The sequence below is a fragment of the Pelophylax lessonae genome (assembly GCF_965119305.1).
Source record: "Pelophylax lessonae genome assembly, chromosome: 13".
NCBI lineage: Eukaryota > Metazoa > Chordata > Amphibia > Anura > Ranidae > Pelophylax > Pelophylax lessonae.
Window position 1 is genome coordinate 32246476 of NC_138780.1, and position 72089 is coordinate 32318564.

The following is a 72089-nucleotide window of genomic DNA, read 5'->3' on the forward strand; positions in this document are numbered from 1 at the left end:
ACATCAATACAACCAGCGCGCCCATAGATGCATCAAATCTTGGCCGGTCCCTGCTTTTTCTCCACAGGTTTATATTTAATTTACATGAATGTTGGGGGGTGGTAGTTAGGTAGGAAGTTGATGTCTAGGAAGTAGGATGAATATTTAAAGTAAATGTAATTGTTAAATGTATAATATGTCTTATGTGTTTGAATATGAAAAATACCAAAAAAAATAAGAGATATTAAACAAATAATCTTTATGTTCTAACTAGTAAAAGGAATAAAGGCAAGAAGCAGTATCACCATCACGCTTGCTCCACAAGAGGTCATATCAAAGGGCCTTTGGCATTGCATTGCTTTCTCAGACTACCATAGAGGCCCTTGAAGCCCACATGACGGGGGAAGAACTACAGGCGGCAATCTCTTCTTCTAAACAGGGCAAAGCACCCAGGCCAGATGGGCTCACTTTGAGTTACTATAGCCAGTTTGCTGAAACACTGTCCTCTTTCTTTCTGAGGGCATTTAATTCTATCATAGGGGAGAATAAGCTCCCTTGAGATGCATTACAAGCATTCATTACTGTACACCAAAATAGCAAAAAAACAAAAAAAGCAAAAAAGTGGGTGCTTGGCAGACTTGTATAAAGTACTCGAAATTTCTACTTGAGTAAAAGTACAAGTGCTCGATCAAAAAGTGACTTGAGTAGAAGTGGAAGTGCTCGCAGAAAAAGTTACTTAAGTAGAAGTACTAAAGTATTCAACATTTTTTTTACTTAAGTATTGCAAGTAGTTTTTTCAAAAAATTTGCTACTTAAGTACTAAAAGTAAAAAGTACCAGTAGTTTTGAAAAAAAATTTCTACTCAAGTACTGAAAGTAGAAGTACAAGTACTGTGTTATGTAGTTATTAAAGAAAGAAGTCAAAAGTTTGAACATCATATTGGTTTTTATTATTTCAAATTATTTATTCAAATGATTAACCTGTGTTTGTTAGTAGTTTCTTGATGCACTTTAAGCGCTGTAGCACCATTTATTTGTTTGTTTCATATTTTCTTTTTATTGGAAAGATTTGGTATAGCAGCTTTTATTATACACAGCCTTTATTTTCGTATGCGCTGATTTACAAATGACATTATACACATTTTTTTGAGCTTTATGCAACCTGCCATCTACTGTTCTGGCAGTGGTCATTTTTTTAAAAGTAACGAGTAACTATGCAGCACAAAAAAAAAAAAAATACTTGAGTAGAAGTATCGAAATCATTGAAAAAATGTAGTGAAGTAAAAGTAGAAGTAGGAGAAAAAAATTCTACTCCAGGAAAGTACAGATACCGCTTTTCAGTACTTAAGTACAGTACTTAAGTAGTTCTACTTCGTTACTATACATCTCTGGTGCTTGGTTACTCACTATAGACATGCAATATTTTAATATATCGCTATGGTTACTCATTATACACATGCAATACTTCAATGCTATGCAATGCTATGCTAATGCAATTCTATCCACAATCGGTAAGTACAGGGAATATATGTTTTATGGTAACCAAAAATTAGTTCATATGTAGTAAAGCACTAAAAAACATAAAAACATGGCAAATTGCTAGAAGAAAGTCCCAATCTATCATTTCATCCACCTCATCCACTTTATTCACCATATGTGCCTGTTTGTGATGTCTACCTCTTCTTATTAGAGTGACAAGTGCTCTCTCCACACCCCGGGTGAAGTGTGCACTTACACAAATGGTCTTCTGATGTTTCAAACTGGAGATCCTTGTGAAGTGACTTCTCATATAATGCATGAAGTAAAACAACCCAATGAGTAGATTATTGTGTAGTAAATTTATTAAAATGCATTCAAAGTATACAGTAAAATTATGTACCCACATGCTGTGGGTGTCTGTGAGACATCAATACATACAACTCTGCTCAGTCAACCGCAGTTGCGCTGCTACTCATGGCCATTGAACCAGTGTGCGTTTTAAAAAGTGGAAGCTGGAAAAGTGTCAAACCAGGCCTGGCGTTTCGCAAAGTGCTTCTTCAGGACCTCTATCTTGAATTCATAGAAGAGTAACCTATCTAAAGAAATACATATTAGATATACATACAGTAAATAATAGATATATTTGTAAACATTTCTTATCCTACAATTGTAGGCAATCTTACTTACAGATTCCTTAAGAACAAAAGAAAATGGTGGCAAATCAATAGTGGTTTGTAGGCCTAGCCAACAGGGTGTGTTGTCATTAAAGCGGAGTTCCACCCTGGGAATACTTTTTTAATAAAAATACCCCCCCGGGACAGTCAGGGCTAGTACATTCCACAATGGCTAGCCTCTGATCTGTCCCGGGTTGCACTTACTTTTTAGGAGAAATACTTACCTTGAAAAAGTATTGTCCAGCGCTGCCATCTCAGGTGTGGGCAGCTTGAAGCCAGCGCGATCCTCTTCTGCGTCCTCATCCATCTTTGGTCCCACGATGCACTGCACCGGCCCCGCCGTCACTTCCGGTGCGCACGCGTCATCCCTCCACAGCTTCTGGGCATGCCCAGAAGCTGTTTAGAAGGGAATGACGTGCGCGCACCGGAACTGACGTCGGGGCCGGTGCAGGCGCATTGATTCCTGGGAGCGATGACGTTCAGCTCCCAGGAATCATTGCAAAGGCAGGAAGTGACGAATCACCGTGGCCGCCGAGGGGAGGAAGAAGGAAGTAAGTTAAGTATATTTTCTTCTATACGAGGTAAGTAAAAAAAAAAAAATTGTGATTATCCATTTGTTTTTCAGGTGACCCGGAGCGAGAAGATGGAGGTAAGTATAAATTTAGAGTGGAACTCCGCTTTAATTCAAATAATGATTGAAGTGCGCCAGCATGCAGGGGAGCTAAAAATAATATAAATGAAATGTGTCAAGGGAATCCCCTCATAACTATCAGCATTGTTAAATGTAAATGAAAGGGACCAATGGAAAGGATATACTGTTAGGGACTTTTTAGTTCTTAACGGCCTGTTGGAACTCTTTAAAGAAAATTAGGCCATCTGGAAGATGTAAATGAGCCCCCTCGAAGATTATCAGAAAGAGCCTTTTATGTAGTCAAAACTATGTGCGATTTTTGGCGCAGAATATATGACCATATTTACTGTATACGTACAAACCTCCCCTATACCCCTATTGGTAGGAACGTAGTTTTGAAACATAATCATGATACATCAGTTATTACTTTTGCATCAAGCACTTAATAGGGTATATGAGGATCCTAGAAGAAGTGATTTTGACAAGTGTATTTTACATAGAGAAGCTAAATGGATTTATTACTTTAAGATCCTTTATACAGCCATGTCAGCATTATGCAATTCACAGTAAATCAATAATAGTGCAGCGCAAGCATAGATTCATCAGTCAGCGAAAATCAAAGCATCCATAAATCAAATTAAATCCCTAAAATCTAGTCCATGATGAAAAATAAATGACTGCTGTCCCACACATTTTTCCAATAAACACAAAACAATTGATGCCATGCATGCCTCCACCAAATGTGATCACCTTCAGATAGTGACCCCTGGATAAACAGACAGGTCAAGAGCTTATGTCCCCTTCAGAGATTAATTCTTAGATGGTACAAAGGTTTCCTCTGCTAGCCTCTTCTGAGCATGTAGGTACAGTCATAAGAAGCAAAAAGAGACAGCATCCAGTGTTCTCCTTTCTTAAAAGTTGAATACAGCTCAGATAAAATAAAACTTACAAAATGCTGATGGCTGAGCACAACACCCAGAGCACTTTACAATGCCGATGCACGATAAAGCCTCCTACTGAAGAAGTCCTGCCTTAGGATGTAACACGTATAGGGGCATAGCGGCTTTCATGATGCCATATCGGGGTTGTAAAGTGCTCAAGGCATTGTGCTTGGTATGAATAAGCACTCCTGTCATCGTTGATGCCAGATCTGGAACTATGATCCATTCTCTCAAAATATAATTTATTATGGCCACTATATAGTATTATGTGGCCACTATATATTGTATTTATGTGGCATGACCCTTGTTTATCTGTGGTGATGTTTGTAGAATTTTATAACAATATTGATTTTGGTCTGTCCTTTACCTACGTGTGTGATATTACTTTTTTTTTTTTCTGAATCTAGAACTCGTTAGATCTAGTGTTTTTGAATACAATGATTTTGGCAAAAAATAATTTCAAACCTACTGCTGGCAACTGGTATTTAGATTTTACAAGTTGCCATCACCTTTGATGGATCCAGAATATTTCAAAAAGACAATTTTGCAGGTGTAGTCAGAATTGCATGCACAGAAAAAAACGATATTCGAGTCAAATTTAAAATTTCATATAAGGGATACCTTCAGGATTTGGTATAAAAAAGGCTTATTCTCATTATTTCACTTCACCTTAGGGTTTGTTACACAATTACACAATCAACATAGAAGGATGTAAATGCTTTTTTTTCTAAAGAATTGGTAAATCCTTCTACAAGATCCACATCTCAAGTTGTCTATTTGTAGTAGTTCTGCTACTGGAAAGCCCAAAATAATAAAGGGAAGGTGGCATCTGGCAAATTGCCTATTTAAACCACCCATTGCAAAAAAAACAGCGACTGGGCAGCCCTTCTGCGTTGGATCATGTAATATATGTGTTCCGGCATTTCCTGGTAGGGGGCACACCCACCACCTCTATCTGTTGCGGGATTCAGTACAGCACAACTGGGTCAACAGGTCCCCGGCCAATCAATCGATTAGCTTAGCTTAGCGAATCACAGTACAGAGCCCTGTGTTTACAAGCAACGCAGGGCTCTGTACACTGAGCAGGGGTGTGGCTGTTTTATTCTCCCTGGAAAGCAGGGAGATTCTCCCTGGAAAGCAGGGAGAGAAAAAAACCACACTGATTGGTAAAAGCACCACACATTATACTTTGTTAGTCACACAGTTCACCCCTTGATTGCCCGAGACGTTAACCCCCTTCCCAGCCAATGACATTAGTTTTGTGACAGTGTATAGTATTAGCACTGATAACTTTATTAGTGTCACTGGTGATGTCAGTCTCAGTTAGTCAGTTCCCACCCAGTGTCAGTTAGTGTCAGATTTCCCCCCGCACATACGTTGCTGATCACTGCCATTAGTAGTATAGATAAATAAATAAAAATTCCAGACTATATACCATTGCTTGCAGATGCTAAACCTTTCTGTTTCAAGTATTTTATTAAATAATGCAAGTGAGTAACAACGTTTGACATACAGAATAATGCAAGGTAATGTAATCAAAGCTCGGTAACAGAGCATGACCAATAACTGTAACTACAGCAAATCGTGAGGGTTAGTAGACAAGGGGTGGTAAATGGGTTGTCACGAGAGAGTAGTGAGATGCTAAACCTTTCATGCAAAACAATAAATTTACACTTGGGATTTTTTTTTTTTACTGAAGACATGTAGCAGAATACATTTTGGCATACATTTATGAAGACATTTTTTTTTTTTAATTGGATATGTTTTATAGTAGAAAGCAAAAATTATTGTTTTTAGTCTTTTTTTCGTTTATATAACAATAAACCCAATGATGATCAAATAACAACAAAAGAAAGCTTTGTTTGTGGGAAAAAATTATATAAATTAAATTTTGGTACAGTTTTGCATGACTGCGCAATTGCCAGTTAAAGTTGCGTAGTGATGAATAGCCCTGGTCATGAAGGGAGTAAAATTTTCTGGAACCTAAGTGGTTAAGCCAGATATACAACTTGATAATATGTTTGTTAATCTCATGAGTATGTACCAATATAAAAAAACAAAACAAATTGCTTTACTTGCAAGTACAGCATGGGCAAAAACCTGTACCAATATAAAGGGATGACCAATTCAATCATGTCCTTACAAAACTGCTTTTCGCTGTTTGTTATCTATTATCTGACATGTCCTTGTGGTCTCCAATAGAATCATCAGAACCCTACATGCTAGATTTGGAGAGCACCACAGGTTTGTAGAGGATTGAAATACCAAACAAAGTCCCCAGAGGGCCTGAGAGTTTGGATAATTGAGTCCATTTCCAGAAAAAATTCCAGCTGCTGAACGGTTTGATCTATATGATTGAAGGTGTGGGGTAGAGCTGCGCTACCTCTTGCGTGATAAATGGTGTAGCGATTCAGAAGCGACCACAAAAAATATATATCTCTATAGGTCAGATAGGCAATATATAGACAAATCAAATATAAACCATCTTATAAATAAATACCTGATCTTCGCTGAAAGAATTATACATAAATACACATAATCCAAAAGTAATGATCGTAAATACGCCTTGATGCAAAAAAGGCAGTGGTGGTAGGTAAAATAGTTCAAATAAAGTGCATGGTCCAGAGATCTTAGGAATGAAGAAAGCAAAACACAGGTCTCTTCACTTGTGATTTTGTGTGATAATGGTGCTTTGTGCTAAGCCAAATGCTGGGTGCTGGTGACGATAATAAATCGTGTACGTGCAGATGGGCGTTACCAGGTATCTCCAAAGAAGAAAAGGGTGGCGCTCACTGGTGTCTATAAGTAACTGTCCTCTATGGATGAAAGACTGTAGAATGTCTCTTTAAATAGAATTGGCATTTATTGAAAACATAAGTGAATAAACAGTTAAAATATTGCCACAACAGTCCCAACAATCCTGGACCTCCTTGGGTTGCTATGAGATACCAAGGAGAATGAAAATCAGCAGATAATGCTCGATGTAACCTGGGGATCTGCTGGCGTCCTGCTTGATGAATAAATAACTGATGGGGAATAGGGTACCTCGAGTGGCGCCTAAGCGCCGTTGTCAGGCTCAGAGGGGGACGCTGTGCGCTGCTGCCGCACAGTCCCACAGTTGGTGACAGTCTGCCTGCATACGGGTTCCCGAGTCCTCCGCTGCTTCCGCGATAACCGGAAGTGACGTGGGGATCGCGTCACCGGAAGTGACAATGGTCTGTGGTCAGGAAGTCGGGGCTGGTCACGGGCATAAACTAACTTGCTTTCTGGTTGCCGCAACTACATGTTTCGCGCGCATGCGCTTTGTCAAGTTGCGGCAATCGGCAACCAGAGAGCCTTTAAAGCCAGACTGATGGGCGGGCTTGTGAAAATTCACCAATGGCAAACAACCAAAAACGAAAAAAGAGGGGGAAAAAAAGGAAGAAAAAACAAAACAGAAAAACCAAAAAATATATTACGGAATCCCACAGCAACCCTGAGGATAAACATACATATATAACATTACACAGAAGAAATAAAATAAATAACAATTCAAAATATCAATACATAATAATAAAGAGTATGTATATTGCTGGATAATGAATGATGATGAACTAAAGCTTATTTTCAGAGTACTGTCACATACTAAAACCATAATGTATGAAACTACATAGTAGTGGAAAATATATATATAATATAATATTGCTAGGTAAAGGTTAACTAATAAAGTACCATCATATATTAAGACCATAATATATTAAAAAAATATATATTAAATATATAAAAATATCTATTAAAAATTATTAAAAATTATCAATAAAATAAAATTACTTCATCATACTGGACCTATATATATAAATTCATAATAAATATAGCCGTTACACTAAAATGCAATTAACCATATATAAACCACATCAATAAGCAATATATAAAAATTATCAAAAATTATGTATAAAGCTGAAATCGATAAAAAAATATATATGTATAAAAAATATATATATAAACCAGTTAAGACAAAGGGATTATCGGAGTACCTACTATCTAGCGGGAACCCGATAAGGGGCACAGGTATCAAACCACACTTTTGATCTCTAGCTCCTCATTCAACCCATTTGGAGCCAAGGAATTAAATTTGTATATCCAAAAAACCTCCCTTTTACATAAAAGGGAGTAACGCTCGTTGTTCGTTAATGTGCCCTTTGGAATAGTTTCAATAGCCATGACCTCCAAATGTTTGAAACCTTTGTCATGCATTTTGGAAAAATGTCGGGGGACACTATGTTTATTGCATTCCTTTTGGATGAACCTACGGTGTTCACCCACGCGTTTGCGTAGGGTACGCATGGTCCGTCCTATATAAAGCAACCCACAGGGACATCGTAACACATAAATCACGTACTCTGTGGAGCACGTGATGAAGTGTTTGATGTTAAACGTGTCACCTTTGTTGCTGATGGAGGCACAACCATGGACAACGGACTGACACATCAAACACCCCCTCTTCTTACATTGTAAAATTCCTGTTCTGTTGTCGAAGTAAGATCTAATGTCATGGAGGGCCCGTGATTGGGCTTTCAGCTTACTGGGGGCCAACACATTTTTAATGGTTCGTGCCCGCTTAAAGGTGACCTGTGGGATGGATGGTAAAATAGGAGCCAATCTACTATCGAGGCGAAGGATGCCAAAATGTTTTTTTAATGATGTTAGAAATGGCCCTGTACTGATCATTAAAGCCCGTGATGAACCTCACAGTATTCTTGTTGTCATACTGAATACGTTTGTGGGACTGTGCAGGTTCCAAATGAGCCTGAAAGGCACTTTGGACTAATGATGGAGGATATCCTTTGTCTGAAAAGCACTTACTCATCCTTACCCCCTGATTACAGTAGTCCATGGGATCGGAGCAATTCCTCCAGAGCCTGTGAAATTGGCCCCCGGGGATATTGCGCTTCCAGGCTGGATGGTGACAGCTTGTATAATGGAGGTAGGAATTTCCACTCGTAGATTTAATATGGTTACTACTAGTAATAAGGGGGCCATCATGAGAGAGCACCAGATCCAAAAAAAACAATTCCCTCGGGTCGATCACCGAAGTGAATGAAAGGCCCAGGGAGTTGGCATTGCAGTGGGCCACGAAGGAATTGAAAATCTCAATGCCCCCATTCCAGATAAGGATAATGTCGTCAATATATCGTCCATAATAGACGATATGACGAGAGTAAGGGTTATTACTCCAAATGGAAAATTCTTCCCATAGGCCCATAGTAAGGTTGGCATAAACCGGGGCAAAATTGGCGCCCATTGCGGTTCCTTTAATCTGTAAATAAAACTGTTCAAGATAAGAATTTTAGCAACAAAGGTGACACTTTTAACATCAAACACTTCATAACGTGCTCCACAGAGTACGTGATTTATGTGTTACGATGTCCCTGTGGGTTGCTTTATATAGGACGGACCATGCGTACCCTACGCAAACGCGTGGGTGAACACCGTAGGTTCATCCAAAAGGGATGCAATAAACATAGTGTCCCCCGACATTTTTCCAAAATGCATGACAAAGGTTTCAAACATTTGGAGGTCATGGCTATTGAAACTATTCCAAAGGGCACATTAACGGACAACGAGCGTTACTCCCTTTTATGTAAAAGGGAGTTTTTTTGGATATACAAATTTAATTCCTTGGCTCCAAATGGGTTGAATGAGGAGCTAGAGATCAATAGTGTGGTTTGATACCTGTGCCCCTTATCGGGTTCCCGCTAGATAGTGTAACGCTCCTGCGTTTTACGTATGATGTGGATTTTCAGCTGCAGAAATATTCCACTTCAGTAGTCATGTAGAGAAACGCTGAGACACCAATCCCAACTCTCAATGACTCAGCATGTGTGGATGATCTCAATTCAGCAAGTAAATACACACACTCAATAAGATGTTTCCTAGAGTGACTTATGTATATAGTAACACAGTGATGATAGGCTGAAGAGACAGGTTGGGTAGAGATGGTAGATGACAGACACTTGAAAGGAAATGTTCTTGAAAGTAAGATAGTAGCAGATGGGTTGCAGATAGGTTTAGCAATCATGTATGGTAGTAGATGACAGAGTAGCAGGTGGACATACAAGAGAGATCAACCCAGTGCAAGAACAGGTGGTAGTAGGCTCAAGAGCTAGCAATCTTAGATAATGCAGATGTAGTAATAGTCCTTAGTATGCAGAGCTAGATAGTGTAAGCTTTAGTATAAAGGTTATAGAGGTTTCCCCTGTGGGGTACTTATCACTAATAGCAATGTAGCAGAGGAGAGGTTCGGCAAGAGCGGATGATCCGGTAGCGGGATACAGGGATCAGCGCAGCGTGGTTCTGACAGCGAGGTATGCTTGCAAGCATGAGAGCTTCAAGACAGGTTAGCATCAAGGCACAAAGCAGTTTGAACGAACAAATGTGAGTGAGAGCCGGCGATCTAAATAGCCATCCAGTCCGGCGCTCAGTGATGACAGCATCAGTCTTAAAGGTGTATGCGCACCTTACCAAAAGAGAATGGTGGGGCGCATACACTTATGAAAGAGTAATTAGGGTACCCAAAGGTACCAGAACATTACAGATAGTAGGTACTCCGATAATCCCTTTGTCTTAACTGGTTTTTATATATATATATTTTTTATACGTATATATATTTTTATCGATTTCAGCTTTATACATATTTTTTGATCATTTTTATATATTGCTTATTGATGTGGTTTATATATGGTTAATTGCATTTTAGTGTAACGGCTATATTTATTATGAATGTATATATATATATATATAGGTCCAGTATGATGAAGTAATTTTATTTTATTGATAATTTTTAATAATTTTTAATAGATATTTTTATATATTTAATATATATTTTTTTAATATATTATGGTCTTAATATATGATGGTACTTTATTAGTTAACCTTTACCTAGCAATATTATATTATATATATATTTTCCACTACTATGTAGTTTCATACATTATGGTTTTAGTATGTGACGGTACTCTGAAAGCTTTAGTTCATCATCATTCATTATCCAGCAATATACATACTCTTTATTATTATGTATTAATATTTTGAATTGTTATTTATTTTATTTCTTCTGTGTAATGTTATATATGTATGTTTATCCTCAGGGTTGCTGTGGGATTCCGTAATATATTTTTTCGTTTTTCTGTTTTGTTTTTTCTTCCTTTTTTCCCCCTCTTTTTTCGTTTTTGGTTGTTTGCCATTGGTGAATTTTCACAAGCCCGCCCATCAGTCTGGCTTTAAAGGCTCATGTAGTTGCGGCAACCAGAAAGCAAGTTTGTTTATGCCCGTGACCAGCCCCGACTTCCTGACCACAGACCATCGTCACTTCCGGTGACGCGATCCCCACGTCACTTCTGGTTATCGCGGAAGCAGCGGAGGACTCGGGAACCCGTATGCAGGCAGACTGTCACCAACTGTGGGACTGTGCGGCGGCCGCGCACAGCGTCCCCCTCTGAGCCTGACAACGGCGCTTAGGTGCCACTCGAGGTACCCTATTCCCCATCAGTTATTTATTCATCAAGCGGGACGCCAGCAGATCCCCAGGTTACATCGAGCATTATCTGCTGATTTTCATTCTCCTTGGTATCTCATAGCAACCCAAGGAGGTCCAGGATTGTTGGGACTGTTGTGGCAATATTTTAACTGTTTATTCACTTATGTTTTCAATAAATGCCAATTCTATTTAAAGAGACATTCTACAGTCTTTCATCCATAGAGGACAGTTACTTATAGACACCAGTGAGCGCCACCCTTTTTTTCTAGTATTGCCAATTCATGACTTCATCCCATGTTTAGGGTTTGGCAGCCTTGGCAAGTCACAATCTATTGGTCATTCACACGTTACTGCATTGTTCGGTTCCATCATCACCTAGGGACATTTCTATAGGATCAGCGCCTGGACTATTTTTTTGCGTAATCTCCAAAGAAGAATCCTGCCAATAGACGGACAGCAGATTGATACTGTTGTCACACATAACCTTTCATGGCAAACCCTGCAGCTGACTGTGTGGTCCACCAACATAGAAGCATTACATTCCACATGATGGTGAAGAACAGGGACCTCCTTACAAGCAAAATTATGGTGGCTGGAAACCTGCCACTGGGGAACAGCAAAGGCAGCAAGTTGCAGGAATGGGGCAGACTCCTCCAGCTGGAACGACAGTAGCTGTAAAGCTAGTAATTTTGCCAAGTTGGCATTGAGATGCTGGGCATGGGAGTGCCTAGGGATATTCTTCTTCTTATGTTCCAGCAACTGGGGCCCAGAAAGTTGCTTGCTCGGTGATAAAGCTAGAGATTGCAGGGTGGAGTTGGCAAAATCAGAGCAGAGCAGAGCAGAGCTTGCCTCTTCTCCACATGGCTCTACGCTGACACTCTTCTGTAGGTGCTGTAAGGGCCAAAAGGTAAACTTACAGAAGAAAAAAAATTTTTTTATATGGATTTCACTGGTATTTGAGATGACAACTTATTTTAAAAATTAATCATCCTAATGTTTATTTATGATACTCAGATAACGTATATTGCATAATTAGATCCACAGGGTCAATGCGTTTCTCATATATAGCTTCTTCAAAACCATATCTTGGGATCCAACATAAGGATTGAACATGGCTAGATGAAAATACACATCAGCTCAAAATGACATTACATTACATAAATGATACCACAATAATTTATAAAACATATCTCCACATACCAAAATTGTAACTCCGCTGATATAACCAATATGAGAGGTGAAGAGGGGCAGAATACATTCACGGGGTGGACACTGGGACAAGGATGCCAGAAAGTGGCAGTGAACTGGGGGGATATGACACACTGCCCTGAAAGTAATCATCCCAAAATAAATATCCACAGTTCAACATCAAATGACTTTTGGAGGGAATGGCTCCTAATAAATATACCAATAGTAACTATATCCTTAAGAGACAATCACCAATATCCTATATAACTATTATACAAGAGTTTAAAAATACTTCCAAAAAGCTTGCACACCTTCAGAATCTACAGCCAATCAAGCCGAGGGGATGAAACAGGTCAGATGTTAGATTATTAAGGTTCCTCCAAGGGTGGCCACGGCATCCAGCCAGATATATAGAATAATGGAACTGCAAAACTAAGGCCATAATAAGCACTAACACCATCCATGGATTGATACAGCACCATGGCCCAATCTGGATTCTTACCGTTATCTGTGCTTTTAAGATGAGGTAACTGCCTCTGATGACAAGATGGACCTCAGTAATACCCTAAGAGTGAGTGCATATAAAGTACACAAATGTGACTTCCAAACTGCCCCCCAAAGAGGAACCACATTACTCCTATTAGTCCATACTTCCACCAATGGACAATAAAAATTGCAAGGAGTATCCTCTCCTTATCTCTTACCCTGCAGATGTATACTGTATGTAGATTGCTTCCTCGTTTAGTTGCTTGGTGGGTGCATCAGTTCCAAAATGGCTCCTTAAATATGTCCCCGCCGCTTGGGGACACCGCCGCCACCTGGACATTTGCAGCAGATGATGTTATCCGGCTGGTGCGGATGTCACTTTCAGTGCATGCGCTGTGAGCACCCCAGCAGCCATACCAGAACAGAAGTAACCCACCCATTTATCATGTACAGGTCAAGATAATCCAGGTCTGAGAGTAGCACCCAAGTGTCTGCCAATCAAAGAAAGGAGACCATCCCCAATGCCAACCCACATCTCCCCCTAGTGCAAACAAGAGGTACTACAAGGTAGTGCAGCATGTGGAGATGAAATACTACATGTGTAATATCACACATAAATTAAAGGTAAAAAAATGCAAAGGTTACAACTAATATGGCAGAGCAATGAAGGACGAAGAAGACATATCAGTAAATATAGCCACAGGATAGGATGATGACTTGTCTTTTTCTCCTGTCTGTATGGGGCTCAGCGATAACCAGCTGCTATGACAGCCTGCCCTCAACAAGGCAGCAACACCAAACAGCAGCGTTCCCACAAACCAGAAGATGTCAGTGAATCTGCCTCTCTGTGTCCTGACACTGCAGCAAATTGTCCTGTCAGCAGCCTGCTGCACGGTTTGTGCTTTACATTCTCCTCACAATCCCCCCCCCCCAAGTCCAGTTCTTCTTTTTATTCCTCTTTTTTATCCTCTGCATAGCTCTAGTATTGGGCTATGTACTTCAAAACACTCTGTACCACCAGATAAGCCTCTCTGGGGACTACATCTCACACAATTCCTTGCTCTTCCCATCAGTCTTAGTCCTTCCCCAGGCTGCACAGCAACAACATTACTGCTTTCTTTTCCAGGGTGGTGGACGAGGCTTTCCTTTCCTTTACTCTCTCTCTCTCTCTGTGGCTGCACACAGCCCTGGACATGTTAAGTGTTCCCTGGCAGGAAAAGAGTGGGAGAGCAGCTGCAGGACTGGCTGTGTTTGAATAGCTGCAGCATGTGTGACAATGTCAGCAAAAGTCTAGACTGTGTAACTGTGTCCTCTGACAGAGGTCACACACATTTAATAATTTATTAGTAAATTCATATCTACATCATTATGTGTCTTTATAGCTAATTGTTCACATAGATGAAAGCCCAACTATTGGACAAACTCTGCATGGGGTAACTGCTGGTTATTGTCTAGGGGATTGGATGTACTTACTTAACCCTCTGATCCTCCCAGCACAATACTGGTGCAGCACCCCCACACTCCAGCCAGGGCCAGTGCTTCCACTAGGCAAACTAGGCAACCGCCTAGGGTGCATTGCCACCTAGGGGCGCAGCCACGAGTCAGCACTCACTCTCCGTCATGAATGATCCTTGTGAGCTGAGGGGAGGGGCGGCAGTGGGGGAGGAAGAAGGAACAGAGGAAGATGCCAGGTGTCTGGGGCAGTTCCAGAACTACAAGGCCCTGGCTTTCCACCATTGTTGGGGGAGCCCCACGGGGAAGGAAACAAGCCCACCGGAGTGCTACCTGCATGATGATCCTCTTCGTCTGGAGCTGAGCGGCCTAAACCCTGGGCGGGAAGTGACACTCTACACTGAGCTGGTGGGCAGCCGTTCATTTCTCTGGGTCGGTATTAAGCAGGGAGTGGAGGAGAGCTGAACCTGAGCTGGAGCTCGGCACTGGAGGGCGGTACCTTTACTGGAGTAGAAGCGACAAAGCACCGGAATGGTCTGAGGATGTTGGTGATGAAGGAGGTGCAGAGCTCTCTGACTGCTGCTTCTCTCTCCACCAGGAGCCGGTTGGAGTTGTGGTGAGCGCTGTGGTCCAGGAGAGGAGCGTCCTCGGAGAATGGAATAAGCATGATCATGGTGAAGGAGGGCAGATTGCAGGCCACTCTCTTCATACTGCCCAGTGAGTGTTCCCAGACAGGGGATCAGGGTTCCTGGGTGTGACATGGAGGATCCCTGGTGTGAAAGAGAATTGGGGTCACCAGGTGTGCCATGGGGAATCAGAGTCACCAGGTGTGACATGGGGGAGAGGGGTCACAAGTGTAACAGGGGTTCGGGGTCACCAGGTGTGCCATGAGGAATTGGGATCCCTGGGTGTGCCATGGGGAATTTAGGTCCCCAGGTGTGACATGGAGGAACATCAGGGTCCCCAGTTGTGACATGGAGGAACATCAGGGTCCCCAGGTGTGACATGGAAAAACATCAGGGTCTGTGGGTATGACATGGAGGAACATCAGGGACCCCTGATGTGACATAAAGGAACATTGGGGTCACTGGGTATGACAGCATGACATGGAGGAACACAGGGGTCCCTGGGTATGACATGGAGGAACATCAGGGTCAGTGGGTATGACAGCAGTATATGGAGGAATATTGGGGTCCCAGGATGTGACATGGAAAAATATCAGGGTCCCTGGGTGTGACATAGGGGGACATCAGGGTCCCCAGGTGTGACATGGAGGAATATGGGGGTCACTGGGTATGACAGCATTACATGGAGGAACCATCAGATCAGGGCCACTAGATATGACAGTTTTTAACCCCTTCCATTTTTATTTTTATTTTTGGGGGGAGGGGGGCGCATATAGCTGACCTTGCCTAGGGCGTAAAAAAGTCCAGCACCTGCCCTGACTCCAGCGGTCTTGATTTGTGGACTGTTCCTGATTTCAACACTTACATCTTATCACGCTTATCCTTACATCATCACACAGCTATGTGGCACGCTTTACCTGTAGGGGGCCATGTATGCACATTGCCTGAGATTTAATCCTGGATTGCCCACGATTGTCTGGCCATATCTTTATGGCATACATTGATGTGGACAGTTTGAGTTATTCCTCTCTGACTATCTGTAAGTCATGTTAATGTGACAATACAGCATACTATTATGCTGCATATTATGAACAAATTCAGGCACCCGTGCGTCCATGCCCTCTATCGTGTGCATGTCATATGCATCTGTATCTTATGCACTTTCCTTGCACTTTATTTTTTGTTTGCACTATTATGTGTTGTGCATGGACTTCTTGGTTTCTCTGCATGAACCTGGGATTTTGACTTCACCACACCTCCTCTTTTCTCATTTGCACTTTTGCAATTTATTGGGGTTTTAATAGCCTCTATACCCCCCTTAATATCTTTCAGACCACCTTCACAATGTTGACTACGCCAACATAAGATCTATATCATATCTACTTCATTTGACCCTTTGTTGGTCACATTCACTTCATATACTTAAGGTAAATGTCTTCATGGTCTTTAAAGGGGTCAAAGACAAATTCACAGGGAATTATTATCCCTGGCTATTCCAACACTGGTGTTTTGTACTTTCATTTTTTTTGCATTAGGTATCACAAATAATTATACCCTTCTACATGTGAGCGGTCCATGTTGAGCCACTACTGACTGGTCATCGTGGTGCCCTGTTGGTCCCTCCGGGCAGCTACTGCTACTATACTCTCGATATTCTCACGGAGTTCTCTGCCCTGCACGGGCTTTGGGAAAACTTGGGCATCCCTCCACACGGTAGCAATACCGTTTTTATCCGACAGACCGATCCAATCCATTGGTTGGACACAAAGGGTAGGTTGATTTACATAGAGCTTATACTAGAAGACAGAGTATACAACTGTCGGCTTGTGAATATATAATTGTACAAATGTCTGTTTGAAAGTATATCGAAGCATTCTTGTTTTCCTAGATATACTAGGCGATATGCAGCTACATAGATATTTGCTTTACAAATTATTAAATCGCTTTACTTTTCTAGATACACTAGGTGCTCTATCTGGTAACTTTGGGTGACCCCTGAGGAAGGGCTTCCATGCCCGAAACGCGTAGGGTCGGTTCCGGTTCCATGATTGCCCTATGTACCTGAGTGTCCACATCTTGGTTCGGTATTCGGTCTGTCAAATGCATGCAATTTTAATGCCCTGTATGTGTATTTGTGTTTTTCATAATATTGTGTTTTCATGATTTGTCCCTTTGTATTAATAAAGATTATTTTTTATATAGTATACAGTGTTCAGCGGCATTTACAGTCCCATACCATTAAGGGGAATTCTTTTTGTACGTTCCTGATGTCATAAAGCCTAGACCAGGCTCCATATACAAGGAATAGTCTATCGCTGGAATATGGGAGAGCGCCGTTATCTGGTGGAGCAGAGGCCCGGGTGAGAATACGATTTCTCTTCACCCCTAGAGAAAGCAAGCAGTTAGCCCGTGCAGGGCGGGTACAGCCCAACTGCGTGGGAAAATGATTTTTTGGCCAGAGTTGGGTTTTAAACATTAGCAGGAGCATGGACAAAGCACAGGTTTACTTTAAATTGGGGCTTGTTAACATTGCTTAAATGTATTGCCTTAGCAAAAAAACCTACAAAAATAAAAATACCTCTTCAGTCATTGTCAGAAGGCATGTAAAAATAATACTCTGCTTATTAAAACAGTTCCTTTTTAAAATTAATCAAAATGTGTTTTAAAAAAACATAAACAGCATTAATATTATTGAGTTTACAACTAAATTGCATTTTCTAGATTCTTGTCTCAGATGTAAAAAAATATATTTGTTTTAAAAGGAAATGGCCCCTAGTGTATGAAGTCTTCAGGGCCCTTCTCCCTTGTTTTTACATATAAATATATTCATATGCCAACACAATTCAGATGTAATTTCTCTTAATACTCTTTGTGCTACAGTTTAAATAATTAAAGTGCAATTGTATGCTTTTCTATCACATGTCTGGTTTTTACTTGGACTATGCCTGAGAATTTCCCAGTAAGTACACACTGTGCTATACAGAATAAAGTTATATAGAGAAACACTGCGCTATCTGCAAAGTGAAAAACAAGCTGCCAGCACTACAATTGGACATACATAATTGTGTGTATAAAAAATTTGGAAAATTGTGCGGCACTAAATTAATATACATACATTAAATAATGTATAAAGCAAAATAATAAAGTTGAAGATACATCAAACCGTGAGTCTATAAATGTCTAAAAATATAAATCAACCAATCAATCAGTCCATATTATTGTGGATCATGTGTGTAAAAAAACTGGAAAACCAGATAAGAAGCCAAAGTGTTGTAATTCCAGAAATCTTTCATGTGATAGAACCCAACACCACCAATGAAGGTAAATGCACTCACCAGAATGTATGGACCCAAGTACCTTATAGTAAGTGGGTCAACCAAGTACTGTAAGGTACTTGGGTCCATATGTTCTGGTGAGTGCATTTCAGAGATGTATAGTAACTAAGTAGAACTACTTCACTACTGTACTTAAGTACCGAAAGGCGGTATCTGTACTTTCCTAGAGTAGAATTTTTTTCTCCTACTTCCACTTTTACTTCACTACATTTTTTCAATGATTTCAATACTTCTACTCCGATATTTTTTTTTGTGCTGCATAGTTACTCGTTACAATTATAAAAATTACCACTGCCAGAACAGTAGATGGCAGGTTTCATGAAGCTCAAAACATGTGTATTATCAGCGCATACGAAAATAAATGCTACTGTATGTATAAATAAAAGCTGCATTTGAAATAATAAAAAACAATATGATGTTCAAACTTTTGACTTCTTTTTTTAATAACTACATAACACAGTACTTGTACTTTTACTTGAGTAGCAATTTGTTTTCAAAACTACTGGTACTTTTACTTTCAGTACTTGAGTAGCAATATTTTAAAAAAAAATACTTGCAATACTTAAGTACAAAAAATGTTGAATACTTTAGTACTTCTACTCAAGTCACTATTTGATCGAGCACTTCCACTTCTACTCAAGTCACTTTTTGATCGAGCAGTTGTACTTTTACTCAAGTATGGGTTTCGAGTACTTTATACATCTCTGGTGCATTTACCTTCATTGGTGGTGTTGGGTTCTATCACATGAACAACTTCTTGAATTACAACACTTTGGTTTCTTATCTGGTTTTCCAAATTTTTCTTTTCCACACATGATCCACAATAATATGGACTTATTGATTGATTTATTTATATTTTTACACATTTATGGACTATTAGGGTTTGATGTGTCTTCAACTTTATTATTTTGTTTTATACCTTATTTTATGTATGTATAATAATTTAGCGTTGCACAATCTTCCACATTTTTTACACACTGTGTTATGCACAACTCAATAAATGGTAATAGTAATCTGTGTGGGTAGGCATGTGAACACAGGGCACACTTCCAATAGCTTTCCATTGATTGTTTGCCTAAGCAGGGAGTACCTAGAAAAGACCTGGTGAAGAACACTTTTAGAATACTTTCTGCTTGAAGTGATTATAGCCGTATTAGTGCACTTGCAATGACAACAATTGAACTGTCTGTGATACATTTTTATTTGCACTAACAAAAAATTTTTCAGGACAAGCTTTCAGGGTGCACCCCCTGCTTCAAGGTCCACATACATTTTTGGCAGAGTGTTACTAAGACAGATTTTGAGGTAAAAAAAAACATACACGGCAATGGTAATGCTTTGTACAACTTGAATAGTTAGTGACATGAGGCAGGAAAACTGTTGGATAGTGATCTAGAAAACTGAGGTCACTGTCCAAAGTTATATGACCAATTTTACTTCTGTGACTCTTCTCCCCGTGTTATCTCACTAACTACTAACTTTTTTTATTTTTCCTCGGAGATTCCCTTTTTAAGTTCCTCCTTCAGCTCAAAGTGTGCATCCACCAGATCGTTATGAGCCCCTGTGAATTCTCCCATCTTGTGCTCAGTGTAGTCTACTCTGTCACCCAGCTTAGCCAGTTCTCTGTTAGTGGATTTCATGAAGGCTGACATATCTTGCTGAAGTGTTCCCCTCAGTGTCCTCATCATCTCCTTCATGGCAGTGTCAGTGATGGTTTGACCGGTAGTGGGATATGCATCTAACTGCTGGCCATAAGATATATATGTTTGCTCCATATCCTCCCCCTCTTCCAGTAAAGAATCCTCCAGCTCCCTGTCATCTCCATCCCCTGTCAGCCTCCTACGCTGCTTTACAGGGCTAGTGAAGGGGGATGGATGTGCCTGCGGAGGGTCGCTGTGTGCCTCTCCTACCTCATCAGCTGCCGATGCTGCTAGCGCTGCGGCGTCCCTCGATGATGAAGCAGCGCGGGACCAGGCGCCGGCGCCATGTTTGCTGTTGCGGCCTGCAGCCAGGGAGAAGAACCCGGTCAGCTTCTTCGGCCGGCGCCATGTTTGCTGTTGTGGCCTGCAGCCAGGGAGAAGAACTCGTCAGCTTCTTCCCCTTGTTTGCGCTTGCCGGTGTGTGGCATCCTCCTCTCCGGTGTTCAGCCGAGGTGTCTGGCCGGTTTTAGGAGCTGTGGGAATGCTGTGGATAGCTTAGTCTAGCCCGTTGTTGCAGAGCGGCGGTGTTACACGTCCATCCGCTCTGGATGCCGGCTCCGCTCCCCGGAGATTCCCTTTTTACATTCTGCTAAAATGTAGTACTGCTTGGACCTTGAAGAAGGGGGTACACCCCAAAAGCTTGTCCTGAAAATGTAGATGCTACTGCAAATACAAAAAAGTATCATGGACAATACTCAATTGTTTTCATTACAATAATTCCTGCAATGGAAACTAGAATTGTGATAACCCCCAGTCTGAAGATACAGTACATTATATGACGGTGTCATTATCTGGAGTCAGGATCAGAGGCCAGTATCTATAGCAGTAGAGAGGCTCCCACCGTCCATCTGGATAAGTACAGAAGCAAGGAAGTAGGAACCCTGGCAGATAACAGGCTCACCTGGGGTACAGAGTCTAAGTACTAACTGGTGTTCACCATGGATCCTAATGGTAAAGATGGGTTTTGCTGCATAGTAGTAGCAGGTTGCACTCCTCAGGATTGCCCCACCAGGAGGTGAGCAATCAGTGGTCTAGTAGCAGATATAGCAGGTATGGATAAGCATAATCATAGCCAGTAAACAGACCAAAGGTTATTAATGAGTAGTTGCAGGTTGGGATCAAGCAGAAGCATAGTCGAGGAACAAGGCAAAGGTCAGTAATAAGTGGCAGCGAACGGAGTGCAGTAGGAGTGACAAGAGCAAGATTGGCTGAATGGAGCGCAAAAATTTGGCAAACAGGAAGTGCAAAGTTATGGCTTTAATATGAAGTTCATGGGAGGAGCAAAGAGTTCAAGGTTGAAGACAAACAAGGTTCAAGGCAGGATCATTTAAGGAATTGTCCAGGGAGCTATCCAGCATTCCAGCTGGCTCTGCAAGAAGAGAAATCACCAGACATGAAGCAGGTTGCAGGTTTAGGCCAGGGTCTTGACTGAAGGTATTACAGTATATGATGGTTAGGATGCTAATATATCTCTGATCACTGAATATAGCAAAAGAATAGAGAGACATCCCTATTTTAGCTCAAACCCATCAAAAACAAAATGTGAGATCTGCAAAGCCCGTTTCAGTCCTCCAAGTCCCTTTAATGACAGTTCTCTATATTTCTTTTACAGGGATTCTACTCTATAAAACAGGAATTTAATAAGACCATGGTGCAAGAATTTATTTTAATTGCATTCTCCAGTTTAAAACAGCTCCAGTTACTACTGTTCTTCCTAGTCTTAGTAGCATACATCATCTGTATTATAGGAAATATTGCCATCATCTTCTTAGTTAGGACTGAACCCTTGCTTCAAACTCCAATGTATTTTTTCATAAGTACATTTGCTGTTCTTGAAATTATGTTTGTAACAGATATTATACCTAAGCTACTGGATAATTTGATTTCAGGAAATAAGAGGATATCTGTCATTGAATGTTTCACACAGATGTTTATTTTCAATGGTTTGGGTATGTCAGAATGTTATTTGTTATTGGTAATGGCCTTTGATAGGGACTTGGCAATTAATAGTCCTTTACGTTATTCTGCTATTATGAGGAAAGAAATGTATACTCTGTTAGCTGTGGTACCATGGATTGGTGGTCTTTCATTGTCTTCTATGACTCTTATTTATACAGTCCAATTAAAATTCTGTGGGCCAAATCAGATCAATCATTTCCTCTGTGATTTGGCTCCACTTCAGAATTTGTCATGCTCTGATCCTTCCATGAGCAAATTTACCACAATAATTGCCGCCATTCTAGTTGAAGTTTTTCCTGTTTTATTTATTATAGCTTTCTATGTTCACATCATTAACGCCATCTCAAAAATCAAGGGCACTGAAGGCAAACAAAAAGCCTTCTCTACCTGTTCCTCTCACCTTATTGTGACCAGTCTCTTCTATGGATCAGCTCTTATTGTGTACATCAGACCTAGAGGGAGCAAAAATGACAAATATCTTGCTCTTATATACACAGTGCTTACCCCACTCCTAAATCCCTTCATTTATACTTTGAGGAACAATGATGTGAAGACAGCAATAACAAATTCAGTCTTTAAGAATATACATTTATCCATTTTAGGCACAAATTTAGTTCACTTGTAAAAAAAAAAAGATGAAATATGTTTTATCATCTTTCTGTATACATTTTGTTACCATAAAAACAATTGAGTACTGTCTGTAATCATTTTTTTACTTCACCAACATTAAAATGTTCAGGACAAGCTTTTGAGGTTTACCCCTTCTTCTAAGGTACAAGCAGTACTAATATATGAAGCTTTAGCAAAATATCAAATAAGACAATATCTGAAAAAAAAAAAACAGGGAAAATTCATTGTTTCTTCCTGAGTTCACAGAATGTATCTCCCAGTACCAAGATGGCAGAGCAATGCGGCTCCTCTCATAAGGCCCAGGACACATAGGCATAGCCTGCATCTCCTAGCCCCTCCGCGGTATGTGACTTCCTCCCGGAGACAGCGGCAGCTTTCCTCTCAGATTTAGCGGATTCCCCACAATATACATGGATGAACCAGCTGGATATGGATATCCAGGCGCTTTTACAGGCTCCCCCAACCAAAACAGAGATCAAAGCCCTTATTCTCTGACTGGAGGATGCACACCGCCAGGACATTCAGGCAGTCAGGTCAGATGTGCAATCAATCTCCAATAGAGTAAACTCTGGGGAATCCTCACTATCTGCACTGGAACTCTGTGTGGCAGCCCTCGAAAGCTCCCGGGACTTGTATATTGACACAGCCATTAATCTGCAACTACATCTAGAAGACCTGGAGAACCACAGCAGGCAAAATAATTGGAGGCTCCGGGGTTTGCCAGAAGCAATGGGCACTGAAAACCTACAGGAGACAGTTACTGCCATCTTCCATAAGGTTCTGGAGTTGTGTCCCCCTGCCCCTCTGGAGCTAGATAGATTGCCTTGGGCCCAAGACCATCTGATCCTAGCAGGCCATGCAACATTGTTTGTCGCATACACCATTACAGGCAGAAGGAAAATATCCTCCGCAAGGCATGGGAGCATGGCTTTGTGGACATTGATGGTGCCAATATCAAGATACTGTCAGATCTCTCGAGAGCCACCTTACAACTCAGAGCTCTACTTCGCCCAGTCCTAGACCTCACACGACAATTGGGATACACCTATTGATGGGGCTATCCATTGGCGGTCACCTTCTGAAAGGCTTTGACATACTTAACTCTTCGTACACCTGCAGATTTAACTACTCTTTTCTCCTTCCTAGGGACGTACCCCATACAGGTCCTCAACTGACTCATAATTGCTCCTCTGCTCAGCAAGCCACCCGGCATTGTACAAAATGTATTACCGAAATTGTAGACATGAACAACTCTGAAAGCTGTATATTTCCACTACTATCCACTTTGAGTCTCTATTATTATATAGGGGAAAGTGCCGTGGACCTGTTCACAAACTCATATTGATCCAAATGGACGCCTTCGGTTTTTGAAAGGCATGATTGGTGATGTCAAGGTGACTTTGGCCACTTTTTATGTTCTTAATAGCCAACAAGATACCTTCATTACTCGCAAATTTGAAAAGCTCCTCGAGTTTATTGAAGGCCAACAGTGGGTGAGACCAGGATGGGTAAAGTTCCAGGACAGGTTGGATTCACTTTACAGTATTATAAAATCCTATTACCCTCTCTTGGTCAGTTTTTTGGTCAATATGTTTAATGCGCTGGGATCCTGAATGTTCCTCCCTAAGGAAACCTTACAGGCCCACATATCAGTAATCCCCAAAAAGGGTAAATATCCCACATCTTGTGGTAGTTACAGACCAATATCCTTATAAAGCTTTGCCCAATCAGGGCACAGTGTAAGCTGGTTGCAAAGGAGCAAGGCCTGGGAAGCTGGCTGCCACATCTTTAACAACCGATGAGTCATCAGCTGTCAATGGGCTTCCCTCAAAAAAAGTGCCAGATCTTTGGGTCTGGTATTGGTTTTAACGCCAAGATGTAAAAAAAAACAGCACCCCAACCCCTCCTGAATCATACCAGGCCACTTGCCCTCAACACAGGGGGGTTCTCTGGGGCAGGGGGGCTCAGCCTCCAACACCCCAGAGCACCTTGTCCACGTATTGATGGGGACAAGGGGCTCTTCCTGACAACCCTGACCGGTGGTTGTCGAGGACTGTGGGTAGGGGGTTTATCGGAATCTGGAAGCCCCTTTTAACAAGGGGGCCCCCCAGATCCCAGCCCCCCCCCATATGTGAATGAGTATGTCCTTACCCATTTACCAAAAAAGAGGAGCCACACCGTTGAGGTCACCTGGTGGCCCCACCCCTCATGACATCACTGACTGGTGCATGCTGGGTCGGTGATGTCATGAGGAGTGGGACCACCCAGTGACACCACCGATGTGGTCCTGCCCATTCCCTATATAAGAACTGTCAAACCGCAGAGCAGGCAGATCACAGAAAGCCTTCAAGGGGAACGCTGACCTTTTTCTTTTTCTTTTTTTTCGGGTCAGCGTTGTGGCGAGCAGTGTTATTGACGATAGATTTACATCGGGGACACTTTTTTAACATTTTTATATAAAGGACTTGTCAAAAGCTGTGCACGTGTGTTTTTTTTTTTTTGTACACTTTTTTACCCCATACTCATTTACATAGGGGGGGGGGGTAAGATCACCCCCCCTGTTGAGGGCATGTGGCCTGGTATGGTTCAGGAGGGAGGGCGCTTGCTCCTCCCCCCCTTTCCTGACCTGCCAGGCTGCGTGCCCAGATAAGGGTCTGGCATGGATTTTAGGGGGGCCCCAGGGATTTTTTTTATAGCCAGAAACCAGCAATTGTAACTGCGAGTAATTTTATATGGGATTTGACTCTGTTTTATTTTTCTTTAGAAATACATTTTTTCAAATGTTTCAAATGTTTTCTTCAAAAAAAGAAGATTATGAAATAAGGTTTGTTACACAAGTACACAATGACTATGAAAGGATAGAAAAGGTTTCTTGTTTTTAATTATTGTTAAATTCTTTTTCAAGTCGTCCATTTCTAGCAAGCCAAAGTTCTCCTACTTGAAAGCCCCAAATAGTAAAGGGAAGCTGTCACCTGACAAATTGTCTACCCATTTTAAGCCACATAGACAACATGGTATTATGTTTGGCAAACTCAAGGGTATGCACCAATAAAAATGCTTGACTTGCAAGCATGTACAACAGAGGCAAAAAAGCTTTATGGGTAACAAGTATACCTATTTGATAAAAAAAAAAAAAAAAAGAAAAAATTCAATCCGTAGAGACCTTTTTTCAAAAATGCCCAAAAATTTGAAAAAACATATACAGTGCTCAGCATAAATCAGTACACCATTTTTTGAAAAGTAAGATTTTATTCAATATCTCAATGAACACAAGAACAATTTCCAAAATTTTGACAAAACTGAGTTCTCTAAAACATATGTTTAGCTCATTGTATGAAAGTAAGGTTCGTAATATAACTAAAATTACAAAATCGTCAGTTTTACGTACTAAAATAAATTGATGCAAATAAGAATACATCTCTCAACAAAGACATATGCCATCTAGTATTTTGTATGACCTCCATTGGACACCACCAACTCTTCTAGGCATGGAATGAACAAAATTGGCGACATATTGCAACATCTATCTTTTTACATTCTTTAAGAACTACCTTTTTTAGAGCCTGGATGCTGGATGGAGAGTGATGCTCCACTTGTCTGTTCAGAATGCCCGATGGGTGTTCCCCGATTGGGTTCAGATCAGGAGACATACTTGGCCACTAAATCACTTTCACCTTGTTATTCTTCAGAAATGCAACAGTGGCCTTAGATGTGTGTTTTGCATCATTGTCATGTTGGAAAAGTGCACGACGACCAAGGACACGGAGTGATGGTAGCATCTTCTCTTTCAATAAAGAGCAGTACATCTGTGAATTAATGATGTCATCGATAAAAATGCAGCTCCCCAACACCAGCAGCACTCATGCAGCCCCACAGAAGGACACCGCCACCACCATGTTTCACTGTAGGCACCATGCATTTTTCTTTTTACTCCCCAGCCAAGCCATCAGTTCCAAAAAAAATGTATCTCGGTATCATTACTCCAAAGTGCAGAGTCCCAGTAGTCTTCTTTTTCAGCATGGGCCCTGGCAAATTCTAGGTAGGATTTTTTGTGCATAGAGAGGCTTTCTTTGTGGATGACACCCATGCCTGCCATTCGCCTGCAGTGTTTGCCATATTTTGTCATGGGAAACAATCACCCCAGTTTGGCTTTCTACTTCTTTAGCTAATTGCAGTGAACTTGCATGGTGATTTTCTTCAACCCTTCAACCCTACTGTCTTCTGACTGATAAGTAAAGCTTTGCTGATCGTCTTGTAGCCTTCACCTTTCATGTGTAAATAAATGATTTTCCTTCTCAGGCCGTGAGTTGTGACATTTCTATTCCGCGTGATGCCATTGCTGAAAGCATGAAATGGGAAGGGGTTTTCTTTGTTAGGTAACACCCTTTTTATAATCAACTGGACACCTGTTTAATGAAAAATTTCACTCAACTGTAGTTGAATTTTTTTTATTAGAATTTTGTTGTCTAAAATTTAGCTTTGCTCCTAAGACTTTCATTGGGGTGTATTCATTTTTGCAACATGGTCTTGAATGAATTTGTAAGGAAAAATACTTTTTGTGTGTGCAAATGAACAAATCTTGGTTGCAATCAATGGCCTGCATTTGTGAGAGCATTTGGTAGTATAGTGTCCCATAGAAAATGTTGATTCTGAAAGGAAAGTAAAGGTTTTCTGACAAATCTGCTGGGGTGTACTCATTTATGCTGAGTACTGTATACAAATGAAGCATAATCCTTCCACAATCCATATAATGCACAAGTGTCCCCACATTCCAACTTCCTGTGCATCCACCACCAAGTGACACAGCATTAGGTAGACTCTTACCAGATGATGTGGACCATTGGAATAAATGGTCAGAAGCGCTTGGTTAATTCCTTTAAACTGGATCCTCTGGACTCCAGACATGTAGCTCATCAGGATTACTCCACCAACATTGCAAATATATCTTCAATCTTTGACCTGTCAATACTCAGGTCAAATATTGCTTTTCCCTATAAAGGGTCACTCCAAGGCTCTTATTCTAGTGGAAATTGTGTGTAATAATATTGTATTACTCACAGCGCATATCCTTGAGCAGGGTGATGGTGAATAATACTGTGTTGAAAATAATGTACAAAAAGTGTGATACCAAATATATTGGTATAAAACACTGTGTGTAGTCAAGTTTTGACTATAGGATTGCTGCTGTGGACAACCCTAAGGGTGAAGTATAGAAGAGATGGTAATCTATTATATATTACCCACAGCGCATGTCCTTAAAGAATATGGATAGTTGAATCAAATGTGTGGTAAAAACAATAAATTGTCTCTAGTACCTGTGATAATCACTGTGCACTTGTCCGTGCGTTTTAACCCAAATAAAGTGCAAATACTGTGCTTGGTATGACTTTGCAATCAAGTGCAAAAAAAAAAAAAATATATATATACACATATACCATCAATGTGAATAAATAAATTAATAAATATTGCACAAATCATATAAATACCAATTATAACCTGAAAGGTATATACACAGGGGTTAAAAGGTGGAAAGTTAAAAAATTAGTGCAAATAAATAGTGTCCATATAGTCCAGGAAATAAATATATCTTCCAAGGTGAATATGCTAGCTTCAGTGACGGTGCTTCAAAAAAACTACAATCAGTGCAATGGTGGTGTCACCCTCCGTGCTCCTGTGTGAATAGGGTAGGCAATGCAAACTCACCAGATGGTGTTGACCCCCAATGTCTTACGACAAGTGGGTCGATAAGGCTTGTAAGGTAGGTATCCAGCAGGGTCCCAACCGTCCGTGTCCGGGTGGTCCTGGATGCTCGGGGGAGAAGATGAAGGCTGCCATCTGTCCTCTCAGATCTTCCCTTCTTATTCCAGTGATATTCCTCTCTCCTTTGCCTCCTGGGATGCTTTTTACAGCCCTACAATAAATGTGGTGTATGGCCCTTTTAAATTTCGGTTGTCCCGCACCTGCAGTTCTGTAAACCAACTTACAGAATACAAGGGCCTCTCATGGTGTAGTACATAATAAAACTATTTATTAATGCAGACTTGCACTTATATACAGTAAAATAACTTTAAAAATACCTTTTACAAACATGTATGTGTGTTTGTATGCCTCACTTCCGGTCTCCACTTATGTCACCCAGCTGCTCCCTATGCATGTCGTCACTGTCACATGACTTCTTCAGGGGCTTAGGAGCCAGAGCCCTTGTTTTTGCTCTTAGCGTTATAATTTCACAAGTAGCTGCTTTATCGTATAGATGTTTAAATGCTCCAGCGAAGGTTTTTATATAAATTTTATCCCAAAAGACATGAATAGGTTGCTTGCATGCAGCCCCTGGCGTTGAAGCCACATTAAGCCCTTGTTCACATTGAAGCGATTTGTCATGCAATTTGACAAGTCCCATCTTATTGTTCGGCAATGGCAACAATCAAATCAGTGCGATGCCGCACAGATGTCTTTCAAGTCAGACCCAAAGTCACACTGAAATGTGGCATTAAATGCGTGCGATTTCAGAGCCGCGTTCAATGTGAATGAGGGCAAACAATGCACTGATTCATGAGCTACAGGTGTCAGCACCCATTTGATAGAGGTCCAATCAAATTCAGGTATTCATACTAGTTAGGCTCCTTTCACACGGGCTGTCCGATCAGGTCCGCATGTCAGTTTTTTAGGTGGACCTGATCGGACCCTCCATTTACCCCTATGGTGCGACCTTTCCACACCCTCTGACACACCAAAGCTGAGGGGGCAACACACAATAAAACAAAAAAACAAAGGATGAAAAAGCAATAGTAAATACTTTAACCATTTGACCTCTGGAAGATTTACCCCCCTTAATGGCCAGGCCATTTTTTTTAGATACGACACTGCGTTAATTTAATTGACAATTTCACAGTCTCGTGACAATGTACCCAAATACAATTTATGTCCTTTTTTCCCCACAAACAGAGCTTTCTTTGGTATTTCACCACCTCTGCGCTCTATTTGTTTGCGATATGAATAAAAAAGTTCTGACAATTTAGGAAAAAAATATATATACAGTGTCTCACAAAAGTGAGTACACCCCTCACATTTTTGTAAATATTTTATTATATCTTTTCATGTGACAACACTGAAGAAATTACACTTTGCTACAATATAAAGTAGTGAGTGTACAGCTTGTATAACAGTGTAAATTTGCTGTCCCCTCAAAATAGCTCAACACACAGCCATTTATGTCTAAACAGCTGGCATTAAATGTGAGTACACCCCTAAGTAAAAATGTCAAAATGTGGACCAAAGTGTCAATATTTTGTGTGGCCACCATTATTTTCCAGCATTGCCTTAACCCTCTGGGGCATGGAATTCACCAGAGCTTCACAAGTTGCCACTGAAGTCCTCTTCCACTCCTCCATGATGACATCACAGAGCTGGTGGATGTTAGAGACCTTGCACTCCTCCATCTTGCATTTGAGGATGCCCCACAGATGCTCAATAGGGTTTAGGTCTGGAGACATGCTTGGCTAGTCCATTACCTTCAGCCTCAGCTTCTTTAGCAAGGCAGTGGTCCTCTTGGAGGTGTGTTTGGGGTCATTATCATATTGGAATACTGCCATGTGGCCCAGTCTCCGAAGGGAGGGGATCATGCTGTGCTTCAGTATTTCACAGTACATGTTGGCATTCATGGTTCCCTCAATGAACTGTAGCTACCCAGTGCTGGCAGCACTCATGCAGCCCCAGACCATGACACTCCCATCACTATGCTTGACTGTAGACAAGACACACTTGTCTTTGTACTCCTCACCTGGTTGCCACCTCAAATGCAAGACACCAACTGAACCAAATAAGTTTATCTTGGTCTCATCAGACCACAGGACATGGTTCCAGTAATCAATGTCCTTAGTCTGCTTGTCTTCAGCAAACTGTTTGCGGACTTTCTTGTACATAATCATAAGAGGAGGCTTTCTTCTGGGATGATAGCCATGCATACCAATTTTATGTAATGTATGGTCTGAGCACTGACAGGCTGACCCCCACCCCTTCAACCTCTGCAGTAAAGCTGGCAGCATTCATGCATCTATTTCCCAAAGACAACCCCTGGATATAACGCTGAGCACGTGCACTCAACTTCTTTGGTCAACCAATGGAGAGGCTTGTTCTGAGTGGATTCTGTCCTGTTAAACTTCTGTATGGTCTTGGCCACCATGCTGCAGCTCAGTTTCAGGGTCTTGACATTCTTCTTATAGCCTAGGCCATCTTTATCTAGAGCAACAATTTTTTTCAGATCCTCAGATAGTTCTTTGCCATGGGGTACCATGTTGAACTTCCAGTTACCAGTATGAGAGAGTGAGAGCGATAACACCACATTTAAAACACCTGCTCCCCATTGACACCTGTGTCCTTGTAACACTTATGAGTCAACTGACACTGGGGAGGAAAAATGGCTAATTGGGCCCAATTTGGACATTTTCACTTAGGGGCTGTAGCATTGCCACCTGAGGCAATTGCCTGGAATCTCTTGCGGGGTGCCTGGGATCTCAGGTTCCATGATCACGCCCTCTACCAGCAGGAGCTGCTGGTCTATTGGGGGCACAGGGGCGCCGCCCCCCTGCAGGGCGCTGTACTTTTTTTTGCAAGCTACATATTTAGAGCCTGAGGCTCTAATTGGCTTGAAAAAGGTTGGGCTCGGGGCGCTGAACCCACTCATTTGTGACAATAGCTAATTATTATCCGCAATTGTCTTCTGGTTACTCCCCCTGGTCAATCAGGACAGGAGGCAGATCAGGGAGGCCGGGAGGAGAAGCCGAGTGCAGGGGGACCATCACTGTGGAGGGGTGAGTGCGGGGGGACCGTCACCAAGGAGGGGTGAGTGCGGGTGGACCTGTGGGGGGTTTGTTTGCCACCCCCCCTAACATTTAGCACCAGCTTCCAATGTATACCAGCATCTCTTTGATTGGGGGGGGGATATGTAATTGGGGGGGTAGGGAGACAGATTTTATATCTGTAGCCCTGCTCCCAGGGGAGTGGCTTAATGCAGGTGTATCCTCTTCACTTTAGTTGCACTGAACCTGCTCCAACCCAACTGACACTATTAGTTCGATCATGTTAAAGGATTAAGACCACAAGGAATGCAACAAAAGATCAAGTTTACTGCTCTTAGATTTGAAATTAGAGAATGTACAAACAGAATCAATGGTAATGCAAGAGTGTCAATAATAATGTCGATCCTGAATCCCCAACCAATAACTTCAGTAGGGTTCAGCGCTCAGGATCTGGAATACAAACCACACATATGTAATGTATATACATACATATATATGCTAGGAGGATTGTATTCTGAAACAATATAAACACACTGAATTCTTAAATAGACTGAGAGTGACCACAAATTAAGGTTAACTGTATTTAGAGAATAACTGTAAAATAAACAGTATAACAATACTGACTAAATATCAGAGTGCGCTCTGTGTACTAATGGGGGCCCCCTTTACACTAGATTGCAAGAGTCTCCAGGAGAGTGAGGCCTCACTAGTTTTCACTGGCAAGAAATCCTCAGGCAATCCAAGGAAAGTAATTGTAATCCAAGTAAAGGTGATCAATAATTGTAATCCCCAAGATAGTTAGAAATTGTAATCCACAAGGATGAACGAGAAACAGATCTTGAGGCTTTCTAATAGACAACAACCTGGTACTGTAGAAGGGCTTAAGGCCTTGTTCGCTCACCATGCACTATGTATAACTGCAGTGTCCAGTGGAGATTTCAGAACTCAATATGGCCTGCTACTCAAATAGTTCAACAGTTCTGCCCTGATTCAGTCTAGAGATGTGATATATGCAGATGTAGATGCTGGATGTCTCTCACCCAATACCAGAAGCTACGCTCCACGCTGCAACCAGGCCCCACTCTGCTCAGCGACTCTCCCTCCGCCTGTCAGGCATCCTTCCGCTCAGTCACACTACCGAGCCTCTTCCACACATACCTCTCGTCTCAGCTCCGGTGTCCACTACTAGGCCTTCCGGCCTACTCTTCTGCGATCCGCAGCAGCTCTTCCCCTTCTCCACAGCATGCTGTCCTCGCGGCAAGAGAGCGAAAGTTTATCCTGCCTCCCTTTATATAGACACTCCCAGCAGGCTCCACGAGTCACATTGCTCCCTGGGAGAAGAGTCCTTTCGCATAGCAGTCTATGGCCCTGGCTCCTCCCAGACTACATCCCCCATAATTCAAGGGCTACTGTCTTTGCAGAACTTTAATAACAAACAACAGTCTGATCAATACTAGCCGTGCGTCCAGGCTACATATCCAACCACCCTTACTGATTTCTTTGTTTTTCAAGGTTAGGATTGGGACTTTCCTCTGCTCTCTCTCTCTCTGTGCCTGCACACAGCCCTGAAAATGTTCAGTGTTCACAGGCAGGTAAGGAGAGGGGGATCAGCTGCAGCACTGGCTCTGCATGAATGGCTGCAGCATCTGTGATAATGTCAGCGAAAGCCTGAATTCTGCAGCTGTAGTCCAGAGTGTGCCTGTGACAGGGGCTACACACATCTATTGATTTATAAATAAATACATATCTGCATGATTATGTGTCTTTTATACCTAACTGTTCCCTTGATTAAACATTTTTTTTTCATATACAGGGATGGAGACCAATAGCATGACCTGCTTGTCTCATGTAAAGTCCCAAATATTTTATGAAATTAGTGATGGGAGGCACTGTGCTTTACAGGCCAATGCCTCATATAAAGTCCCAATCTGTGTTTTACACTGTATTCACCAAGGGGTTGGAGGTATATGCTTCTCAGCTGGTCGTTTTCAGTTTGTACCATCGCAATAACATCGCTAATAGAGTTTTGAGATACTAGACCAGTCATGGATGGGGGTGGGTTGGGGGAGGCTTGGGCTGCTCCCTCCCACCTGCCTCCTATCTATCCATTAGAAGCCATGTGCTCCCATTGTGGAGACACTCAAATTAAAAGTGTTAGGACTGCAGGTAAAACAGGGTGCCGTGTAGTGGCCCTGCAGCTTACACATGCGCAGACTTGTGTAAAGTATTCAAAATTTCTACTTGAGTAAAAGTACAAGTGCTCGATCAAAAAGTGACTTGAGTAGAAGTGGAAGTGCTCGCAGAAAAAGTTACTTAAGTAGAAGTACTAAAGTATTCAACATTTTTTTTACTTAAGTATTGCAAGTAGTTTTTTCAAAAAAATTGCTACTTAAGTACTAAAAGTAAAAAGTACCAGTAGTTTTGAAAAAAAAATGTCTACTCAAGTACTGAAAGTAGAAGTACAAGTACTGTGTTATGTAGTTATTAAAGAAAGAAGTCAAAAGTTTGAACATCATATTGTTTTTTATTATTTCAAATGATTTATTCAAATGATTAACCTAAAGGACAATCACAATTCCTTAGGCTGTAACTTTTTGTAAACAAAAAACAGATAACCTATGTCCCTCCCTTCCCCTTTTAAAGCATCCACCTTTTAAAGCCAGGGGTGGTCTCCTTCCTGAGCTTCCTCACTCTCACAGCCAGGCAGATCACTTGAAGTTGAAGGGCCAGGGGTGGAAGGTGGTGTTTTTGGTTCGTCCATCTTTTCAGCTGATCAAAAGGCAGAACAGGAGCATGCGCAGTCTTCTTAATCGCGGATTGATTTGATTTGCTCAATTGATGATGATGTGCCAGGCCAGCTTCATCAAACCTACAACGCTTAAAGTGAAAAATGCATCAAAAACTACTAACAAAGTGGCTGTGCTAAAAATGCTAATAAAGTGCCTGCAATTATATATATATATATTCTTCTTGTATTCAAAATCATCGCCCACAGTATCAAAAAGAAAGTGACATGTCTGTGCTAAATGCAGTGCAAATTATTCCCACAATGTAAATTTAATTCATATAAAATATATATGACAATACCACAATAAAATAAGTTGTGATTGTGAATAAGATAGGTGCAAGTTTAAGTGTGTAAACTAAACTTTATAACGAAAAGTCCATAACTGAATTCCAGTGTGCAATCTAAGAAGTGCTTGTCACTTGCTGTCAGATGCTTCCACCTTTCTTCTGTGATCTGCTCAAGTAAAGTGGTGGACTGGATAGCCTCTCTCTCTGCCTCTCACCTTAGTAGCACTGGCACTGCACTGGTTCAAAAAGCTGTCTATATTATTTTCATTATAAGAACTTGTCAGAACATGCTTCCACCACCTGTCCTTCACACTAGTAGTGCTCATTTGCTTTGCTCAAGTCAAGTGCCACTGCCAGTGGCCACTGCAGTGAGGGCACAGCCGCACAGGCAGAGGCAGGCCGCAGGAAGCACAGGCCGCACCACAACACAACACTTATGGTCCATGGACCATGGATGGTCGGATAATCATCATAGCCGTCAGTCTCACTCTTCTTGGTTCAAAAAAGCCACCCATGACCCGTGTGTATATAATATATTAATATTTTATATTACATAGTTACATAGTTAGTGAGGTTGAAAAAAGACATCAGTCCATCCAGTTCAACCTATGATGCGTGTGTGTGTGTTTGCTTTTAACCGCACATTGTATACCCCTGTATGTTGTGGTCTTTAAGGTGTCCATCTAATATTTTTTTGAAACTATCAATGCTCCCTGCTGATACGACTGCTTGTGGAAGAGAATTCCACATCCTTACCGTTCTTACAGTGAAGAACCCCTTACGCACTTTAAGGTTGAACCGCCTTTCCTCAAGTTTTAGTGAGTGGCCACGTGTCTTATTGTATCTCCTTTCTCTGAATAGTTTGTTCCTTATGCTCGGGTCACCAGTACAGTATTTGTACATTGATATCATATCCCCCCTCAATCGTCTTTTCTCCAGAGAGAAAAGGTTCAGTGCTTGTAGTCTTTCCTCATAGCTGATGTCCTCCATTCCCCTAATTATTTTTGTTGCCCTTCTCTGGACTTTCTCCAATTCCAGCACATCCTTCCTGAGGACCGGTGCCCAGAACTGGACAGCATACTCCAGATGTGGCCGGACCAGAGTCTTGTAGAGTGGGAGAATAATCTCTTTATTTCTGGAGTGAATCCCCTTTTTTATACATCCCAGTATTCTGTTGGCTTTGCTTGCGGCGGCTTGGCATTGCATGCCACTGCCAAGCTTGTTGTCTACCAGTACCCCCAAGTCCTTTTCCATCCTAGACTCACCCAGAGGTTCCCCCCCCCCTAGTGAGTAGCTTGCTTTCTGGTTTTTGGCCCCCAAGTGCATTACTTTACATTTATCAACATTAAACCTCATCTGCCATGTAGTTGCCCACCCCGTTATTTTGTTCAGGTCTGCTTGCAAGGTTTCCACATCCTGCATAGAAGATATTGGCATGCCTAGTTTAGTATCATCTGCAAATACTGAGATTGTACTCGATATCCCCTCCTCTAGATCATTTATGAACAAATTAAACAGGATTGGTCCCAGGACAGAACCCTGGGGGACCCCACTTTCCACACCCGCCCAATCCGAGTACTCCCCATTAATCACCACCCTCTGTACTCTCCCCTGGAGCCAGTTCTCTATCCAGGTACTCACCTTATGATCCATACCTACCTTTCTTAGTTTGAACAGTAATCGTTTGTGGGGAACGGTGTCAAAGGCCTTTGCAAAGTCCAGATATACCACATCCACAGGCTTCCCTTTATCTAGGTGGCTGCTCACTTCATCGTAGAAGGTTAATAGATTGGTTTGGCAGGAACGATTTTTCATAAATCCATGCTGATTACTACTTATAATACCGTTTTCATTACTAAAGTCTTGTATGTGGTCCCTTAACATCCCCTCCAAAATTTTGCAGACTACAGATGTTAGGCTGACCGGCCTATAGTTACCCGGGATATATCTCGGCCCCTTCTTAAATATTGGTACCACGTTGGCTTTTTTCCAATCAGCTGGCACCATACCCGTCTGTAAACTATCCTTAAAGATCAAGAATAATGGTCTGGCAATCACCTGGCTGAGCTCATTAAGAACCCTCGGGTGCAAGCCATCCGGTCCCGGGGATTTATTTATGTTAAGTTTCTCTAGTTTAGCTCTAAGTCTATCCTCTGTTAGCCATGGCGGCACTTCCTGAGGTGTATTATTTAGTATTATATTGATTATTTGATTCTCAAATGGCACATTTGCCATGGCAAGGATTAGGCCCTCTCCACGGTCCACCTCACTCAACTGATAGAGAAGAAGATGAGATAACGAAGAAAATGCTCCGAGTCCCGCCGCCCGTGTCACAACTCCTCTCAGTAAGGGCCCTAAGGGGTGGAGTCTGAGTGACACACAACATGTTTAGAGGTGGAGACCTCGAGCGGGAAGACGGCAGCATGGCTCCTCCAGTGCGGTCTTAACTTGATGATCATGACAGTGATTCCGCGGGCCGTGGCGCGAGCGAGGCTGTGGGATTGATTGAATTGAGTTGTGCTGCCTACTGCTACATGCTACCTACTACTAAATTGTGAGTCAGTATATTTTATTTCATTTTTATATATAAAAGCGGTATTGTTGAGCACTACTAGCCACTAGATCTCCTGGCTGTCACTTTGTCACCTGTTGGGGAATCACATCGGCTCGGCTCCAGAAGTGGCGGGTGTCCCCGTCATCCTGCCAGGGCCGCCAAGAAGTTCATCACCTAATCTTAAGTTATTATTATCTTATGAGGAGAGGACCTATGAGATTGAGAATTGAAATAATTAAAAATATATGCAGTCAGTGCCAGTGCCACAGTGCCACCCAGACGCTATCCACCAGTGCCACCACCATTAAGTGTGTTGGTCGGTCACTCGAGCACTGAAGGAGGTGGAAGCATCTGACAAGTGAAGTGACACTTTAGATTTGCACACTGGAATTATTTATGGACTTTTCGTTATAGATAGGTTTACACACTTCAACTTGTTGCACGCACCTGACCTAACTTATTTCATAATTTTATTGTGATTTATTGTCATATTTTATATGAATTGAATTTACTGTTACATTGTGGGAATAATTATTTTCACTGCATTTAGGCTTTAGCACATTCATGTCACTTTTGTTTGTTTCATATTTTCTTTTTATTGGAAAGATTTGGTATAGCAGCTTTTATTATACACAGCCTTTATTTTCGTATGCGCTGATTTACAAATGACATTATACACATTTTTTGAGCTTTATGTAACCTGCCATCTACTGTTCTGGCAGTGGTAATTTTTTTAAAAGTAACGAGTAACTATGCAGCACAAAAAAAAATACTTGAGTAGAAGTATCGAAATCATCGAAAAAATGTAGTGAAGTAAAAGTAGAAGTAGGAGAAAAAAATTCTACTCTAGGAAAGTACAGATACCGCATTTCGGTACTTAAGTACAGTACTTAAGTAGTTCTACTTCATTACTATACATCTCTGCACATGCGTTTGCAAATGCGTGTCAACTAAACCCCTGTTCTTTATTTATATCATGAGACAGGTCTACTTCGTTGGTCGCAGACTGGAGTGTGAATCTGGGGGCTGGCTAGCTTCCATGCACCTCTTTTAATCCTTTTCAACTTTCGTTTTTTCTGATACAGGGATGGAGACGCTGGGCATTACCTGCTGGTGTCTCACCTAAAGTCCCACATAGCCTACATTGTGTTTGTATAGATTAAACATTAGCTGAAGCATGGACAAAGCACAGGTTCAATTTAAAATGGAATTTATTAGGTGTCTAAATGTGTTGCCGTAGTAAATAAAATCCACAGCAATAAAAATACCTCTTCATTTATTGTCAGAAAGGTATGTAAATTTATACTCTACATATTAAAACAGTTTCCTTTTTAAAACTACCGTAGTTAAGACATAAAAAAATATAAAAATAAACTGCATTATTAATGAGTTCAATTATAACTAAAGTGCATTTTCTAGAGTCTTGTCTCAGGTGTAAAAATAATAATTGTTTCAGAAGAAAATGGTCCCCTGTGTATGAAGTCTGCAGGGCCCTTCTCCCTTGGTTTTACATATATATACATATATATCCATATGCTAACTTTAATTCAGGAGTGATTTCTCATAATAGCCCTGCTCTTTCAATGGTTAAACGGTCATTGTATGTTTTTCTATCACACGTCTGGTTTTTACTTGGACTATGCCTGAGAATTTCATAGTAAGTATACACTGTGTTATGCACAATTCAATAAATGGTAATAGTAATCTATGCATGTCATACAGTACATATGAGCACAGGGCATGTTTCCAACTGCATGATTTTTTGCCTAATCAGAGAGTCCCTAGAAAAGAACTAGCAAAAAACACTTTCACAATACTTTCTGCAATGGAAACTAAAATTGTGAGCACCCCCAAACTGGAAATACAATATATGAATGTATTATATTATACACCAATCAGCCTTAACATTGTGTCCACACACCATAACCTCAATCAGGCATGGAATCCATTAGACCTTTGAAGGAATGCTGTGGTATCTGGCACCAAGCCGTCAGTTGCAGTTGCAAGGTGGATGGACTTGTTTTTCCAGCACATCCAACAGATGCTTGATGGATTGGGATCTGGAGAGTCTGAAGGCGAAATCAACACCTCAAACCCGTTGTTGTGTCCCTCAAACCATTCATGAATCCATCAGACCAGGTCATCTTCTTCCATTGCTCCCTGATCCTGTTTTGATGCTCACATGCTCATTGTAGGCACTTTTGGCTGTGGACACAGTTCAGCATGGGCACCCTTATTGATCTGTGGCTATGTAGCCCCATACACAACAAACGTATCTTAGCTCACCCATCAAAAAACAAATTGTGAGATACGGAAAGCCTAATTTAATGATAATTCACTTATGTTTATTTTACAGGAATTCTACTCTATAAAACAAGAATTTAATAAGACCATGGTGCAAGAATTTATTTTAATTGCATTCTCCAGTTTAAAACAACTCCAGTTACTACTGTTCTTTCTTATTTTGGTAGCATTTATCATCTGTGTTACAGGAAATATCACTATCATCGTCTTAGTTAGGATTGAACCCTTGCTTCAATCTCCAATGTATTTTTTCATAAGTACATTTGCTGTTCTTGAAATTATATTTGTGATGGTTACTATACCTAAGCTTCTGGATAATTTGATTTCAGGAAATAAGAGGATATCTTTTAGTGAATGTTTCATACAGATGTTTGTTTTCAGTGGTTTGGGTATGACAGAAAATTATTTGTTATTAGTCATGGCATTTGATAGATACTTGGCTATTAACAGTCCTTTACGTTATTCTTCTATTATGAGGAAGGACATTTATACTCAATTAGCTGTGGCACCATGGATTGTTGGTCTTTCGGTATCTTCTGTGATTACTATTTATACAGCCCAGCTGAAATTCTGTGGACCAAATCAGATAAATCATTTCCTCTGTGATGTTCTGCCACTTCAGAATTTGTCGTGCTCTGATCCTTCCATGAGCAAATTAACCACAATAATAGCCGCTGTTCTTGTGGTACTTTTTCCAGTTTTAATTATCATAGCTGTCTATGTTCAAATTATTAACACCATCTCAAAAATCAAGGGCACTAAAGGCAAACAAAAAGCCTTCTCCACCTGTTCCTCTCACCTTATTGTAACCAGTCTTTACTTCGGAACAGCTCTTGTTCTGTACATCATACCTACTGGGAGCCAAAATGACAAATATCTTGCTCTTATATACACAGTTCTTACCCCACTCTTAAATCCCTTCATTTATACTTTGCGGAACAATGATGTGAAGACAGCAATAACAAACTCAATCTTGAAGAAAATACATTTATCCCATGGCCTGTAAGACACACTTTTGGTTCACATTATGAGAAAAATATATATTTTAATATATTTATCACTTCTCTACATATATATAGCATTTAGTACCATATAAAACAATTGAGTATTGTCTGTGATCCTTTTTGCTTGCACTAACTTTTACATTTTCAGGACAAGATTTTGGAATATATCTCCTTCTAAGGTCCAAGAGGTACTAATAAACCAAGTTTTAGCAAAATGTTAAATAAGACATATTCTGAAAAAACTACGCAAGCATACATAGCAATGGTAATTCGATTTAGATAGTTGGTAATGTAATGAAAGGAGTGGGCTATGGAATGTAAGAGGAGGTGTTGCGACAGAGGTTTGAGTTCTCATAAAACTGTTGAAATAAAAATGAGGTCTGTATTTAGTCTATTTTCTTTTATGTCAAATATAATTATCATTCATCATTCAAAAGTTATTCTATCCTGAGTATTGTTAGGTTCCTTTTAGGAACTATAACATACATGTCTTCCATACAGTGGTCTGATTGTGAAAAATGATGTCATACAGATGTACAGTAGTCATCTTCCTTACGTTTTTTTCATGGTGTCCATGTGTAATTTCATTATTTTTAAAATTTCTGTCCTGTTTCACCAATGTAAGATCCCTTTTTTTTTTTTCTCCGTAAAAACTTTTTTTTATTGGAAGGAGGTAAGTACATTGCATTGGTACCCTTTTTTTTTTTACATTGAATGAGAGGTATACCTGAGGGACCACTGTATAACCCTGTAATACTGAAAGTCCCTTTTGCATGTGTGTTATTTATTAATGGATTGATTTGACTGCATAGTTGGCGGAATTTGTAGTTGTAAGGCTTGGTTCCTTTATCTGCCTCAACTACCTAAAACAGCAAATCTGACATTTACAAATAAAAAATGCAGTTTAAAGTAGTGATCGACCGATATTGTTTTTTAATGCCGATACCGATATTTTGGTCATCGGATATCGGTATCGGCCGATATCGGCTGATATTTTCGGACATGTAAAAGAATTATTATTTTTTATTTCTTCAAGTACTCCTTGTGGAGGGATCTGGGGGTCGGCGCCGAGTGCCCAGAAGTGATGTCATGACATCACTTCCGGGTTTTTTACATGGAGACCGGCGCATGCGCACTTGCGGCAGGGATACCAGCTTTCAGGGGGACACATCTTCATGCTACACCGGGTCTTCTCTTCGGCAGCGGCGGTGGAGGTAGGATGCCAGGATCTGCCGGTGGGACGGGAGACCCGGGTGAGCCGTGGAAGGCCGCGGGAGGGGGGAGACGTCCTCTCGCTTCTTGTAATGACAGCCGAGCGACTTCTGAGCTGCATCAGTTGCCGACCATCGGCTATGGACACCGGTACCGGAGTGATGCCTCTAGCTGCAGGCACCACCCCTTGCACTTTTTCTAAATATCGGCAATATCGGTAACCTCAGGGGCCAATTCCGATATATCGGGGAAAGTGCATGTCGGCCCCCGATATATCGGTGTTGCCGATAATCGGTCGATCTCTAGTTTAAAGTGCCAGTAAGGCCCCTTTAACACTTGTGCGACTTGTCATGCGATTTGGGACTACAAAGTTGCGGCAAAATCACGGTAAAATTGAAGTCGCACAAGTGTGAAAGGGGCCTAAATGACAGTTGCCTGCTGAATCATTCTGTTTGTAAACAAATAGCTAAGGATTACCTTTAACTATACCAGACCCTTATCCTAGATGAATGTCTGGTATAGATGTTAATGGGAAACACAATCCAAAAAAAAATAAAAAGGAACCTGGAGTTCCCTCTAAGAATATATCTTATCATAACTTATCTTTGATGAGGGTCAGGTATGAATGTCAAAGGCAAACCATGAAAAAAAAAAAAAAGGAAGACCATATTTGAGCAATGATATCAGCCATTTTCCCTGCCTCTTTCTTTACATGGCCAGGGATTCCCGGCTATCAAATAATAGGCCAGGTGACATTACTGGTTGCTTAAAACATGGAGGGTGCCAGCACCCACTGCTGCCTTAATAATCATTGACAAGGGAAGAAGGAAGCTGTCATATACTCTATAATAGTGGTAGAAAGGGATAAATGCTGGGGCATTAGGATGAACGCCTGGACAAACAAAGTTTGGTCCAAACCAGGAGATCATCCCTACTCATTATCAATGTAAATGTCCACTTTACTGACCACCAAAGAAAGGGGCTATTTTTCCACTGGCAAACAATATAGGGAAGCACTGTCGTTTTCACACTGGTTATTTCCTGGCCATTAGCTGGTTATTATTATAGTTTGATTTATTTCATTATTGGTACTAGAGATAGACTGAACAAACTGGTCCGCAACTGAACCTTCGAACATTGCAAATATTCGGAACTGAATAACGGACCCAATTGAAGTCTATGCGACCCTCACTAGAAAAATGAAAAGTGCCCATTTTGAAAGCTTATATGTAAGTAAATGGGCATACAATGGTTATGGGGGTCCAGGTGTTTGTAAAAAAAAAACATTATTTTTAAAAGGGGGGTGATTTACTGATGCACAAAGTGAAACCATAAGAATGAGATACAACAATAAAAATTAAAAATTCCTTTAAATATAGTGTCGGGGGGGGGGGGGGGGGCGAGGGGTACCACTTAGTCTGCCTGTATTGTGGCACATCTGTACTGTGTATAGAACCTGCTGCAGCAATAGTAACATTTATAAAGCCCAAAAAATTACAATTTACATTCAATTTCTTAATTTTTTTTAAACATCTGTATGATGAGGCCACAACTTTGGGCACTCGGAAAAAGATTAGAGATTTTTTTTAGATACATTCTGGTGTCTCTTTTGCAGACTTTGGATAAGTAACAGGTACAGAAAAATAGGGCTTTTGGTGTTGGTGGGGCCTTCACGCCATAACCCTATAGAGGTACTCTTGATGAAAGCAAGAGTTTGCCTTGCTGTCATAAATTTAAATCATATGTACCGTATTTTCCAACGTATAAGACGACTGGGCGTATAAGACGACCCCCAACTTTTCCAGGTAAAATATAGAGTTTGGGATATACTACCCCTCTTCCAATGCACACCAAATAAAAATTAAAAAAGCATCACATTTGATTTCAATATGGCCAATATTTCAATATTTGATTTCAAACTATGACCCAATAGTTAGAGGATAATATAATTGGCAAGTTTTAACTCAGAAAACAAAATAAAAAATGGCCCCTCACTGACAGTGCTTTTTAATTTTTGAATGCATGTTTGTCATAGACGATACTGTGTCACTTGAATTTTCAGTTTTCATTCAGCATCCTGTCTGTAACGCAAATATATTTTTGCTTTCTGTACACAACCAGCCCTTCCACACTTATATAGTGTGATCCAGCACCTAGATGCTATCTATGATTAAAAATACCATATGCCCGGGGTATGGAAAAAAGAGATAGAGAGAGAGAGAGCAGCGATGTGACCAGAAAAACATGCCTCTTTCACCTTTCTGGCCCGCCATTGTATCCTGTTACCGTACCTTTTTCTCTGCCTCTCAGATCTCGCACATGCGCGCCTGCACCGCTTTACTGCAGTCCTCGGGAGCGAGACGTAGAGAAGGAGGTACGGTAATAGGATACAAGGGCGGGCCAGACAGGTGAAAGAGGCATACCGTGGCCCTTTTTGAGTCCCCCCCCTACCGCATAGTTCAGTCGGCTCCGAATATTCAGCATCCACCCTATAAGACGATACCCGGCGTATAAGACGACCCCCGACTTTTGAGAAGATTTTCCTGGGTTAAAAAGTCGTCTTATACGCCGGAAAATACGGTACCTGTCAAACAGGTGTGGAAACATTGGTCTTTGGGTGTCATGGTGCCTTTACACCTTAACCAACTAGAAGTACTCTTGATGAAAACAAGAATTGGCCTTGCTGTCAGAAATTGAAATGATATGCAGCTGTCAAACAGGTGCAGAACAAAATACTCCTGGGGTGTTAACTGTCCCCATTAATACCTACACCAAAAACGTCTTCTAGATAAAATCAACACCCACAAAGCTAGGCATCCTAGACAGTCTTTCGAAGATTCAAGGTCCAGAAAGCACTTAATCAGGGATATAGTCATGCAGGACAGCCCAGCAGCTCAATTGCATATTGGGCAAGTCAACAGAGTCTGTGGACAGACACGCTCTTTTATCTATCACAAAACCTCTGACATCACTAAATGCCCATTCGGAAAGCACTTTTGATGCAGGGCAGCCCAGCAGCTCAATTGCATACTGGGAAAGTTCTGTCCAGTGGTCTATTCTCATGAGCCAGTAACCCAGTGGATCGTCAACTGAAAAGCTCTTAATGTCTGTTTTCGTCCCTAGATAATGTCCCACCATATGATGCAGATGCTGCCGATGGGATGTGGAAACTGACAGCCCTGGATGCCAAGAACTAAAAAAATGTTGAAATGCATAATTGAGATGGCCCCCTTCTCCATCGGTCCTCCTTTGAGAAGCCTCAAAACTATGTTTTCCACCAGACTGTAAACTACCAGATTCAGGAAAGGCATTACATACACTCCTCCTTAAGGTGTCCTCAAGAGATTTCATCTTCTTCTCCCTCTGTGGGGACAGGATGTGTTCCGAGACTTTCGACTTGTAACTATGGTCAAGGAGGGTTGCAAACCAATAGTGATCCTTCTCCTTGATGCCACTTTTGTCTGGTCCTTTCGCAACCATTGAATAATGAGGGAGCCCATGCACTGCAAGTTTGCAGAGTCATGAGAAGCAGACTCCTCGGGGTCACGGAAGATTATGGTATCTAGAATTGCCTCCTCCCAGCCACATACCACTACCAAGGGTTCTGGGGTTGAAAAACCATCTGTTAGGGGTTGACATATGTCTTGCTCTGCTTAAATGCCTCCATAACTCTCAAAATCCTCCTCCTCCTCCTCCTCCTCTTGTGTGTTCTGTGGCGTGGCAAGAATGGTGAGAGGAAAGGAAGTCCTACTCTTCCTTCTGCTGCTCTGCCTCAAGTGCCCTGTCCATAATGCCATGCAGAGTCTGCTCCAGCAGGAACACAACATGGATTGTGTCACTGATGCAAATTGAGACAATACATTGCATGCATCCTTTATCAGCAGCCATTGGCGGTTGTGCCATACTCACACAGGTACTCATTGAAGGCCCTATGCCACATGTGCAGCTGCTGCAGCATTGCCATTGTCGAGTTCCACCTGGTGGGCATGTCACAAATCAGGCGGTTTACAGGCGGGTTGAATTCCTGCTGAATTTCAGCCAACCGAGCACTGGCTGTGTATGACCACCTGAAATGGCTACAGACTCTCCTGGCTTGCTTTAGCAGATCTTCCAACCCTGGGTAGTGGGTACCTGTTTAAAAAACATTTCATCACCAAATTAAGGACATGTGCTTGGCATGGCACATGTGTCAACTTTCCCTGTCTAATTATTATTATCGCACACCACCATTCCTGGCTCCAGTTGGCATGGCTTAAACCACCTATTGGCCTGCTGCTGCAGAGCTGCAAGAATCTCTGCTCCAGTGTGGCTCCTGTTCCCTAGACAGACTAGCTGAAGCACTGCATGGCATCTTTTAGCCTGACTCATTGAAAAGCCCCTTAAACGCTTAAGCAGTACTTGTGGTTCATAGGACAATTTAGCAGAGGAGAGCATGGAGGAGGAGAAGGAGAAGGAGGAGGAGGAGGATGAGGAGGAGGAGGAGGAGGGGGTGAAGCTGAAAAATCTTGCATCACCACTTGCTGTATGAAGACGTGGCGGCACAACAAGCTGCAGCACTTAACCCTGTCCTGCATCCTTCAGAGCTGCAAGCAGAGTTACCTAGTGTGCCGTGAAATAAATATACCGTCCCTGACCATGCTTGCTGGACCATGTGTCAGCAGTAACGTGGACCTTGCAGTTGACTGCCTTGCCCAACCATGCCACAACATTGCCTTCCAAGTGATGGTAGAGAGTTGGAATGGCCTTATGTGAAAAGAAATAGCGACTGGGAACCTGCCATTGTGGTACAGCACATTCTGAAAATTCCCAGAAGGGAGCAGAATCCACCAGACTCTGGGCATGTGGGTGGCAGTGACTGTTTTTTTTTTTTTCGCTGCAGCAGATGGGGCAGAGATATTTGCCTGCTATTCTACATCTGCTAGTCTACATCTGGTGGTGTGCTACTGGCAGACGTGTTGCAAGGACCTGGGACGCTCTGCCCTACCATCATCCCTAACAGTGGAGGCTGTTGAGAGGTCATGAGGTATAGCGGGGGTAGACCAGAAAGATGAGGAGGAGCAGAACTGCGTCCCTTTTGTGTGGCTTCCAGGTGCTTCTGCCAACGAGCTGAGTGGTGGGCAGTTAAATTCATTGTCAAGCATGTGGTACCCAAATAGCTGGTATTTTTGCCATGCTTGATGTGCTTGAGGCAAAGTTCACAAATTGCAGCAGCGCAATCGACTATACATGTGCTAAAAAAGGCCAAAACAGCTGAGCTGTGGAGAGTGGGCTGGTAGATTACAGCTTCACAATCCAGTGGAATAGGGTGGCTGCCCTCTACTCTTCCATGAAGGCTGCCTCTTTGGGGTTGTGCCTCACCCTCACTTTCCAACTCTGCTCTATCAGGCACCCAAGTTGTGTCAGTGACCTCATCATCATCATCCCCTCCTCCTCATTATCACTGGAGACAATTTGGCAATATGCTGAGGCCTGGGGGAACATAACTGCCAATTTGTGTACCAGTGTTGGGTACCCTCTCTGTAGGCTCATGTTCCTACCATCCTCAACCTCAGAACCAAGATTTGAATCAAGTAATGGCTGTGCATTGTCAAGGGGCAAGTGGCTGATGTTGTGTTCAAATAATTCAGCTGACTCCTTTATGCCTGATGCCGGGGCTATGGCCAGAGTAGCTGTAGACAAGGAGGCAGAATAAGAAACTCTGGCAGCTGCGGTGGACTGTACACTAGTCTCTGCTTCTGCTTGGGTGACGCTGTATGAGGAGGATGAGAATGGTTTAGTAAGCCAGTCCCCCACCTCCTCTGCTTGGCTGGATAGCATGGGCAACATCACTAAACAGAGGAAATGATGCCCTGCCGGAGGACGGACAATGTCCACCTATGCCTGTGGACACATACCCTGATGGCCCCCCTCACAGTGCCATGGGAATGTCGGCCTCTGCTTCTCCTTGTTGGCCTCCCAGATATGATCAGGGGGGTGGTAGCACAGATGCACATGATTTTGCACTCTTCAGTTTTAGTAAACCAACCCCAGTCTGACATTCACTAGGTATCATGCTGTGGTGGGAGCAAAGAAATGTCCTCTCATATCTACCCTTGCTATATTTCATGGCCTCTGAACAGCCTCCACTGACAGGCATGATGGTAAAGCAAAGGGTGTCCCAGGTTCTTGCAGCATGTCTGCCAGCAGCACTCCACCAGCTGTAGAGTATAGCAGGCAAATTTCTCTGCCCCAGCTGCTGCAGCGGAAAAAAATACACTCCCTGCCACACACATACCCAGTGTCTAAATTCCAGTGTGTCCAAATTGCGGGCTTTACAACTCCTGCCTTTCCGCCTGGTGGATTCTGCCCCCTTCCGTGAATTTGTAGACTGTGCTGTACCACAAAGGAAGGTTCCCAATTATTTTTGGTTTGCACGTAAGACCATTCCAGCTCTCTACCATCATGTGGAAGGATGTCCTCAATTTGATGGTGCAGCCTTTCTTAAATGGGTACCCAGGGTTGGAAGGTCTTCTAAAGCAGGCCAGAAGAGTCTGTAGCTATTTCAGGTGGTCATGCACATCCAGTGTTCGGTTGGCTGAAATTCAGTGGGAATTCCACCTGACCATAAACCGCCTGTGACATGCTTTCAGGTGGAACTCAACTTTGGCAATGCTGCAGCAGCTGCACATGCAGCAGAGGGCCGTCAATGAGTACCTGTGTGAGTATGGCACAAGGACAGCGTCAGGGGATCTCGTTTTTTTCCCCACGCCATAGGCTGCTGATAAAAGATGCATGCACTGTACTGTCACCATTTGAGGAGGCAACAAGGATGGTGAGCTGTGACAATACATGCCCTATTGTGTTCTTGCTGGAGCATACTCTGAGTGGCATTATGGACAGGGCACCTGAGGTAGAGCAGCAGGAGGAAGAAGAGATCTTCCTTTCCTTTTAAGGCCTGCTTTATGCAGACATCGTTCTTATGGTGCCACACAACACACAGGAGGAGAAGGAAGGGAACAGGAGAGGAAGGAGGATGATTCTGTCAGTTTTGGAGGCATTGAAGCAGAGGAAGACATATGTCAAACCTTAAGAGATGGTTTTCAGTCCCCAGAAACCTTTGGAGTAGTATATGGCTGGCAGGAGGCAGTTCCAGATACTGTAGTCCTCAGTGATCCCGAGGACTCTGCTTCTCATGCCTCTGCAAACTTGTGGTGCATGGGCTCCCTTATTCTTCAAAGCCTGCAAAAAGACCCGAAAATTTGTGACATCAAGGAGAAGGATCATTATTGGTTGGCAACCCTCCTTGACCAATGTTACAGGGGGAAAGTCTCGAAAATCATGCGGCCTTCCCAGAGGGAGTACAGCATGGAATATATTGAGGACACCTTAAAGAGGAGTTTATGTAAGGCCTTTCCAGACTCTGGTAGGTTACAGGCAAATGGAAAAGCTAGTTTTGAGGCTTCTGTTGGTCAAAGGAAGAGGGGCGGAGAAGAGGGTCACCACAGTGATACATTTCAAAATGTTTTTAGTCCTCGTCGCATAGGGCTGTCAGCTTCAAGGTCCCCTCAGCAGCATCGTCATCATATGGTGGAAGATAATCTAGGGGCGAAAACAGACATGGGGACCTTTCCAGTAGAGGATCCACTAGGTTACTGGGTCATGAGAACAGACCACTAGCCAGAACCTTCCCAGTATGCAATTGAGCTGCTTGGCTGCCCTGCATCAAAAGTATTTTCCAAATAGGCATTCAGTGCTCTCAGAGGTTTTGTGACAGATAAAAAAGCGAGTCTGTCCACAGACTCCGTTGACTGGCTGACATTTGTCAAAATGAATCAGTCCTGGATTGGCAGTAGCTATCAAGTCCCTGATGCTGATGTCGCTGTTTAAGTGTAAATGGGTTTTCAAATCTCTGCAAGACTATCTAGGCTGCCTGGCTTTGTGGGTGTTGATTTTAACTCGAAGTAATTTTTGGTATACGTTTCATGGGCACAACTAACACCCAAGGACTAATTTTTCCACACCTCTTTGACAGGTGCATCAATTTTCAAGTTTTTTACAGTAATGCCAATTCTTGCTTTCATCAAGTGTACCTCTAGAAGAATAGGGGTTGAAGGCACCACCGACACCCAGAGACCAATTTTTCAGCAACTGTTTGACCGAGGCATCAAATTAAATTTTTTTACAGCAGGACCAATTCTTGCTGTCATCAAGAGTACCTCTAGAAGGGTACGGGGTGAAGGCACTACCAACACCCAAAAAGCTATTTTTCTGCAACTGTGTGACAAGGGTGTCAAATTTAATTTTTTTTTAAAGCAGGGCCAGTTCTTGCTTTCTTGAAGAATACCGCTAGAAGATTACGTGGTGAAGGCACCACCAACACCCAAAGACCACTTTTTCCGCAACTATTTGACGGGCATCAAATTTCAAGGGTGTCAAATTTCAATTTTTTTTATAGCAGGGCCAATTCTTGCTTTCATCAAGAGTACATCTATGGGGTTACGGTGTGAAGGCACCACCAACACCCAAAGCCCAATTTTTCCACACCTGTTACTTCTAAGTCTGCAAAAGAGACACCAGACTTTATCTAAAAAAAAATGTTATTTTTGGCCTCAGTGTACTATAATTTGGCCTCCTCACATAAGGCTTGCTTACTGTAGTGTAGAACTTTGTTATTTCTATCCAAAGTCTGCCAGAGAGACACCAGAATTTATCCAAAACATCTCTAATCTTGTTTCAAGTGCACTAAATTGTGACCTCATCAACAGACTCTATTCTATCATACAGACCTGCTCCCCAAGCCATTCTTTACAAAATATAAAAAACTTACAGAAATAATCTATGAAAATGTCATTTTTTTCTTTATAAATGTCAGTTTTGCTGCAGCAGGTTCTATACACGGTACAGATGCACCACTTTACAGGCAGACTAAAGGGAACCACCCAGGAGTTACTGTATATTTAAAATAATGTTTCATTTTTCTAGTTTCATTTTAAACAATAAAATCACATTTTGTGATGTTCGAGAGTTCTGACGTGAACCGAACCAGGGGTGTTTGGATCAATTTTACTGTAGACTATTGTTTGGCTGAAAACTAGCTTTAGGGCAAAGCTTGTTAAGGCTAGGGGTCACAGTGACTTCCATTGTCCCCCGTGGCAGCAGTGGCCTTTTTTGCATGCTGTCGACCACTGCTATGTGATCTGCATGGAGTATCCATGTCAGAGAACAATCCGCAGAAGAACTGGAATATCTGTCAATAGCCAGCAGAATCACGCATTGGCGAAATTCGCCAATGCTAATGAGCATGCGCACACGGGCAAGAACGGTCAAGAAGATATATGGGCCAGCGCATGCAATGCGTGACGGATTCTGGTGCCCAGTGGCCTATTTAAAGCCGGAGCAGGAGCAGGAACCACTAATTACTGAATGATCGTCACCACTCCCCACTTCCTGCTTTGCCCTGCTGTCAAGTATGCCTGGAACTACTAAAGACAACTGCCCTACAGCGCATCCTGCCTGTTCCTGCTGCTATCCAGTGATCAGCTCTGCAGACTATTACAACTGGCAACCCATGCTTCTTTGGGCTCTGCATCCCCCAGTACCACTTCCAGGATTGTTCTGCACTTAGCCACAAGGGGAGCCCTCTCAGCACTCCAGGCTCTGATCAGGTAAGTGACAATCCAAGATAGCTCCAGGAGACCAATCATTGGGCAGCGCCTGAGAGGAGGAGGAAGGATGAGGCAAGGCCCTAGGAAAGGAGGGAGCAAGGGTGAGAGGAAGGTGAAAGACCTAGCCAGATTGGAGAAGCGCACAGCTGGGGAGAAAATTGGACAGGGCAATAGTACCAAAATGCTGGAGGAGGTTTGGGGTGGGCAGCTGTGCAGTTTGGGTGAAAAGCTTTCCCATCCACCCACCCTTATAATTGTTTGTTTCTTTGCAGAGTTGTTTTATCATGAAGCAGAAGCCTGTTGGGTGGATCAGGGCACCTAATAAGGCAACTGATGGTACATGCCCATTGGGCTCAGCTGCAGAATGGGACTTAACGGGCCAGGTGTACGGTAAGGGAACAGGTGCACATGGGCCTCAACAGAATCCCCATAGGCAGTTGAGTGCAGGCAGGGCTTAGTTCTTGGAATTGTTTAATAAATGTGGTTTCCACCAATTTTTGCCCCAAAATTGAAAAAGTGGTACAACCAGACCTAATGAAAAAGGCAATAGCCTTTGAAAACCAAGTTCTAAGAAGACACAGTTTGAAATCCTTTTCTATTTCCTTCCCAGTACAATGTCTCCCATTAAATTATTTGGTCTAATCTTAGGTTACTCCATCAATTTAAAAAAATCAAAAGCACTCTATTTAACCAACCGTTACAAGCCTCTCTGGAGCAACCTTTATCCTTTTATTTAGTGCAGAGAAAACAATTATTTGGAGTATCCATATCTAAAAATATTTTTAAACTATATAAGGTTATTATTCTTTCCCTGCTATGCTCCAAAAAAGCATCCCCTGCTACCTGGACACACTTTAAAATGCCCTTTATGGGCAGAAAAAGTTTAATAAAAATGGTAGCTTTTTCTAAATGTAATAGAGGCCTTACTCTTTCTGACCTAGAACTGTATAACTTAGCATCTCTAACTAGATACGTAAGAATTAGATTAATGGCTCCACGATGTACACAGATACTGAACTTGACCAAAACACAGCCCTCGGAAACAACTTGTATATTTTCCTTATACAGTACATTAGGAACTCTTGCCCGCAGAGCTGTCAGTGAATCCCCATATACTACACGTGGTTGGGGTGGCACAAAATACATGTGCTGCATGCTAAATAGCCAGGCATCTCTCTTTCTTCCCCTATGGGACAGCTCAGAGTCCTCCCAGAGTCCTCTGGCCATTCCAAATTTTAAACAATGACAGCCATGACGGTCTTTGCCATATACAATTCTTGGTAGTTACATTGTTACATAGCTGGTAAGGTTGAAAGAAGACAACAGTTCAACCTATGGTGTGTATGTGTTTATGTCAAGAGTACAATGTATATCCCTGTATGTTGTGCTTGTTAAGGTGCCCATCTAATAGTCTTTTAAAACTATTGACACTCCCTGCTGATACCACTTCTTGCTTCTTACTGCTCTGACAGTAAAGAACCCTCTACAGAGTTGAAGGTTAAAACACTTCTCGTCCAAATTCAGTGGATGGCCAAGAGTCTTTTTCAATTCCCCTTTATTGAAAAGTTTTTTCCCTTACGCTAGGGTCACCAGTACGGTATTTGTACATTGCTATCATATCCCCTCTCAAGCATCTCCTCTCCAGAGAGAATAAATGCAATGCTTGTAGTCTTTCCCCATAACTGATAATCCTCTAGTCTCTTTATTAGCTATGTTGCCCTTCTCTAGATGTCGATAACAAGCAATCACTTCCTTCCAATATTGCTCTAGAGAAATTTTTATGCTCATCTAATTACCAGTTAATTTTTCTAAAAATGAAATAATACCTTGCCTCTATTATTAAAAACATTTTTTTTTGGAAGGACTGGGAAAATTCTTTGGGTATGCTTTTGGGATATCCTAACCCAGGTAAAAAAGCCGTTTACAATTATTTTCAGACAGCTGCTGGACTACACCTTTCCAGTGGTGGTCTTAACAAATGGGCCAAAACATTTTCCCCAGCTTCCGGTTGATATTCTTCTAAAACGACTACCCTTATCTTGGGATATGATCAAAGCAACAATGTACCACAAAACGATGCTCTGGCTTTTCCATCATTCTTATATATGCTTGCACCACTCCTAGCTTATGGGCCTAACCTCCTCTTCTTGCTGCCTGAAATGTGGACACTAAAAGGCAGACCTGTTCAACTCTTTCTGGGTGAGGCACAGATTAAACGTTTTTGGGACACAGTAGTGAAATTTGCTACCACATATTTGGTAAAATACCTACCTCTGGCCCCTGAATTGGCACTTTATGGCCTACTTAACATCCCAGGTATTAATATCACAAGGGTAAAAACACAAACAAAATAACAATGGCTAAGGGCACACTTTTCTTAGCACTGATCAACAGTGAAATATACCTGTGGCCTCCAGAGGACATGTATTCAAAAGTTTTTTAAAAAAAAGATAATCCTCAGAAGGAAATGATGCAACAAAAAAATTCTAACTATGAAAAGAAAACAATCAGTGTAAGTGGTGAATAACCCTTGGTGGTACACATGTATAAGATGGACCAAATTAAATGCAATTCTCATAGCTAGAGAGTAGTGCTGCCACCTGAACAACGGCTGGGGAGCCGGATACTGGAAAACAAAAGAAAGTTAGAGAGAGGGGCACAGACAGCCTCATAGCATAGTATCATCTTTATTAAAATATAAAAAAAGCAAGTATTGCACTCAAAACAGGAGGAAAAGTGATAAGCATCAATATTGCAGCAAGTCTGTGTCCAGGGCACAGTGTGTGGAGAAAGAGAGCAGAGCATACACCGATATCCAGGGTGAGGGAAAGCCGCTCTCATTACAGCCACCGCTGGAATCCTCCCTCAACCTTCCTCCTTCAGTTAACAGGCGCAAGGAATTGTGGGACCCATCAAAGACCCATGTGATAGCTGCCAAGAGGGTTGTAGTACATCAGAGGGTTGGTCCTGGATAGCAGTACACAGCCAGGTGGAGCTGTAAAGGCTGGTTACCCCTTTTGCAAGGGGAGAAATGTCTGGTAAGTAAAACATCAGGAGGGGGCACCAATGGAGACACCGGGAACATTGCATGCTATTGTATAACCCCCATGGTCACAACACCCCCAAGCATCACTCCTTCTATTACCACCTCCATAAGGATTAGCAAGGATGGCTGGAATGCTGGAATGACTGCAAATTATCTATGGACTGTTCACTCAGAGCATAGATCACTTTGTAATAGCTTATGGTTTCTGTATAACTATATAGACCGATTAATGGTTTCAGTGAAATTGGATAGTCATTTCACACTGAGCATTTTCACTTGGCACTTTATTAGTATTGTGTTTTTTGCACATACTTTTGTATACGTTGCACACAATTTGATTGTTTAATTTTGTGTTATTTTTTGGTAATTAGACAGGGTTTATTATTATCATATTGCACATAGAGCAGCGTAAAAACACATTTCCACATAGTTGTTACACCAGCCACTACCTTGGTAGCAGTCTAAGTGTGAGCAGCAGCTCTATTCACATTTTGCATATTATCACAGCCTATATTATCCATATCACATATTCACTTTTTCCCATTTACACTTTTTCACTGTCAGAGCCATGATTGGATACTGTCTTGATGTCTCAATCCAGTCATAGCTCATTGCTTATAGTCCCACTCCACACTATAAAAATATTCTTTCAATAGCGGCCATTTGCAGTGTGATATTGTTATGAAGAGAGATAGAACAGAGCTCTGTTCAGTACTTCTAGCGAGTTTGCGTGCTATAGTGTGCTATTGTGATTCTATTGTCAGTGTAGAGTATCAGTTTAGTGTCAATCTAGTAATAGTGCAGTGTGAGTGTAGCGTGGCCATTCATTTTTACTTTAGTGTCAGTTTATTTTGTCAAGGCAGGTTTACTGCAGTATATTTCAGTGCATTATTGCATGTTTAATGCAGCATATTTCAGTGCGCTTCTGCACGATTAACGCAGTATATTTCAGTGCATTACTGCACATTTAACGCAGTATACATCAGTGCTTTACTGCCTGTTTAATGCAGTATATTTCAGTGCGTTACTGCATGTTTAACGCAGTATATTTCAGTGTGGTACTACATGTTTAACGCAGTACATTTCAGTGCGTTACTGCAACGTTTAACGCAATATATTTTAAGGCGCTACTGCACCTTTAACTCATAATATTGCAGTGCACTACTGCACGTTTAATAGCAGGGCCGCCTCTCAGTGCCCATCAGTGCCACCTCTCAGTGCCCATCAGTGCCACCTATCAGTGCTCATCAGTGCCACCTATCAGTGCTCATCAGTGCCGCCTATTAGTGCTCATCAGTGCCACCTATCAGTGCCACCTATCAGTGTCCATAAGTGCGGCATATTAGTACCTCCTCATCAGTGCCACCTCATCAGTGCCCATAAGTTCCACCTCATGAGTGCCCATCAGTGCTGCCTCATCAGCGCACATCTAATATTGCAGTGTGTCAGTGCAGTTTTACTGCAGTATATTGGAGTGTGTCTGTGTAGTGGATACTCAGGTTAAAGTTCACCAAACACCACTTTCCTTTTATTAAAGTGCATCAACGTACACATTTCCACATCTTTATTACATTTTGTTAACCACTTGCCTACAGTGCACTTTCACCCCCTTCCTGCCCAGGCCAATTTTCAGCTTTCAGCCCTCTCACACTTTGAATGACAATTGCGTGGTCATACAACACTGTACCCATATGAAATTTTTATCATTTTTTTTCACACAAATAGAGCTTTCTTTTGGTGGTATTTAATCAGCTCTGGGTTTTTTATTTCTTACAAAAAAAAAAGAAAAAAGACAGAAGATTTTGAAAAAAAAAAAGTTTTGCTATTTTCTGTGAGTAAATTTTAAAAATAAATATTTTTTTTTCTCCTTCGCTGTTGTGCGCTGATGAGGCGGAACTGATGGGCACTGATAGGCTGCACTGATGGGAACTGATGAGGTGGCACTTATGGGCACTGATGAGGTGGCACTGATGAGGAGGTACTAATATGCCACACTGATGGGCACTGATAGGTGGCACTGATAGGCGGCACTGATGAGCACTGATAGGCGGCACTGATGAGCACTGATAGGTGGCACTGATGGGCACTGAGAGGTGGCACTGACGGTCACTGAGAGGTGGCACTGATGGGCGGCACTGATGGGCACTGACAGGCAGCACTAATGGACACTGACGGGTGGCACTGATGGGCACTGATGGGTGGCACTGATGAGCACTGATGGGCAGCACTGATGGACACTGCTGGGCAGCACCATCAGTGCCCACAATCAGTGCCCATATTTCTGCCAGTCAGTGCCCATCAGTGCCTAGATGATCAGGCACTGATGGGCACTGACTGGCAGCACTATGGGCACTGATTGTGGGCACTGATTGTGGGCACTGATGGCAGGCACTGTGGGCACTGATTGTAGGCATTAATGGCACTTTTTTTTTATTTTTTATTTTTTTTAAATATATTTTTATTATTATTGAACATAGGAAACAATCACAAGGTCTGTTTTGCATACAAATAACAAGCAAAATTCTTGAAACAGTAACAATTATGTATGCAAACAGAGAGTTCCTGCATTTTATAATAACAGTATCACACATGTTATATTCAGGGGTAACAGTAAACGTAACCTGAAAGACACTGTGAAAGGGGGGATTTGGAGGGAGTAGGAATAGGTAAAGAGATTGACACTCTCGCATGGGACGTGAGGAGAACGTCAATTATGTAAAGAAAACAACAGCTAAGTACAGAAAGGTGACTCTTACTGGCTGAGCTACACACATAGTCTATTCTCATTATAACAGTATGTTTTATAGTTGGGGGGGGGGGGGGGGAGGAAATAGGGGTATCCATGAGATCCAGCTTGAAGGAGTCAACCCGTAGGTGATGAGCTAGGTCCTGTGAAGGAGGGAACATGAAGGGTGTTGCCTTTAAATTTTCAGCCCGCCTAATGTATTTGATATGGAGGCCTTTAAATACCATTCCGTGAATTTGAAGGGGACCATCAAATCTTTCAATTCATCTGCTCGAAAGGTGTATAGCAGGAAAGAGCGCCATCTGGAGAAAAACGTTTCCATTGACGAGAAGTTGTCAGTGTCCAGATTTCCTTTTTCCATGTGAAGAAGTGCTTTAAGATCATTGCAAACCATGGAAATCGACGGGGGAGTGTTGGAAGTCCAAGTCTTTAGAATTGCTTTTTTGGCTGCTAAGGTGCATAAATGGGTCCAAGGGGGTAGCCGTTTACCTTTCCGATTTGGAGGATTAGAGGACTGTGATATCTCTTCGTAGCCAAACAAGAACAAGTGAGGGGATTTTTCCAGCTGGATTCCCAGAACCTCCTGTATAAAAGTCATCACCTGGTCCCAGAAACAAGAAATAGTGGGGCAATGCCAGAATCTGTGGGCCAACGTCGGTCTCTCTCTACCGCACTGAGGGCAGATTGCAGGAGTTCTCGGGTCGTTGGTATATAGAGCAGGAACAAAGGCTCTGTGAATCAGTTTGAATTGGGTCTCTCTCCATGTCTCCATCAGCACAGTCTTTCTAAGCCGTAGGTAACCTTGCAGTATTTTAGGCGCGATATCCTCCAGGGGGAAGACAGCACCCCATTTATCGAACATAGTTTCCGTGGAGATTTTATTTGAGTTTACAAGTAGTTGATCATATAGGACGGAAATGTTGTAACTTTTGTTCTTGATGAAATCATCTAAGACTGATTTTTGGAAACTTTTAGCTGAGCTGGGTGAACAAGATTTAACATAGGCTATTGCCTGATGGTAGTATAGCAGATGTGATGGGGGCAGTTTATATTCCCCTGCAAGTTCCGTGTATGGTTTTATGGAGAGATCTGAGGGCCTAACCAAGGAATGAGCCAGCATTAGTCCATTCTGTTCCCAGAGTCGGAACGAAGCATATTCCATAAATTGTGGAAATAATGGATTGCCATGAAGAGGCAGGTGTTTAGAGATGGTTGAGGGAACTCCCAAACGTTTCCGTATTTCCCTCCATGCTATCATAGTGTCTCGAAAGAGTACGTGTCGTTGAAGGTGTACGGGCAATGCTGTAAAGGTGCTATGGAGCACTCCAGGAAGGTCCCATGGGTAGGCTAGTTGAGTTTCAATGTGGTAGTTGGAATAATTTGAGGATTTGGTGATCCAATCCAGACCATAGCGTAAGAGGCAAGACAAGTTATACAGCCTAATATTGGGTAAGCCAGCTCCCCCCTCGTTCTTCGGAAGGTGCAGTTTGGCAATGGATATCCTTGATCTCCTCTTATTCCAGAGGAAGGCCATAATGGCTTTGTTTAGAGTATTAATATCTTTATATTTAAGGAGGAGAGGGAGGGTTTGGAGGGGGTAAAGCAGACGTGGGAAACTAATCATTTTGACCAGGTGGCACCTTCCAAAGAACGAAAGGGGAAGAGTCATCCACAATTCCAATTCTTTAATAATTTTTGCCAAAAGTGGGACATAGTTCAGTTGGTAAAGTGAAGAGGTATGTCGGCCAATCTTGATGCCCAGGTAGGTGATGTGATGGTGGTTCAAAGGGAAAGGGAGGGAGTGATCCCAGTGGTCTATGACTGGTTGCGTTAGTGGGAGGACTTCACTTTTATCGAAATTAATTTTTAACCCCGATAATAGTCTGAATTCCTTTAACAGCGAACATAACGCTGGGAGGTCAGTACTAGGTTGAGATGTGAATATAAGCAGATCATCTGCAAAAAGTGCAGTTTTGAGCTCCGTTTGACCTAGCGGGACACCGTGGATTGTGTTGGAGGTCAACAAGTACCTGGAAAGGGGCTCTATGGCCATGTTAAACAATAAGGGGGAAAGGGGACAGCCCTGACGTGTGCCCTTGTATACCTTGTATAATGTAATCGGGTTTGATATGCCTAAAGACGTGAAGATACGCGCTGAGGGGGAAGCATAGATAGCTTTTAAGAATTCAGTTATCTTGCCAGAAAACCCAAATTTAGCCAGGGTCAGGAAGAGCCAGTCCAAATTAACATTATCGAATGCCTTCTCGGCGTCTAAAGTCACTATGGCTGAGTGACTAGTAGGGTTAGCTTTAGCATGTTCAAGGACCGCCAAGACCTTGCGGATATTTGCAGTGGCCGACCTGCCCCTGACGAAGCCAGCTTGGGAGGGGTGAATGAGTGTGGGAAGAACCTGTGCTATTCTGGAAGCTATTATTTTTGATAGAATTTTAGCATCAATGTTTAAAAGAGATATTGGCCGATAGGAGCCTGGTTGAGTGGGGTCCTTGCCCTTTTTGGATAGTAGTTTGATGTAAGCCTGAGAGCCTGTGGGTAGATAAGTACCATTTTGCCACATATTGTTATACAGTTTAGTGAGAGTGGGTAGGAGGGTATCCTTAAAAGTTTGGAAAAATTCCGTCGAGTAACCGTCTGGGCCCGGCGCTTTTTGAGATGCCATATGAGATATGGTGTGAGCTATGTCCTCCGAGCTTATTGGTGCATTGATTTCTAGCAATTGGGCTTCCGTAAGTGAGGGGAGAGGGACAGTGTCCAGAAAATTTTTGGCGGCCTCAAGATTTACCTGGTCTTTGCTATACAAAGTGCTATAGTATTTTTCCAGAATACCGCTAATGTCAGTAGGAGAATGTGTAAGCTGTCCCGACTCGTTCCTAAGTGTCAGTATGTGCGTGGGTTTGTAGGGACCTTTGACCAATCTGGAAAGTAGTTTTCCGGGTTTATTCCCGAAGCGGTTAAAGGATGCCATAAATCGGGAACGTTTAGATTCCTCGATTTTGTTTGCCCAATGGTCGAAGTTCTTTTTAGCCTCGTACCACTCATCCCTGAGCTCAGGGGAGTGCGATGTGGCGAGACGGGATTGGGCTCGGTGTAACTTTTCGCTCGCCTCTAGGTAATGTTTAGCAAGAGCTTTCCTATATGTAGAAACATATGACATAATATGTCCTCGCAAGACCGCCTTGCCCACTTCCCAGAAAAGGATAGGGTCGGTGGAATGCTCCTGATTGAGGGTAGCATAGTCCCGCCAGGAGGATTGCACGTGATTTTGGAAGTCTTTATTGTGTGTGAGAAACACTGGGAATCTCCAAGTTCCCGTGGTAGGTGTGGCAGCTGCTAATGAGATGGAAAGGGATATCGGGGAGTGGTCCGATATTGCAATATCATGTATGTCCGCGCTATCAACGAATCTGATAAGTTCCGGGGTGATGAATAGATAGTCTAGCCTGGCCATGGAGTCCTGGGGTGGGGAATAAAAGGAGTAGTCGTGATCTGTGGGGTGGCTAAGACGCCACGCGTCAACCAAGTGTAGGGCAAATATCATGGAGTGCAGGGGGGTTTCCCTGGCGTGGAGAGCTGGACGTGGACCATGAGACCTCGTCCTCCTTTGCTGTCGGTCAACTGATATGTTCATGACATCATTAAAGTCGCCACCTATTATATGAAAGGGAGTGGGATCCTGAAGCAACCATGTCGCGGTGTCACTGTTAAAGATAGTGGAAGAGGGTGTCGGGGCATATATATTTGAGATCCGTACTGTGCGGGTAGGAAGCTTGAGCAATAAAGACAGTCGTCTACCAGCATCATCCCTGCTAGTGTCTAGGATGTCATAGGGGATCTTCTTATTCAACAGGATGGCTACTCCAGCCTTGCGACCCGAGGCAGGGGAGCATATCGCTTTCCCAACCCAGAGTTTCTGCAAGAAACGCATGTCTCCCTCCCCCAGGTGAGTCTCCTGGAGGAGAGCGACATCCGCCCTCAAACGCCTGAGATGGCGCAATATCATCATGCGTTTATTTGGCGAGCGAAGGCCCTTCACGTTCCATGATACAACCTTCAGGGTGGACATGGAGGAGAGTAGATAGGGTTTTGTAACTCAAAGACATTACCGTCAGCAAGGACACTCATGGAAGGGGGGACATGATAGGACAATTGTTGTAGGAATAAGACAGGAGAAGAAAAGATAAGGAACAGGAGCCTGTGCCGGGGCATGGCGTAACCCCGGCAGAGGAGGTCAGTGGTGAGGTGTGATGCAGGTCTTACAGAAAAGGGGAAACCAATCATGAGGCTTCGCTTTTTTCTCAGGGAGAGGAAGTGTGCAGGCGTTGCCCCACACCCATATGCCTGTGGTGACGGGCAGTAGGGGATGAGTACGCTCCGAGGAGCGAAGATTCCATGCACTGTACGCTCAGTACATGGACCCAGGGGAGAACTACTAACATCCCTCTAAGGACTAAGAATGAGCAACAAACTGTAGGCAAGTAAATAACAAGTATATGAGCCAACTCTATAACAAGACAAAAAACACCAGGCCTAAGGATAAATGCAATACCTGGAAAGAGAAAAAAAATAAAAAAATAAAAGTAAAACAGCGAAATAGGCAAAGGATTCCACCCAGACGCCTGTAAACTTGTTTGTCGTACAGAAATGGTAGGGCTACCAGAACGTCAGTATCTGGGAAAATTCACCACTGGGAACTCGGCCGTCAAAGTTCACAGGAGGGATCTGCGGACGGCGGAGTGGCCATATTTGCCCTTTTTGGGAGGTTCCTTATCGGGTGTCAATTGGGCCTTGCAAACCAGAGACTCTCTTCTGGATTGAGATGAGGATTCATCCATCGGAGTGGATAATGAAGAAAGAAAGTGCTCCGCGTCAGACGGCGTATGGAAAGACAGGCGTTCACCCCCAGGTGTGGTAACGTGAAGAATAGCGGGGTACGCTAAGGTAAAACGCATTTGCTGTTGAAAAAGGGAGGAGCAAACTTGAGCAAACGCCTTGCGTCGTCTGGACACTTCGGCGGAGTAATCTGCGAAGAGTAGAATAGAGCAGCCTTTGATGTGGAAGGGTCTTTGTTTCCTGAATGCCAGTAAGATGGTGTTCTTGTCCGCATAGTTCAGGTAACGGGCGATGATGGGCCGCGGGTTTTTCCTGGATTCATTCGGGGCCCCTACCCGGTGTGCCCTCTCCACAATGCAGGGGGATGGCAGACCCAGGGCTCGTGGAATAGTGTCTGTGCAGAGAGTGAGAAGCTCTGCCCCCTGAACCGCTTCAGGCACCCCAATGATTCTGAGATTGTTTCTTCTGGAGCGGTTCTCCAGGTCCTCAATTTTATCCTGCAATGCCTGAAGTGCTCTATCCTGGTTGTTAATATCCCTGCTATTGAGCAGGGTCTCTTCCTCCAGGGATGCAATCCTCAGCTCAGCCTCCTGGATTTGATGCCTGTGGGAGGTCAGCTCCTTTTGCAGCTGTGACAGGCTCTGTGAGATGGCCGTCTCAATAGCTGCCTTAATCGTGGGGGACAAGATATGTGCCACTGCCTCTGCCATCTTCAGGTACTGCGGGTCAGCCTGGGTGTTTTCCGCAGTCTGGGCAGGCACATGGAGACCCGGGAGTTGAGGAGCAGATTGTGAGAGAGAGAGGGAGTCGCTCGCCTCCCCCTCCCGCTGTGTGGCAGCCGCCGCGGCCATGTTGGAGACAGCCTGAGGTAAACTGGCTGTCTCGGGCCGCTCCGTGCCGATCGAAGATGGCGGGCGCTGGCGCTCCACAAATTTGTCCATCCAGAGCCCCTGGTGTGTGGGAGGAGGGATGCGGAGGTAAGCGCGCTCTGGGCGGCCTCGGTCCCCGTATTTTTAATCTATTCGGCAGCGGGTGAAGCGGGGCTGCGGAGGCTCACTCCTCTCTCATGAGCGCCGGAACCGGAAGTCAATGGCACTTTTTTACATTTTGTGTAATCAGGGCACTGATGATCAGTGCCCTGATTACTTGTATTTGTGTCTCTCCTCGCCTCACACACTGACAGGAGAGCCGAAAAATGGCACTTCCTCATTTACATCTGACCGGCTGTGATTGGACACAGCTGATCACATGGGTAAAGAGTCATGTCATTGACTCTTTACCGAGATCGGGATTGCGCTGTGTCCTAGCAACACAGCGCGGTCATGATCGCTGCTCCGTGTGCCCCCGGGGCACGTGAGAGAGGCTGTTCTGGTGCGCCGTCTTACGACAGCGTCCCAGGATAATAGCTACACCGCTCCGCCGTCATTTGACAGTGGGCGGGTAGTAAGTGGTTAAAAAAGCGCCCCCCCATCATGTCTGGGAGGCCAACAAGGAGAGGCAGACGTTCCCATAGCACTGTGAGGGGGCCAGCAGCGTATGTGTCCACAGGCAAATGTGGACGTGGTCAGTCCTCAGGCAGAGCATCATTTCCTCTGTTTAGTAATGTTGGCCGTGCTATCCAACCACAGCATGCAGAGGAGGTGGTGGACTGGCTTACTAAACCATCCTCATCCTCTGTCACCCAAGCAGAGATTAGTGAGCAGTCCACTGCAGGTGCCAGAGTGGCTTATTCTGCCTCCTTGTCTACAGCTATTCCTGTCATAGCCCCAGCATCAGGCATGGAGGAGTCAGCTGAGTTATTTGAAGACAGAGTCAGCCCCTTGCTCCTTGATGATGCACAGGCTTTACATGATTCATCAACAGTACCTCTATAGCAGGGACATGAAAACTGTGGTCCTCCAGCTGTTGCAAAACTACAAGTCCCATCATGCCACTGCCTCTGGGTGTCATGCTAGTGGCTTTCAGTGTCTGGCTCCTATTGGAGCAAGTGAAATGCCTTGCCTAACAAAATGGGCACTTTTTCCAGCTTGGGTTCCATATACTTCCAAGGGGTTTGTTATTCAGTTCCATCCTGGAGGCAACAGTGTGAAGGCACCACTGAAACCCAAAGCCAGATTTTTCCGCACCTGTTACTTCTATCCAAAGTCTGCGAAAGAGACACCAGAATGCATCCCAAAAATCTCCAATCTTGTTCCCAGTGCACTACGTTGTGGCCTCAGAATACAGATCTGCTCCCCAAGCTGTTGTTTACAAAATAAAGAAAGCTTGCAGGGAAAATGTCATTTTTTTGGCTTTATAAATGTCATTATTGCTGCAGCAGCTTCAATACACTGTACAGATGTGCCACTGTACAGGCAGACTAAGGGGATCTTCCAGGTATTTAAAGGATTTTTTCATTTTTATAGTTATTTCTCATTTTAAAGATTTCCCTTTAAGCATCAGTAAAGAACTGCTCATTTAAAAATGAAGTTTTTTACAAACTTTTTTTCATTGATACATGTCCCCAAGGGCAGTACATGGACCCCCATAACCACTGTATGCCCAATCGCTTGCATATAAGCCTTCAAAATGGGCACTTTTGATTTTTCCAGCTTGGGTCTCCAAGACTTCCAAGACTTCCAAGGGGTTCGTTATTCAGTTCCAAACGTTTGCGATGTTCAAATGTTCTGCCACTAACTGAACATGGGATCATTCAGTCCAGCCCTAGTAGTTACACACAGCCCTGAAAATGTTCAGTGTTCACAGGCAGGCAAGGAGAGGGAGAACTCAAAAAACAAGTTTTGATGCAACACACCTCTCTCCTGTTGCCAGAGACGGGGACCTCCAACCAACCTAAGTCAGATAATATTGCTCAATAGAACTTACATTTGGCTTTCCGGATTGCCATAGCCTTGCTGCCCTTTTAAGACTGAGGATGGCTGTAGGCACTAAAATCAAAAAACAAACAGAGGGAACATCAGCCTAGTGCATTATCCTCAGTGATAAGCTTTATTAGATAAAAAGAGTTATACTCACAAACAAATGCTTTATATATGCGCATCAAATCCATACATCTGGAACCACCAGAGAGATGCAATGTCCTCAAAAGATAATGGCTATTATCTATCGAGGACATTGCATCTGTTTTAACGTGACACTGATGTCACAAGGATAATGCACTAGACCAGTGCGCCATCTGTTTGTTTTTTGATTTTAAGGAGAGGGAGAACAAATGCAGCACTAGTTGTGTATGATCGGCTGCAGCATGTGTGACAAATTCAGTGACAACCTGAATTCTGAAGCTATAGTCCAGAATGTTCCTGTGACAGGGACTACACACATCGATTGATTTAATTATGAATACATATTTGCATTATTAGTGTTATTTATACCTAACTGTTCCCATAGATTAAACATTAGCGGGAGCATGGAAAAAGCACAAGTTTAATTTAAAATGGGATTTATTAACATTGTCTAAATGTATTGCCTTAGCAAAGAAAAAAACCACAGCAATAAAAATACCTGTTCATTTATTGTCATAAAGGTATGTAAAATTATGCTCTACCTATTAAAACAGTTTCCTTTTTCAAACAAGACATGACAAAAAATAAATCATTAACAGCATTATTAATGAGTTAAATTATAATTAAATTGCATTTTCTTGAGTCTTGTCTCAGGTGTATAAATAATAATTGTTTCGTAAGAAAATGGTCCCCTGTGTTTGCAGTCTGCAGGGCCCTTCTCCCTTGTTTTTACATATAAATATATGTTAAACATATATTATATCAATTCAGGTGTGATTTCTCATAACACACTTCATACTCTTTCAATGGTTAAACTGCCATTGTATGTTTTTCTATCGCACGTCTGTTTTTTACTGGGACTATGCCTGAAAATTTCTTAGTAAGTATACACTGTGTTATGCACAATTCAATAAATAGTAATAGTAATCTACGCAGTCATACAGTACATGTGAGCACAGGGCATATTTCCAAAAACTTTCCATTGAGTTTTTGTCTAAGTCTCTAGCAAAGAACTAGTAAAGAACATTTTCACAATACTTCCTGCAATGAAAGCTAGAATTGTGAGAACCCCCAGTCTGAAGATACATTATATGAATGTATTATATTATACACCAATCAGCCATAACATTGTGATCACCCACCATAACTCGATACGGCATGGAATCCACTAGACCTCTGAAGATATGCTGTGTTATATGGCACCAAGTTGTCAGTTGCTGCTCTGTAGTGGGGCCTCCATGGATTGGACTTGTTTTTCCTTGATGGATGCTTGATGGATTAAGAGTCGGAGAATTTGATCTCAGATGCCAATGTCAATGCCAACACCTCAAACTTGTTGTTGTGTTCCTCAAAGCATTCTTGAATTTATCAGACTAGGCCACCTTCTTCCATTGCTCCTTGGCCCTATTCTTATGCTCACATGCCCATTGTAGGCGCTTTTTGCTGTGGACACGTGTCAGCATGGACACTCTGACTGTTATGTGGCTATGAAGCCCCATACCCAACAAATTTATCCTAACTCCCACCCATCAAAACAAAAGGTGAGATCCACAAAGCCCCTTTAATGACCATTCTTTATATTTCTTTTACAGGGAATCTACTCTATAAAACAAGAATTCAATAAGACCATGGTGCAAGAATTTATTTTAATTGCGTTCTCCAGTTTAAAACAGCTCCAGTTACTACTGTTCTTTCTTGTTTTGGTAGCATTTATCATCTGTGTTACAGGAAATATCACTATCATCGTCTTAGTTAAGATTGAACCCTTGCTTCAAACTCCAATGTATTTTTTCATAAGTACATTTGCTGTTCTTGAAATTTTATATGTGACAGTTACTATACCTAAGCTTCTGGATAATTTGATTTCAGGAAATAAGAGGATATCTTTTTATGAATGTTTCATACAGATGTTTGTTTTCAGTGGTTTGGGTATGACAGAATGTTATTTGTTATTGGTAATGGCCTTTGATAGATACTTGGCTATTAACAGTCCTTTACGTTATTCTGCTATTATGAGGAAGGAAACCTATACTCAATTAGCTGTGGCACCATGGATTGTTGGTCTTTCAATTTCTTCTGTGACTACTACCTATACAGCCCAACTAAAATTCTGTGGACCAAATCAGATAAATCATTTCCTCTGCGATATTCTACCACTTCAGAATTTGTCTTGCTCTGATCCTTCCATGAGCAAATTAACCACAATAATAGCCGCTGTTCTTGTGGTACTTTTTTCAGTTTTATTTATCATAGCTTTCTATATTCAGATCATTAACACCATCTCAAAAATCAAGGGCACTGAAGGCAAACAAAAAGCCTTCTCTACCTGTTCCTCTCACCTTATTGTAACAAGTCTTTACTTCGGAACAGGTCTTGTTTTGTATATCAGACCTACTGGAAGCCAAAATGACAAATATTCTGCTCTTATATACACAGTTCTTACCCCACTCTTAAATCCCTTCATTTATACCTTGAGGAACAATGATGTGAAGACAGCAATAACAAATTCAGTCTTGAAGAAAATACATTTACCCTGTAGCCTGTAAGGCACACTTTTAGTTTACATTATGAAAAAAAAAATATATTTTAATGTATTTATCATCTCTCTATATATACATTTTGCTACCATATAAAAAAAATGAGTATTGTCTGTGATCCTTTTTTGCTTGCACTAACATTTACATAACTGGGGGTATTGTCCAATATTACGGCCTACCCAACCACCACCATTTACCATCACCCTTTTTCCCCAATAAATTAATTCACACCAATACCACTTTATTTGGGTTTAAAATGGCCAAAGCAGCCTCTTTATTAAACAAAACGTAATTCGCAACTCTCTTCATTGCATTATATCACATTATTTTGAAACATAACATACATAACCAGCCTGATATATCTACCTGCTCTTCCAATAGGTCTTAAGATTTTTGAAGGCACCCTTAAATGACCAACCGGCTGTAAATGGCACCCCATTTGCGTCACCAGAGGACCCCAGCCGCAATTACACAGACTCGGGGACAAACATTTTTACATCCTCCAGCCGTTACAGCCAGCTTACAACATTTCAATATTAAATCCTACACTTATTAGGGCAGGTACACCAATACCGAAGATGGGCACATACCCTCGCTCTCCAAAGAGCGTAACCATCCCCTGCCTTCAAAAACCCAGCGACCTCTGCCTGCTGCCATGACACTACCCGCAACAGCATACCCTTACCAATGATAAAACTCCAAACAGAAACCAAACGACAAAACAGGGGTGGGAGGGCGGGCGAATCTTTCCTTGCGCTGCCCCCTTGCTGGAATGATGCCCCAAGCAGTACATCCATCAGAAGACCCCTGTGACCACACCCTGCCCCACCCTGGCCTCCACCAATAAGGTAAGTCCTATATTGTTCTATCCCATCACCTACTTAACCCCTTAGTTCCTTCTAGCCTGTATGCCCAAACCCCAGTCATGTAAGCCTTTTGCCCAGGCTGTGCCTTGGCTCCTGGCCTGTTACTTTTTTAGGATAAGATTTTGGGGTATATCCCCTTCTAAGGTCCAAGAGATACTAATAAACCAAGTTTATCAAAATGATAAATAAGACTCAGCACTGGTAATTAAATTGGGATAGTTGGTAAATAATGAAAATATTGGACTATGAAATGTAAGAGGAAGAGTTGTGACAGAGGTGAGAGTGGTCATAAAACTGTTGAATGATTTAGAAAACTGGGGTCTGTATTTGGTCTATTTTCTTATATGTCAGATAGAATTATCATTCTTAGCTCCAAAATGTCCTTTCCATACAGTGATCTGATTGTGAGAAATGATGTACACATGTACAGTAGTCATCTTCCTTATGTTCCTTAATAGTGTCCATGCATACATTCATTATTTGTTTGTAATTTCTGTCCTGTTTCACCAATGTAAGATCCTTTTTTTGCATTGAATGAAGTACATCGGTATGATTTTGTGTTATTGAAGGTTCCCTTTGCATGTGTGACATGGATTGATTTGGCTGCACAGTTTGCACTATTTGTAGCTGCAAGGTTTGATTGCTTTATGTGCCTCTCTGTAATCAGAATACAAAAATGATTCCTGCTGAATAAGTTATGTCTGTTAATGGTAGGTTGCAGGAAAGCCAGTATCCGGGGTTGTTGGAATATTTCTTTCAGCATTTCATACTCTGGGTTGCAAATCATTGATTATCCTTCTCAACCCTTCTAGTGCTGGATTGTATGTGGTTACTAGAGGTATACAATTATTTATTTATTTTTCCCTTTGTAATGTAGGAGATTTTTTTTTATTTGGGTTTTTAAGGCAGTATTTATGCCTGTCTTGATGGTTTGTTTTGTTCTGGTAACTAGAGTTGAGCTGACACCTGGATGTTCGGGGTCGACGGGTTCGCAAAAAAAAAAACAACAAAAAAGTTAGAGTTCGGCACCCGAACTTTACCCGAACTTGACCCCGAACCCGAACCCCATTGAAGACAATGGGGACCCGAACTTTTGAGCACTAAGAGCATGTTAAGAGCATGGTAAGTGTTCTGCAAATAAATGTGGATAGGGAAATAACTTAAAATATATACAAATAAAACATAATAATCTTCATGTAGGTCCATATGGAGTAGGAGGTTGAGGTGGCGGTGTAGGTGGAAGTGGCGGCGGTGGAGGAGGATGAGGTAGCCAACACTGGTTTTTGTTTTTAATTACATTTTTTTTTAAATTAGGGTACACCCCAAAAGAGTGAGAAAGATCAAAAATACAACATTGGCTGGGTAAGGCCGGTATACATGTCTATTCTGCACAAGGTACGGACAAGTCCTGTGGGATCCATGCCTGGTTCATTTTAATGAACGTGAGCTTGTCCACATTGGCTTTGGACAGGCGGCTGTGTTTGTCTGTGATAACGCCCCCTGCCGTGCTAAATACACGTTCAGATAATACACTGGCTGCAGGGCAGGCCAGCACCTCCAAGGGCGTAAAGGGCAAGCTCAGGCCATATGCCCAAATTGGAGACCCAGAAGTTAAAGGGGGCAGACCCGTCATTCAGTACGTCTAGGCATGTGCACACATACTGCTCCACCATGTTGGTGAAATGCTGCCTCCTGCTAAGACGTTCCATATCAGTTGGTGGTGCTGGTTGTTGTGGCGTGTTGACAAAGCTTTTCCACATTTCGGCCATGCTAACCCTGCCTTCTGAGGTGCTAGCAGTGCATCGGCCGGGGCGGTTCGCGAATGTCAGCCGCAAATTTTCTCAAATGTCCGTGAACCGCAAGTTCGCGGCGGGCCCCATTGACTTTAATGGGAGGCGAACTTTAAAAACCTTTAGGTCATATTTGCAGCCACAAAAGACTTACTAGCTTTTCACAAATAGTCCCACCACATGGACAATGTCATAACAGAAGTATTGCAATTGGAAAAGCTGCCCTAAAAACTTTTTTTTTTTTTTTTTTTACAGCAAAATTTTTTTTTTCATAAATCAGCCAGAACTGACAGCAGCCAGTAAATACATGTCAAATATATATAGAGTTCATTCACACATCTGTAAAATGGGTCCGCATCCATTCCACAATTTGGCGGAACTTTTACAGACCAATTGATTTTCAATTCCAGTCTGAAAAATTAGGCATTCACAGGATAAAGAAGTAAGTGTCGGCCAGAACAGGCCCCAAAAATTAGCCCACATTGGTTTACCTGACAGCTAAGAATGTAGTAATCTGTGGCTGAAGGTACATTAGGCATTCACAGGATAAAGAAGTAAGTGTCGGCCAGTACAGGCCCCAAAAATTCGCCCACATGGGTTTACCTGACAGCTAAGAATGTAGTAATCTGTGGCTGAATGTTTATTAGGCATTCACAGGACAAAGAAGTAAGTGTCGGCCAGTATAGGCCCCAAAAATTGGCCCACATGGGTTTACCTGACAGCTAAGAACGTTGTATTCTGTGGCTGGAGGTACATTAGGCATTCACAGGATACAGAAGTAAGCGTTGGCCAGTATAGGCCCCAAAAATTAGCCCACATGGGTTTACCTGACAGCTAAGAACGTTGTATTCTGTGGCTGGAGGTACATTAGACATTCACAGGATACAGAAGTAAGTGTCGGCCATAAAAGGCCCCAAAAACTAGCCCGTATGGGTTTACCTGACAGCTAAGAACGTTGTATTACGTGGCTGGAGGTACATTAGACATTCACAGGACACAGAAGTAAGTGTCGGCCAGTATAGGCCCCAAAAATTAGCCCACATGGGCTTTACCTGACAGCTAAGAACGTTGTATTCTGTGGCTGGAGGTACATTAGACATTCACAGGATACAAAAGTAAGTGTCAGCCATAAAAGGCCCCAAAAATTAGCCCACATGGGTTTACCTGACAGCTAAGAACGTTTTATTCTGTGGCTGGAGGTACATTAGGCATTCACAGGATACAGTAGGCATTCACAAGAAACAGAAGTAAGTGTCGGCCAGTATAGGCCCCAAAAAATTAGCCCACATGGGTTTACCTGACAGCTAAGAACATTGTATTCTGTGGCTGGAGGTACATTAGGCATTGACAGAAAAAATAATTGTCGGCCATGAAAGGCCCCCCATCCATTGTCAGTGGATGGTGGTCTGACTGCAAAGGCTGCAGATGGCAACACTTTTGTCAGCAGAGGACACATAAAAAAAAGCCCACACTGAGGAGCCCTGTGTCGGTGTCCTGGGAGCGCCAGATGAGACTGTACATGGTTGATGGCTCGCTCCTGATACATTTGCAGTTTGCTTTGTACCTCTTGTGCAATGCAAGTTCCCCCTGCCTCTCCTCCCTATCTGCTTGTCCGTCTCTCCCTCTGAACTCCCCTCCTCTTCCTCTCTTGTGGCCACCCACGTGATGTTCATAGACACGTCATCATCCACGTCACCTTCCCCACCACTAACATTTGAGATCTCGGAGTAGGCAGCAACAGCGGGGACCAAACTCCTTGGGCTGATCTGGGTACTGTTGTCGAACTGCTGAGTGGCGGCTGTTGCTACCTCCTCTTCCTGATCTGATGCCAACAATGGCTGTGCATCGCAAATGTCTTGTGATGGATCGGAAAATAATCCCAGTGACTCAAGCGGAGGGTATATGGTGGTGGTGGTGTCTTTGGGGGTGCACACAGCAGAGAGTGAAGAGGGTGCAGACGGAGAGGATGAGGAGGGTGCAGAAAAGGAAGGCTGAGTGAGCCACTCAACCAAGTCGTGTGCATCCTTTGATGTAATCGAACGCACCTTCTGAAACTTCACACTTTGGC

General features: G+C 42.4%; 2 protein-coding genes across 2 annotated transcripts; both read left to right on the forward strand.

Annotated features, from left to right (window-relative positions):
• Positions 1-21654: 21654 nt before the first annotated feature.
• LOC309569135 (olfactory receptor 10A7-like) lies at positions 21655-22590 on the forward strand (the record flags this gene model as incomplete). Its single annotated transcript, XM_082274897.1, has 1 exon — positions 21655-22590. The coding sequence occupies one exon, from the start codon at positions 21655-21657 to the stop codon at positions 22588-22590; it is 936 nt and encodes a 311-aa protein (XP_082131023.1).
• A 415-nt stretch (positions 22591-23005) lies between these two features.
• LOC309569136 (olfactory receptor 10C1-like) lies at positions 23006-40332 on the forward strand (the record flags this gene model as incomplete). Its single annotated transcript, XM_082274898.1, has 3 exons — positions 23006-23128; positions 23903-24088; positions 39379-40332. The coding sequence occupies 3 exons, from the start codon at positions 23006-23008 to the stop codon at positions 40330-40332; spliced, it is 1263 nt and encodes a 420-aa protein (XP_082131024.1).
• Between the last annotated feature and the right edge of the window lie 31757 nt (positions 40333-72089).